Below are 62,966 nucleotides of genomic sequence, written 5' to 3' on the forward strand. Positions count from 1 at the left end.
CTCTCCCCTGGGACAGCCGCATCCCCACGCCCCAGCCCGGTGCCGCCTTCCCCCAGCTCCCGGTGCTGTTCCCTGGCAGGGCATGTGGGGGGGACCCTTCGCCAGCCGACTGGAGCCCTGGTGACCTACAGCGGGGGGGGCAGCATTGCGCCCCTGAGCCTGTGCCCCACAGGAAGGGAGCTGGGCAGCACTGGGGGAGAGGGGGAGATGTGAGGCAGGAGGGATCTAGGGGCTCTGCTCCTCCCCCCTCCACAGTCCGGCTGGACCCGCAGAAGTGGCCCCGTGCGGCTCCCACACCCCATTTCCCCCACCTCCAGACACCGGCCCCATGGCTTGGCCCAGAGACGGGCTCACAGCGCAGGATGTACTGGCCCACCTGCCCCACCGCACTGCCCACCCAGGCACCACCGGGGCAGACACGTCCAGCCGTGCCATGGCAACGGGCACAGATGAGAGACTGTGCCATAGCAACCGGCTCCATGGCAACCAGCTCCAGGCTGACAGTGAGCCATTCCATGGCAACCGATGCTGGACTGCGCCATGCCGATGCACCGAACCAAAGCAACCAGCAGGGCAAACGCCGCAGACTGTGCCCTGGGGCCACGCCAGAGCCCAGCCATGCCCTAGCGCCCGGCGTCATGACAACCAAGGGCAGAATGGCAACCGTGCGAACAAGCCATTCCATAGCAGCCAACCACACATGCGCCATGAGGATGAACTGTCCCCCGTCCGTCCCCCCCGCTCCCAGCGCAGCCCCCCGGGGGGGCAGGAAGCGAGCTGGGGAAAACCAATTCAAAGTGCTGGAATGAGGGGAGAGGGGCAGGAAGGGGGGGCACATTGGCAGACAGGGGTGGGGGGAGCTCCCCTCTCCAGACAGGACTGAGTGAGCCCTGGAGGGGGCATGGAGCACCAGTGTCAGAGGGGTCAATGCATGGGGGGGCCCCACTCCCACATGCCCCCCGCCTTGGTTAGGGGAACCTCCGACATGCAGACCAACGAGACCCACCCCTCCCACAGGCCAGGCCCAGACTCCAGCTGACAGAGACCCTCTTCTTCCTTCCTTCGCCACCGGGCAGAGAAAGACCCCCCCAGTGCCGCCCCCCCCGACTCACCATCTGCCGGAAGGCCTTGGAGTCCTTGGTGCGGGAGAAGGTGCGGTCGGGCACCCAGCGTGGCACCAGCCCCTCTGTGGAGTTGGCCCGCGCCCGCTGCAGCTTGGCCAGGATGGCCTTCTCCTCCTTCTGCTCGGGGAGAGAAAGGCGCAGGGTGAGGGGCCCCACCGAGGCACCCCCCAGCACCCATTGGAGCGTCCCTCCACCCAGCACCCGCCCCGAGCACCTGCCCTACCCAGCACCCACTAGTCAGCCCCACCCCCGAACGCTCACCCCAGAGAGGCGGCCCCCCGTGCCAGGGACGCATCGCCCCCACCCCCGAGCCCGGCTCCCGACTCACGCGCTTCTGGCTGCAGCCCACGATGAGGAAGGTCTCGATGTTGTGCTCCTTGAGGTAGGCATTGCGCTCGCCCCCGTGGCCGGGCTCCACCTCGTAGTCCCCGTTCAGGTACTGCAGCGTCGCCCAAGTGATGTGGATGCGCCTGGGAGGGGGGCGGGGGGGGGGGGACAGGACGCTGAGCCCGAGAGTCATGCCCCCCCCATTCCCTGTCTAACCCGCCGCACCCCCAGCGCGAGAGTCCCCGGGACAGGGCCCCACCCTCCGGGGCAGGACAGAGCAGCTGCTTAACCCACAGCCACAGGCGGGAACTGCAAGGAGAGCGCCCCCTACTGAGACCCCTGCAGTGCAGCCTCCTAGCGCTGCCCTGGGGCCAGCGCTGACTGCTGGGGAGAGCCCCCCACCTGCCCCCTGCACCCACTAGGGAGAGCCCCCCGCCTGCCCCCTGCAGTACAGTGCCCCCTGCACCCACTGGAGAGAGCCCCCCACTGCGCCCCCGCCTGCCCCCTGCACCCGCTGGGGAGAGCCCCCCACCTGCCCCCTGCAGTACAGTGCCCCCTGCACCCGCTGGGGAGAGCCCCCCACCTGCCCCCTGCAGTACAGTGCCCCCTGCACCCGCTGGGAGAGCCCCCCTGCCTGCCCCCTGCAGTACAGTGCCCCCTGCACCCACTGGGGAGAGCCCCCCACTGCGCCCCCGCAGCACAGTGCCCCCTGCACACACTGGGGAGAGCCCCCCGCCTGCCCCTGCAGTACAGTGCCCCCTGCACCCACTGGGGAGTGCCCCCCCGCCTGCGCCCTGCAGTACAGTGCCCCCCTCCACCCACTGGGGAGAGCCCCCCCGCCTGCCCCCTGCAGTACAGTGCCCCCTGCACCCGCTGGGGAGAGCCCCCCACTGCACCCCCGCAGCACAGCTCCCCTGGCACCACAGAGGGGCCAGCGCTGACTGCTGGGGAGAGAGCTCCCTGCTGAGCAGGCGGTTTCCCGGGGGGCTCCTATCTAGGCACTGCCCCGGCCTGATCCTTCTTAGTCACGAGCCCCCCCCCGCATCCTCCACTCACCCAGCTTTGCCTCCGGCTTCCATCTGATTGGCCAAGGTCACGTCGTTGGACCAGACGTCGAACTGCCACTTGCGCAGCCCCAGCACCCCGCAGTGCACGCGCCCGCTGTGGATGCCCACCCGCATGTTCACGTTCACCCCCGTCACCTCGCGCACCAGCCTGGGGGGGCACAGAGAGCATCAGATCTGCCCACCCCCCGCAGCAGCGGGGGGCCCCAGAGCACAAGGGAGCGGGTGTGACCTGCTCGCCATGGAGAGAGCAATGGCAAGTCACGGCTGTGCCAGGCTGGCGAGACACAGATGTGTCCGGGGCAGGTGACATGAACCATCCGGCCCCTCGTGAGCAGCACGGCGGGGGGGAGGGGGGACACCTCATCCTGCCTGAGTGTGCCAGCTCTGGGCGTGACCCTGGTCTGCCACACAAGTCGGGGAGCGCTTGCGTGAGCAGAGCGAGCACCCGGAGCACGTGGCTTGGGTGTAGCGCGTACGCATCAACGGATGGAGCAGGTGCACGGTGCGTGTTGTACGTAGGGCAAGCGTGCACTGCACCAATGGCAAGTGTGCACCGTGCACTGCAGGTGCCTGTGCATCATCGGTGCGTGCCACGCACGAGGCTGGGGGCTGCGTGCAGTGCACAAGCACGTGGGTGCGACGATGTGAGCGGCTGGCCCAGGGCTTCCCCCCACAACTCACGAGATGGCTTCGATCATGTCGACCCCCATCTCCACGCAGCAGTGAGCGTGGTCTCCCCGCGCCTCGGGCAGCCCTGACACACAGTAATAGCAGTCACCGAGGATCTTGATCCGCAGACAGTGGTTCTCCTGCGAGAGGGGCAGAGGGGGGCTCATGGGGTCTGCCCAGTGACACCAGCCCACAGGCAGACCCCACCCACCAGCCTGCCCCCCTTGCCAACCACACCCAGTCAGCCCCCCAGCCTACCCCACCCCCCATGTCCCACCAGCCCCCAGCTTGCCGCCCCCCACAACACGCTCACCGAGGCCAGCTTGTCGAAGCGCGCAAACAGCTCGTTGAGCGTCATCACCAGCTCCTGGGCCGTGCACTGGGAGGCCAGGCTGGTGAAGCCCTCGATGTCTGCAAACAGGATGCTGGAGAGGAGAGGAGAGCGAGCAGAGACTCAGACACTCCCCCCGGCCTCAGCCACTCGGTCCCAAAGTGCCTGGACCTCCAACCCCCTTCCCTGTGCCCCAGACGCCCCCCAGTGCCCCGCCAGGCACCCCAATACCCACTGCCTCAGCCAAGCATCCTCCAGGGCAGGTCCCCAAGGCGGAGCTCCGCCTGCCCCACACTCCCACCCCCAGAGCCCCACAGGCCCCCCCAACCCTGCGTGTCCCTTGGGGCCCAGCTGCTCTAGCTGCCGCCAGCGGGTCCCTGTCGCAGGGGCCCAGGCCGGGCCCCAGTTACCCAGGGTGATTCTCGCGGGTGCAGAGGAGCCCCCCAGACAGGGCCCCCCAACAGTGCCTGGGGGGCCCACGCGCCCAGCTCCCCACCCCCGCACCTGACGTTGTCGTGCTTCTGGATGTAGATCTTGTGGAACATCATGTCTTCCTTCTTGGTGTTGATGTCCTCCTTCATCTCCATGGCAACGTGCTGGGGCAGCACCGACAGCAGGAGGCGCTCCTGCACCCAAACCACACCCTCCGTCACCGACACCCGCAAACCACGCCCCCCTAAACCACACCCCTCTGTGCCCCCCCAACCAGCCCCATCACCAACACCCCCAAACCAGCCCTGTCACCCCCAAACCACACCCCCTGTGTCCCCTAAACCACACCCCTCTGTGCCCCCCCAACCAGCCCCATCACCGACACCCCCAAACCAGCCCTGTCACCCCCAAACCACACCCCCTGTGTCCCCTAAACCACACCCCTCTGTGCTCCCCCAACCAGCCCCATCACCGACACCCCCAAACCAGCCCTGTCACCCCCAAACCGGACCCCTCTGTGTCCCCAAACCACACCCCCTGTTCCCCCCAAACCAGCCCCGTCACTGACACCCCCAAACCAGCCCTCTGTGCCCCCCAAACCAGGCCCATTATCCCCAAACCACACCACCTCCATACCCCCCAAACCAGCCCCATCACCCCCAAACCAGACCCCTCCAGACCCCCAAACCACCCCCATCACTGACACCCACAAACCAGCCCTCTGTACCCCCCAAACCAGGCCCATTACCCCCAAACCACACCCCCTCCATACCCCCCAAACCAGACTCCTCCGTGCCCCCAAACCAGCCCCATCACCCCCAAACCAGACCTCCATGCCCCCCAAACCAGACCCATCACTGACACCCCCCAAAATGACACGCCTGTCACTGACACCCACAAGTGAACCGGTCACCCCACCCCCAAACCACAGACCCCTTCAGTGGCCGCGGAGCAGAGTGGGACCACGCCTGGCGTGTCTGACGTACGGCCCCCCGTGAATGAACCCCACACCTCGTGATCCATTATCAGCCTCTTCCCTCGACTCCCAACCAAACCCCAGCCGGCCCCCGTTATTGACCCCCCCAGCACAGTGTGGGGGGCGGGGCTGCTGCACTGACCCAGTCCCCGCCCCGCCCCACTCACCTGCTGCCGGTTCTCCCGCTGCAGGTGCAGCCGAGCCTGGATGTAGCCGCGGGTCTCCTGGAAGGCCTGGCGCTGAGACACCTCGGCCGGGTAGTGGGTGCAGATCCCGATGATGTTGGTGCAGAGGAAGATCAGGACGTTGGCGCTGAGCTGGGGTCGAGAGGGAGAGGGGTGGGTCAGTCCCAACACCCCAACCCAGACAGCCACCCCTCCCCACCCCAGCCCCTGCAAACACATGGCCCCCGCGAACAGGACACTGCGCCCCCAACCCACCCATCAGCCGTGGGGGGGCGGGCTGGCATGGAGAGGGGGCAGGTTCTGGGGTGATCCCCAAAGATCTGGGGCTGGAGCAGTGGGGCTCAGCACCCCTTAGCGAGGCAAGATGGGGGCGGGGGCTCCCTTACATCCCCATAGTCTGAGCATCAGGGCGAGCGCCTCCCACCTTCCCTTTGCTGTGAGCTTCCTTGCAGCAGTGCCCTGTCCCGCCCTCTCCCACCCCCTGCGACAGGTGCTCGCCCCTCCAACTCGCCACTGAGACACGTCTCTCTGCCCCCCTCCAAGGCGGGGCACAGCCCAGTCCAGCAGAGCTCCACTCCCTTTGGGCTAGGGGAAGCAGAGCTGGGGGTTGGCTGGCTGCACCCCACAATCCCCACAGGGCTGCTGGGTGCCGGCCGGCTGGAGCTGGTGCATCCCCAGGACACACGGGGCTGGGGTCAGTGGTGGGATCTACAGGACCCCCATCCCCCACCCTTCTCTGCCCTGCAGACACCCCCGTCCTGTCGCCTGGCCTGAGCCCCCGCACTATTCCCAGCAGGGACAGGGCATTGGGGGCAGGGAGCTCTGAGCGAGGGCTTGCCAGGCCACTTCGGAAGCGGGAGGAAGCTGTCGGGGGGGGGGGGGACGGGGGGGAGCGGAGATGGATTTAGCAGGAGCTGCACGTTTGCCATGGTTCTCCCAGCCCCCTCCCCCCCAGGGCCCCCAGCCAGGTCTATTTATAGCCGGGCGGTGCAGGGTCAGCGCTATCGCATCCCGTCCAGATGAGCACAGCAACTTGTGCGCCAGGCCCGGCCCGGCCACGGACCGCGGCGAGGGGGGGCACCCTCAGCTCAGGGCCTGATGGGTCTAGACCACAGAACACCCCCCACCTCACACCCCGACAGCCCCCGCTCGGAGCAGCAGGACTCTGGCTCCCCCCAGTGCCGTCCCCGCCCCCCCGCCCACCGGCCAGCAGCACTTTGCTTTCGAACCCGTTGATTGGCTACATGCAGGGAATGGGGGGGGGGGAATGTAACTTTCACCCCCTTCCCCATGAACAGTTCTGGGGTTTGGGCCCCAGTCCTGGAGGGGGTCTGACCCAGCCCAAAATGGGATTTTTACCAAGGTAAAAGGATTGAGGCATTGCCTGGTACATTGGAATTTGTATCCTGCAGGGGCCCCCCCCATACATCGACAGAACCCCCCATGGTGGCTGCACGGGGCACCCGGACACAGCCCCACCCTCCACCGGGCACTCAAATCACTGTCCTGCCAGGTTCCCAGAGCGAGATGGGGGGGGGCAGCCCCCAGGGCCACCGGGCAGCTGGTCAATAGGGCCTGGGAACGCAGCTCCCTGCAGAGCAGCCAAAAATAACTGCCTTGCACGGGGCCTCCCAAGAGCCGGCCAGTGAACCCCCCCCACCACCCCGCCCCCATGTCCCTGGGACATTGGCTTCCCCAGGGCACACTGCCCCCGACACCCCGCAACACACACAACAGGACCAGCCCAGTCAGATGGGTTTTCAGACGGGCTGTCCCTGGGGGCTGCCTGGTGCCCCCCCACCCCCTCTGGCAGGGGCAGGTGAGGAGAACCGGCCCCCCCTTCCGAGGATGCCCCGAGAGGTTGAGCTGAGCCCGGCCTGCGGAGGGGTAACAGGGCTGGAGCGGGGAGGGAACCATATATTAGGGGGGGGTGATCCAAGGCCAGCACTAGGCTCCCCCCAGACACCGGAGTGACAGAGCCAGGTTGGGGGTAAACGGTTCAGGCCAGGGGACAGGGAAAACACTATGTGAGCTGGCACGTCACCCAGAACAGAACCCTGCCATCCCAACACTGCCCCCCAATACCTCCCCAATGCTGCATCCCCTGCAGCGTGACCCCCTCCGAGAACCGTGCACACTTACCTCTCCCCAGTGCTCTGTCCCCCTCACACGCTCACCCTGCTGGCACACTGCCCCCAGGACCCCTTACCCACCCACTGCCCCACGCCCACCATTCCTTCCAAGGGGAGTTCCTATTTACCGCCGTGCCCTGCATGAAGTGGGCACGTTAAAGCCACCCCCGCCCCCTCAGCCAATTCAGGGCCCTCCTTCGTCTCTCACGCCCCCCAGCTGCAGCTGCCATGTCCCACCCCAGCCCTGGCCGCATCGCAGGAGTGGCTGGTTCAGACCTGGACGGGTAGAAAGGGGGACGGGGAAAAGCCAGGAAGGAGATGTGAGAGGGGCTCCAGAGGGCCATGGGATCCTCTCGGTGAGCTGGCTGGGGGGGCGGGCACAGCTCCAGGACACCACAACGCCTGGCCATGCCCAGGCCCCCCAAGCTCCGAGCTCTGCAGAGACATGGGCTCGCTACTCCCCTCCCGCGGGATCAGCAGCACCAGCCCCTCCTGGGGAGACCGAGGGGCTATCTCCAGGGGGGTGGCCGCAGACTGGAGCTACCATTTCCAAAGGGCTCGGCGCCTCCATTCAAAATCTTTAAAGGGTCCGCAAATGAGAAGAGGGTGAACCCCCCCGCCCTACACTGCAAAAGACAAGAAAACCCACGGCCCGAGCCTGAGCCGGGAGGGTCCGGAGCCCGGCCTCCACCCCCTAGCGGGAACATCTACCCTGCTAGGGTTAGCCCCCCAGCACGAGGTGTGGACAACCCTGAAGCACAGAGCGGGGAAGGGAGTCAGGCCAGGCCACTCAGTAGCGCGGAGAACAGAACCCAGGAGTCCGGGTCCCACAGAGGGCCAGAAGACAGCTGGAGCCCTCTTCACCATGCTTCTGCCCCCCACAAGGGGCCCCGATTTCCTGCCTCGGGGACCCAGCCTTGGCAAGGGCAGCCGCTCACACCCCCCAGCTGAGCCGTGGGGCTTGGCTGCCCCTCCCCTTAGCCCAGGGCCCTTCTTCCACCCCCACGCGACCAGGCCTGAGGGATGCATGCGCCATGGCTGGAAAACCAGGGGGGGGGGCGCGGCACGAGAGGAGAGACCTGCCAAGGGTGTTTGCCTTGCCCCCACAGCCGCCTCCACCCCCTACCCTGCACCCACAGCAGCAGCGCCAAGGCACGGCCAAGGGAGTCGCCAGATTGGGGGCAGGGCAGCACCAGGAGGGCAGGGAGAGTGCCACGCCCCCTCCCCCCGGATGCTTATGGTGCACAAGCAGCGCCATGACCCTATGCACACGAGGCGCTTGAGCGAGGGGCCCTCCCCTTTGCACACACCCATGCGGGCACGAGCCATGTCATGGGCCATCCACACGTTCAACCCCACAGCGACAGGCCGGGGCTGCCCCTGCTACCGCCCGCCCGCCATGATCTCCCCCCACCCCCGGGGCAGCTCCAGCCATCCCCAGGCCTCCAGACAGGGGAGAGGGGAGGGTCTCTGCACATGGGAGCTGCCTGAGGGATTATGGGTAGCGGGGGGAGCAGCCAGTTTTGGGGATGGAGGCAGCACCAGGGCAACGCCCCAGTTCAAATCACCCTGTCTGGGCAGACGGTGTCACAGGACCCTGGCATCTGGTGAAAGCAGCCCCCACCCCCAATGCCCAGACAACAGGGGCTTGGAGTCCCGACCCCCCAGTGAGTCCAGGACAGGGGTCCGCAGCCCCCTCCCCAGCCTCTCACATGTACCACGAGTGGATCCTGTGCCCCTCTCTCCCAGCCCCCCAGAGCCTGTGATGGGGACCCTGCCCTGAGAGCTGGCTGGCTCCCAGTCACTGTCAGACCTACACACAGGCATGGTCCACCCCACCCCTCCCCGGTGCCCCCCCTGGGGCCCCCAGTCCCCCACAGAGGACGAGGCCCTGGCAGACCTGTATCCCGACCCTCACAGCCAGCTGGGGACACCGGCTGGCATCTCCCCCATGGGCCGGGCACTCAGCGAGAGGGAGACCCTGCCGCCAGGCACCCCACATCTCGTCTACACACACCCCATCCACGGCCCCATGCAGCCACGGGACCCCTCGTCAGCCTGCCCCCGGCCAGCCAGCCACCAGGCCAGAGGGGACACCCAGCGCGGTGCTCCATGTATTGATCTGACCGCTCCTCCTTCATGTCGCCCCTCACCCCCGCGGCCGACCCTCGCCCCCCCCGCCACTTTTATCATGCATTGTCCCCCCGTTAGTTGTGTTCTGGACTCTGTGGTCCCTCCTGGCTCTGGGTGGGGCCGGGGTCACTCTCCCCCCCCCCCCCCCCCCCCGGGACTGAAACTCACCCTCACCCCAACATCCTGTCCCCTCTGCCCTCGAGGGCCTCATGCCCCACTCCCATCCTCCCACAGACAGTCTCCTCCCAGCCCCCACAATAGAAGGCTTTGTCCAGCATGCACCCCCCGCCCTCCCAAGAAAACCCCCGGCCCACAATAGAAGGCTTTGTGTACCTCCCCCCACCCCCAGAGATGAGACACAAGGGATGGTCCGATTCAGCCCCCACCCCAGGGGAAGGGGGCAGCAGGAGGTGGAGCTCAAGGGTGGCAAAGGGGGACATGCATTGGTGCTTAAGTGTGTGTGTGTGGGGGGGGGGAAATGGGGCAGGAGGCGGCATTTGACTGCAGGGAATTAAACTGAAATATAGAATTAAAATTTACACATAAAAGATTTTCAAAATGCTACGGCCTGTGAAACTCCCCACCACATGATGTGAGCAGCATCGAGAGGACAATTCGCCAACTCAGCTGGGCAGGGCAGCCTCAAGGACCACGTGCCCTGGGGCCACACCGAACCCCCCCCCCCGACAGATTCCTTGTCCCCAACACCCCCGGGAGGGGTGCTGAGGGGAGAAACTTCCCTGGGGATTACAAATGAGGGAAGGGGCACGTTCATCAGACTGTGGTTGGGGACAGGGCGGCCCCCCCAGCTCCCCCACACAGAGGACAAACAGGGCCCCCCCCCCCCACGCTCTGCTGCCCACTGAGAAGGTGACATGGAGCGTAGGGAGATGGGGTCTAAGTGGAGCATGTGGGGCAGGGGGACAACCCCATTCCAGGGGCCCCCTGGGGGGCCGTGCCAGCCACACTGAGGGTCCCATCCTTCCCAAGGGGGTGCTAATGGGGCAATGGAACAGGGCCCTGGGGGTCCAGAGGGGCTGGGGGAGGAGGGGTCCTGGCTGTGTCTCCTCAGCTCTGGCCACAGGCCTCCTCCGGGCCCCATATTTACATGACCCCCCCACGGTCCCTCCCCTCACCCCCGGCAGGGGCGCTGCATCACTCGCTAGAAACATGTGGTTCTAATCAGGAGCTGCTTCCCCCCCCACCCCAGCGCCGTGCTGCCATGGAAACCACCTGCCGAATGGGAGCGTGGGAGCCGCATCCCCCCCAGAGAGCAGGGGCCCAGCCCTCAGGGAGGGGGCACTGCAGCACTCACCCCCAGCCCCCCAGGATCAGACCCCCCCACCCCATTGGCAGCCCCTGGGTGGGTGGTGGCATGGCCAGATCCTCCCTCCCCCACACACACCCCTGGCTGCTAGCCCCAGGCCCTGACTCCCACGGCTCCCCTCCCCCTCCCTCCGGGGGGGTCCATGCATGTGGGGGCCTGGCAGCAAGGAGAACTGCCCTCGCCCCCCCCCCCCACACCTCAGCCCAGCCCCACAGGGGCCTTGTAGGGAGACACGGGGGGGCAGCCTGCCCGGGAGGGGTTGGTGGAGGCCGGGCACCAGGCCCCCAGTCAGAGGGGAGCGGGGCTGGACTCACACCAGCGCCACTGGGGAGAGAAGCCAGTGCTGGACCCCGCCGGCCCCCCCAGAGCCGGAGCACAGAGAGGCAGGCGGGAAGCAGGGCCCTTCTAGGTTCATCATTCCCCCAAGACAAAACACCCCTTCCCCACCCAGCCCCACACCTAGCTGCCCATTGTCCTGTATCCAGCTGACCCGGATGCAGGCCTGGTTCAGGGGCCAGGCCAGTCCCACGAGTGTCGGGACGTTCCCCCCACCACGTACACACAAACCCACTGCTGGGCACACCCTCAGACCACACGTGGGGGGCAGCTGCCCCCCAACCCCACACATTCCCTCCTTGAGCCCAGCAGGGCAACACCCCGCAGCCCCCCAAAGGAAGCCCTGCCTCCCACTGTCCACCCCCAGAGCCCCCATACCTGCTTCCAGAGGAAGGGGTCGCTGGCGTTGAGGTGCCAGGTGATGAGCAGGTGCAGGGCAGAGAGCAGGGCGCCCGCCCCCACGGCGGCCCGCATGCGGACGGGCAACAGGGTGTAGGTGATGTAGATGAAGAAGACGCTCCACCAGACGCCCTCGGAGGCGCTGCGCGGCGAGGCCATGAGGGTGCCCAGGGCCTGCACCCCGCCCAGCGCGGCCAGCACCAGGTAGCTCACCACCCACATGGAGTCCTGGGGGAAGGCACTACGGCTGCACAGTACCATGAGTGCCAGGAAGAGGGCGGTGGCCACGGCCAGCGCGGCGGCGTAGGGCACCCGGGGGGTGCCGGGCACGCAGTGGAAGAGCAGCATCACGCCGCACACCAGCACCAGCACCCCCATCAGCACCGTCAGGCTGCTCTGGTTCATCTGGAAGAAGTAGCGCTGGTAGAGCCGCTCCAGCTTGGCCGACTGGAAGCGCTTGGAGCGGAAAACCTGCAGGAGGCGCTGCCAGCACTCGCCCGCCGACAGCCGCTCCCCGGGCCTGGCCACCCCCTCTGCCACCACCTTCGGCCCCTTGGCCTCGCCGTCCTCAAAGCCCAAGTCCACCGACTTCAGCCCCAGGTCGCCAGCGCCCCCAGCCAGGCCCTTCTTGCTGTAGTGGTCCTCCTGCCAGGAGCAGGTCAGGCCCAGGCCGGCCCGCGGGTGGGTGCCCCGCTCCAGCTCGGGGTCCTGCAGGCAGCTCATGTACCGCGGGCTGCAGAGCGAGGAGCGCGGGCGCTGCCCCTTCTTCCCGTTGCGCTCCCCCCATGCCGTCTTCCGCTCGTCCACCTTGGGCACCAGGATGCCGCTAAACCATGACATGCTGCAGGCACCAAGGAGAGGGGGGCATTAGCACCCAGGGGCCAGAGCACATGGGGGGGACATCAATGCCAAGGGGACACCCGGGGGTACCGGTGCCCAGGGGCATGGAACGGCCAGGAGGCAGGGGTGGGGGGCATCAGTGCTGAGGGGGCACAGGAGGTGCCAGCACTGAGCATATGGCAGAGGTGGGCACCCAGGGGTTGGGGGGGACAAGCAGGAGGCAGGGGGGTATCAATATGAGGCTGCAGTACGGGGCGCCCGGCCGGTGGGGGGTGTTGCTTGGAGACTCCAGCCCGAGGGTCCACAAGGGGGACAAGCTGCATGTGGGGGGTGCCGTGAGACCCCCAGGAAGACCCTTGGCTGGCACGGGGGGTGTGTGTGTCTGTACATGCCCTGCTTCCTCCCATCCCCAATTCCAACTCACAGTGTGGGGACAGGATCCCCCCAAATTAATCTCCCAGGATAACTCACCTGGGTGGCTGCTCTGTGCCAGGAGCACTGAGCTGGCACGGGACGAGCCGGCATTTAACCCAACAAGTCGGCAGGAGGGCAGTGCCCTGGCTCCACCTCACGTCCAGCTGGGCATGGGGCGGGCACGGGGCAGGCTGGGCCAGGCACCTGAAAGCAGAGGAGGTGGGAGAGGGTATCAGGTAAGCTCAGTATCCCAGCCACTCCCCGTGTGCCAACCTTACCCCCCTGGAACAAACAGCCACCAGCAGAGACAGATAGACACGGCCCCACCATCACCCAGGCCATCTATCCCCGACTGTCCAGCCCCTGGCCAGACACCCAGCCCAGGGCTGGGACATAGCCCAGCGATCCCCACAGCTCAGCGCCGGGGGGTCCCAAGGCAGCCAAGGGGATGCAACACACACACACACACACACACACACACACTGCAGCAGCATCAGTCACACGTAGGATAGCTGTTCACTCTCCCCTCTGAACTCCTGTGCGGGTGTTAAACGGCCCCTGTGCCCCAGCCCAGAGGCAGCTGCATCTCAGCACTGGGCAAGGGGCCCTTGTGGGTAACTCCCTGGAATCCTTCCTCCCACTCCAGCACTTCACCGTGGGGGAGAGATCAGGCGGCGTGAGATCTGGCTCCAGCCCCACAGAGGATCCTGCTCAGAGTTTGACCATGTCAGGGCTGCCCCAGTGTTTTAAACTGACCATGCACCCCAGCCCTGGGCTCCCCACTCCCAGCCCCGCCGGTGCCCCCCAGTCCTGACCCACAGCCCCCTGCTAGCCCAGCCCCAGCCCTGACCCGCAGCCCCCGGCAATCCCAGCCCCGGGCTCCCCACTCCCAGTCCCGGGCTCCCCACTCCCAGCCCCGCCCGTGCCCCTCATTCCCACCCTGCCCCTGCAATCCCAGCCCTGGGCTCCCCACTCCCAGCCCCACTGATGTCCCTCACTCCTGACCCGCAGCCCCCTGCTAGCCCAGCCCTGAACTTCTGCTCACGATTCCCAGGGCTGTTAGGGACTTGCCCTCCATGTGACAGAGCCACCAGAGCCCTTTATTGTGGCCCCAGGGCCCCTCCCCCAGCCCAGCCTGAGTAATTCAATATGCAACAAAACTCGAATAATCTTCTGCTTTCAAACTCTATTTGTCTTGAATGGCGGCCAAGCCCGCGCTCCGTTTAGATCCAGCCTCTTCGGAGAGTTATTCCGTCTCCTCCTACACGGCCCTTATCTACATCCCGGGAGCCAGCACCAGCGCCATGACATCACTCCCCGTTCCCGCAGCCGGGGACACGGCACAACCCTCCCCAGGGAACGGCTCCCTGCCCCCCAAACCCTCTTCCAGCCAGGGACCTCGGAGCATCTTGCAGAGCTCCTTCACCCACCACCAAGATGCAGCCACCTCTGGGCTGAGAAGTGGCAGCTGATTAACAGCCCTACAACACCGCAGGACAGGAAGTGGGCGACAACCCACAGGGGGGTTTTAGGAAAGCAGAGTAGCTTGGCGCTGGAGTCTGGCCAGGGCACTGGGGGTTAGAACCCCGACTCCCAGGCAGGATCCGCCGGTGGCCACTCACAGTCAGGTCAGGACCTTGGTTCTCCGCCCCAGCCCACAGTCACCACCTTCCTCAGCGCAGGGCCCGGCAGCACGGGGGTCTGCGTCGCCCGCTGAGCCACCTGCAGCGCCGCAGGGGTCCCCAGGGGCAGGGGTCCCCCAGCCTGCACCCACTTAGCCCAGGACAGCTGGAGATGAAGGGCAGAACTGAAACCAGCCCTGCTGGGAGGTGTGAGGGGCGGTGCTGGGGTGTCCCGATGCTATTCGGGGTGTCTGTCTTATACAGGCACCTAGGGCACCCCCCGTCACCCCAACCCCGACACACAAACAGGCTGGCCCAGCCGGGCTCCTCTCCACAGGCCCCGGGGCCACCAGCCCCATGGCGGGGGGAGCGGCCCGTTTCCCCCCAGATTAACCCCGGGGCCCGGCTGCAGGGCTCCTGCGAGCTTCCCGGGGGCGCGGATACCCCCGTCCCGCCGGCGGTCCCGGGAGAGTCTCTCCAACCCAGCCCGCTCTGCAGGTGTCCCCCGCCGGGCTCCGCGCCAGGGCCCCACCAGCGCCCCCCTCTCCCGACAGCGCGGCCCGCGCCCCCCCCTGCGGCGCCCGGCCCCGGGGAGCCCCTCGCCCGGCCCCGGCCCAAGGCACCGGCCCCCCGCCGCTCACCTCCAGTCCTGCGCCGCCGCCTGTCCCCGGCCGATCCCGGCCCCGCGGGCTGCTCCCGGCCCCGGCTAGTCGCTGGCCGAGCCTCGCTCCATGGCGCTGCTGGGCTGGGCCGGGCCGGCCGAGCCCTCCCGTCGCTGTCCGGGGTAAACGCCCTCTAGCCCGGATCCACAAGCTCGCTCCGCTCCGCTCCCGGCGCTCGGTGCGCTCCGCGCGGGGCTCGCCAGCCAGGCGGCCTTAAAGGCGCAGGGGCCCTTTCGCCTCCCCCCCCCCTCCGGCGCGATGGGATGCGGGGGCCGCGGAATATTTCACTGGGGGAAGGCGCGCACACACACACACACACAGGCTGCAACACACACGTGTACACACAGCAACACACACACGTGTACACAAAGCCAGCAACACACACGTGTACACACACACAGTCAGCAACACACACATATACACACACACACCGAGGCAGCAACACACACGTACACACAGCCAGCAACACACACACATATATACACACACACACCCCAAGCCAGCAACACACGTGTACACACAGCCAGCAACACACACGTGTACACACACACAGTCAGCAACACACACATATACACACACACACCGAGGCAGCAACACACGCGTACACACAGCCAGCAACACACACATATATACACACATACACACCGAGCCAGCAACACACGTGTACACACACACACAGAGCCCACACCGTGTGTACCAACAAACACACGGAGGAGCAGAGATGCCAAAGGCAAGATCAGCTCTCCCAGTTTGCACTGGAGCCAGGACTGGTGTGTGCTGGTGCCCAAAGCACCTGCTGCCCTGCGGGGTCCTTGGGGCGCCGTGTTAGATGCATAACCCCCATGCCCCCAACCCAGAGCCCTCTGGTATATCTATTAATGGGAGAACCCCAATAACCCCCCATGCCCACAACCCAGCAGATCCTTGTCATATACATTGTCAGCATCCAACCCACCGATGGGCCCCTGCCCCAAACAGGGGAGCTCTAGGACACTCCCCGTTCCCCAGTGAACGCACCCCTGGAATATCCATGGAGCAAGGCCTCACCTTGTTCCCCTGGCCTGGGGGCTGCCTTTGGGGAATGCCAGGGGGAGGGTGCCCTAGTTCTGGGGCAGTGCCCACTCCCTGTCCTGGCTCCCCAGTGTAGCTCTGTTATTTATTAACTGGGTCCTAGGCATGCAGGTCAGAGGGAAACCGACCCAGTTCTGCTCCCCTGCACCGCTCCGGATCTGCCCCGGCATTAATGAGGCCTGCACGCAGCATCCTGGCTCTAGCGCCTGAATCCAGCCCAGATCCTCGGGGGAGACAGGCTTAATGATTAATTACCGACGAATTCCGGCAGCTCCTGGGTGCCAGGAGGTCTCCGCCGTGCTGTGCCGTGCCGCTCTGGAGATTGGCACCACTTTCTAGGGCACAGCCCATCTCAGTGCCTCGCCATCCCCCGCCCTGCAGATTGGCTTTGCCACAGATAATGCTCTGAAAATCTTCTTACACGCACTTCTTCCAGCTGCCAGGCTGCTCCGGGAGCGATTCCCCGGAGCCAGGGCCTTTGGGCTCACATGGGCGGCATTATTTATTTATTTATGTCTTTCTTTCCCTTCCTTCCTAAACTCCCATTGCATCAGATTCTGGTGCATGGGATCTGGGCAGGGGAATCACGTGGGTGACATTAACCCTTTCAGGACCCCGACGGGAAAATGAAAAACCAATGGGCTTCCCCACGAGACAACAGGAAACAGAACCCAGGAGTCCGGGCTCCATGGCCTATGTTCTAACCCACTAGACCCCCTACCCTGCCAGGCTTGGAATTCTGTGTGTGTGCCCTGCCACCATTAACAATCCTGTGGCACCTTTTGCAAAGGAGACATGCTTGGCCGGGTGTCCTGGGCAAACACAGCACCCTTCGTTCCAATTACCCCCGGAATGCTCTCCCACTCCCTGATGGAAGCTGTTGCTGGGTGCTGTTAAAAGCTGCTGTGACCCTGCCTAGAAGAGGCTGCATTTCAACTGCAGGTGAGGCAATTCCTGCACATAGCTCAGCTATCAGCTCCTTACCTTTGTAAAGCTCTCTGGGATTAATTATTACAATGGTATTTTCATTGCCAGGTTCCAGAGCAGTGATAAGCTAACACATCTCCAAGAACCCAACACTTATTAACTAAGCTTCCCCCGCACCAGGAGGTGGATACAACCATTCCCATTGTAGAGGGGGAAACTGAGGCAGGCAACGGTGCCGTGACTTGCCCAAGGTGCAGTAAAAAAAAAAAATCACCAACAAAACGAAACAGAAAATCAGGAGACAGGTCCAATGGCAACCCCTCCCCCCATGGATCAGATCCCTCCGACTGATTAGACAGTTACAGTCACGGCAGCATCCAGACCCTACCCCAGGGCAGGGGTCCGTGCCGGGGAGGTGACTCCGGATTTACTCCGGGGCAACTGAGCTCAGAATCCAGCCCGGAGCCCGTTGCAGTCAGTGGGTGACTCCAGATTTCCTGGCTCTGGCCCGATTTACATTACAGTCATCTGGGAACGGTTCAGATGCAAACCTGCGCTATGCCCGGTTAGCTCTGAAATCCACCCGGCTCAGTGCGGCCAAGACGCCCAGGTCCAAACCGACCTGCGCCCCGCGGGATCCCGTCCGGGATCGGAATCACACAGCGTGAGCTGAAAGCCCGCTGCAAACACCCTCACATTACAGACAGGGAAACTAAGGCACGGAGCACCCCCTGCCAGGAGAGCCCCGCCCCCCAGCCAGCCCTCCTGCCCCGCTCCCCACAGCACCCCCTGTGGGAGAGGCCGGGGATGGACTAGCCGGGCCTTTCTGCCGCCTGGTTTCAGACCTTTCAGAGCTGGGTCAGCCCCAGTCGGGGCCTCCCCAGACGCCCACCCCCATATGCCACCGCCCCCCACCCCGCCCAGCCCCCTGGGCACCAAGAATAGCACTTAGGTTATCAGCACCCAACTTCCATTGGGCTTCCCATCGCCTAGCAACAGACCTGTCACCGGCTCTGCCTTGGATTTGATTGATCCAAATTATGCTGTAAACAAAGTTGCCATGGCAACCCCTGGAAGGGGGGTGAAAGTTCACAGGCAAAAAAATACAATGTTCCAGGATGTGATGCGGGGAGGGGCTACAGCCAGCACCAGCGGGCGCTGGACGGGAGACGGGGTCTTCAGCATGTCCTCCAAGGCTCCTTCAGGGAGGGAAGTGGGGTCTAGTGGTCAAATCAGGCCGCCGGGAGCCCGGATGCCTGGGTTCTATTCCCTGCCTTGCTGTTCAACCGTAGACAAGTCACTTCATGCCCTCTATGTGCCTCAGTTTCCCCAGCTGTGAAATGGGAATCGCACGACTGACTCCCCGTGCGCGGGCTTTGGGACACAAGCAGCCTGGGACAGCAGCTGCCCCTCCCAGAGGGAACTGCCAGCGCCCCGAGCGTGTCGCACTGCCCCCTCTGCCTGCAAGCGGGGGAATAGTGTGTGTGTTTGCACACGTGCACGACTGTGTGTGACCGTGTGCGTGGGTGACTTGTGTGTTTCCAAGTAGCGGCCGGAGCCCGGAGTTCCCCAGAGCTGGGCCCCCTCCCCTGGGAGGGCTGCTGGGCCCAGCGGCTGAGGGAGCTCCCATTGGACGTCTGGCTCTAAGGAGTGGCCCCGAGCCGCAGCGCTGGGCAGACCCAACGGGGGCCTGGCTGCGCCGGGGGCCCTGGCAGCGGGGGGGCGGGGGTGGGTGCATGCCAGGCAGAGAGGGTTGCCTTGCACTGGCCCAGCTGCGGCAGGGTCTGACAGCTGATTTCAAATCTTCCTGCGCCCTCTGGTGGCGTCTCCCAGCTGCAAGGCCGGGACCGGTCGGGTTAGGGGTGCCCCTTTGAGGGACAAGCACTGGGACCCCCAGGATGACGGGGAGCCCCTGGAATGGGGCAGCCGGCAGCGTGCGCTGAGCATCCCGACGGCGTTCCTAGAACAGCGAAGGGGTGATCCTAGGCGAAGCCCAGCGCCGGGGTGACCCAGCCCAGCCTCGGCTCGCCAGCGCAGCCCCCCGAGACCGGCCCAGTGGCTCCTGTCTCAGGGCGGCTGTAACAGCAGGTGGGGAAAAGGGGGGGAGGGCACTGCCAGCCCTGAGGGGCTCCCCTGGGGTGTCACAAAGAACACATGGGCTCTGCAGGTATGTGCATGCGAATAAACCCCATGGTACACATGCAAACACACACACCCCATGAACACACACGCCTGCACAAGTCTATACAAAAGCAAAGAATCCCTGCCTTGCACACTCACGCAGGTACACTCCTGTGTGTGTGACACATGACCACACAACATGGCCATGCACACACACACACACCCTTCCTTCCCCTCCTCAGTCCCTCCTAGCAGCTCTTCTCCACCAATGCCCTGGCATCATGTGACCCTTTGCTTTACCCAATTGCTCATTCCAAGAGACCTTCCCCCTCCACTCCTCTGCCCCATGCCTGCCCCGGTGATTCTGCTCTGCCTTCAGGGGCTTCACTCCCCGATGGCTCAGTATCCCCCAGCCACGTCCACAGCCAGGGGGACCAGCCCGGGCAGAGCAGGGGGCTCTCTGCACAAGAAGGATGCGGGGGTGGGGGGTGAACGAACAAATGGACGTGTCCCCCGAAAGGCTCAGCACAGTCTGGCCAGCTCCTTGGCTGGTCCCCGGCCCCTGCCCGCCCCCTGCCCAGCTCTCGCCCCCACACCTAACTGGAAACAGGCGCCTTCGCCCGGCTGGGCCCAAGTGGTTCTGGGAGCCCAGCAGAGGCCAGAAGCTACCACCTGCCAGCCAGGGCCCAGCTCAGGGTCCCTCCATCCAGGGATCCCCCCGCCCGGCCCGCCAGGGCCCAGCTCAGGGGTCCCCCCATCCAGGGGTCCCCCCGCCCAGCCTGCCAGGGCCCAGCTCAGGGTCCCCCCATCCAGGGGTCCCCCCGCCCGGCCCGCCAGGGCCCAGCTGAGGGGTCCCTGGGCTGGCTGGGGGAGGGCACAGCTGCGACCCCACGGGGATGGGCAGGGGGCAAGCCCCTGGGTCCCGAGAAGGGGAGGGGCAGCGACAGACGGGAAAAGCCCCAGCGAGCCGCTGTGATGCCGAGCGGGAGGCAGAGCCAGTGACCCCGGCGCGCCGCCCTCCCCTTCCCCCGCCACCGCGGGCCAGGGCCCGGTCGCTGCCCGGTGCCGCGGAGATGTCGAGCCCGGGCGAGCCTGCAGCAGCCACCTCCCCCGCGGCCTTTCAGATGAGCAGAGCCCCCCGCCCCCGGGGCATTTAACTCTCTGAAGCCCGGGCTGCAGGCTGGGGGCCGGGGGGACACAGAGTGTCTCGCCCCTCCACCCTGTGCCTCCTGCACCCCCCTCTGGGGCACGTCCCACCGGCCACTCGGTCCTTGGCTGGGCCCAGGAGAGGGGGGGCCAGGCATGGAGTCTGGCCGTGTCCCCGAGGGAGTTTCTGCTGCAGGGCTCTGGCTGTCTTGGGGGCTCCAGGAATGGGACATGCCCCCACCCCCCCCTGGCCGGGCGGCTCCATCTCTGACCGGCCCCAGGATGGGGGGCCCTGGCAGTCCTGGGGTGGGGTCAGGAACGGGCCATGTCCTGGCCAGCTGCCTCGCACGGGCACTCCCCCCAGCAGGCCAGAGCTGGCGCTGGGCACGTCCCGTGGGCACAGCAGAGGGGACGGGGCTGCTGGAAGCCAGGCACGGACAGGCAGGCCCCTGGCACAGACACCAGCCCCAGCGCAGGGGTGAGCAGCAGCGGCCGCCCCCTGCCCACTCAGCGGAGGGGCCGCAGGGCCAAGGCTGGGGGGGGGGCGCAGGGTGGCCAGCGCTGCTCCTCCTTGCCCTGACGTTTTGGGGGGCCCCTGAATGCCCAAGCCCAGCCTCAGGGACACCTCCCCCACCAGGGAGTGACCCCCCAGGCCTGCCCGCCCCCAGGCCCTGAGTACCCCCCTCCCTCCGAGCCATTCCTCAGAGCCTGTTCCCCAGCACACAGCGCCCTGCTCCCGCCTGGCCCAAGCCCCAAATGCTCAGAGAATCTCCGCTCCCCTTTGACCACTGTCGCGGAGTATTGCGGGACTCAGGACAGAGTCCCCCGATACTCCGCGACAGGGCCCCACCAGCCCACTTGCTGGCGTATCTTTCCATGCGGACGGCTAGTTGCAGATATGAGATCTCAGGGGTTTTATCTTGACTCCGGAACCTTTCCCGGTACATCTCAGGAGTCAGCCCAAACTCACGTAGCAGGGCCTTTTTGAATAGTTCGTAGTCCCCTTTCTCTGCCTCTCCCAGTTGGCGGTACAATGCCACGGATTTGGGGTCCAGTAAGGGGGTAAGGACCCGGAGTCTGTCCGCGGGATCAACCCGGTGCAGCTCGCAGGCCGTCTCAAAGGCCTCCAGGAAGTCATCCATGTCCTCCCCCTCCTTGTATGGGGCCATGATGCACTTATCAAAGCTCCGTGCAGTCCTGGGTCCCCCCTCACTCACCGCAGCCGGGGGTTCGCTGCCCTTCAATCTCGCCAGTTCCAGGTCATGCTGACGCTGTCTCCCATTCTCCTCCCGTTCATGCTGTCTCTGTCTCTCTTCATGCTGACGCTGTCTCTCATTCTCCTGTCTCTGTCTCTCTTTCTCCTCCCGTTCATGCTGACGCTGTCTCTCTTCATGCTGTCTCTGTTGTTCACGATCCTCCAGCTCTCTCAGTTTTAGCTCTTTCTCCCATTCCAGCCAATTCCGCTCCACGGATGCCGAACGTCGCCGGGAGGATCTTCTGCTGGCCGGCGAGCTTCGCCGGGGGGATCCCCTGCTGGCCGGGGGGGTCACGTCGCCTTCGGTATTTGCTGGGCTCCTCCCCACCCTTCCCCTAGGCATAGGAAGGAGGGGTCTCGGGAAGCCCTCAGCAGCCGGCTGACCACTCCCAGCTGGGACAGACACTGGTGCCTGCGCTGCATTTGCCAGGCTGCTTCCCTGAGACACAGGGATCAGTTCATTCGCGCGATCTTCCGCCTCCAGCTGGGCAATGAGCTGTTCTTTGGTGAGCCTCCCAATGCGCAGCCCCCTCTGCTTGCACAGCTCCACCAGGTCGCTCTTAAGCCGCTTGGCATACATCTTCCTGCTGGCCACTCACCGGCCTGTGTGCTCACAGCTCCCCACAGTTCCCAGGGGGACCCCTAGTGTGCCAGCCCTTCTCGAGGTCACCGCCTCTCTGCCAGGGTCGAGCTGCAGACTCCTCCGCCCCTGGGACCACTCGCTGCGATCCCCCCGGGGGACCCTGTTACTGCAAAAGTCCTTCTCGCTGGTCACACACTCCCAGGGGTAATAACCGTCTCTCTCCCACTCTTCAGCCGGCCTGGTCCCCGTCAATCCCCCTTCGTTTTACTGCTCCCCAGTCACTTACTGCAGGAAGCGCCGTCCACGGGGTGCAGTAGATCCCGCCGCTGCCACCAGTTGTCGCGGAGTATTGGGGGACTCAGGGCCCTGCACCCCCGGCTTCCTGCGATTCACCATGACTCTCAGCCAGCCAGTAAAGCAGAAGGTTTATTTGGATGACAGGAATACAGTCCAAGACAGGTCTTGCAGGCCCAGACAACAGGGCCCCCCTCAGTTAGGTCCAGCTTGGGGTCCCAGGGCATGCCAGCCCACCCCCCTTGGGGGGTCAGAGCCATCCCTGCCTCCCAGCCATCTCTCCAGCCTGCCTCCAGCACTCTCCTTTCACCGACCCCTCCCACCGCCTTTGTTCAGTTTCCCGGGCCCCGGAGTCACCTGACCTCCAACCCCCTCCTGGGTTCTCATGTTACAAGCTCAGGTATGTTCCCTCTGGCCGACTCCCATCCTCCGATGCAGACCATCCTAGTCACACTCCCCTGTCAGCATTCCCACACCCCAGCAAGAACAGTCCCAGTTCGTCACAACCACTCAGCAGGTTTCCAGCCCTCCCTGCTGGAGAGAAAACCCAGGAACCGGCCAAGGCCCCAGAGCTGGAGCAGCCCGGCAGCGTCCCAGCCCACGGGGCCTGCCCCCTGCTCCGGGAGACTGGACCCAGCAATGCTGCGGCTGGGCTCCAGGCCCCTGCTGCCCAGGGCAGGGGGAGAGGAGGGAATTCTGTAATGGAGACCTGGGGGGTGCTGAGTGGGGCGGGCGTGGCCAGGGCACTGATGGGGGGAGCAGGCGGAGAGTCCCTGGGGACTGGGCGTTACTGCAGCCCAAGGCCCAAGTGGCAGTGGTTCCCTCAGGGGCGATCCCCACACTCCAGGGACATAGAGTGGGCAGGGCCAGGGGCCCCAACAGAGGGGCCCTGCCATGCTGGGTGGGGCAGCTGACACCCTACACCTCTTGCCCTAGGGCCCTCACTGCACCAGAAGGACGGACCTGCCCCACAGGAGCCTGGCACTGTTGCCAGCACCTCCTAAAGCCCGGGGGGAGGCAACCCCCAGGCAGCCGGCCTGGGCACAGAGAGCTGTGGTCGCTATAGGTATTGTCCCAGCACGGCCTCTGTTCAGGGGGTACTCATCTAGCACTGAAATGCAGCCACCTCTGGGGTGGGATGTGACAGCACCTGAACAGCAGTGTAGGGCAGGATGCAAAGGAGAATTCGGTATCCGGTTGAAACCGTGGGCACCCGTCTGGGCTAGAACAGAGTCAGCGGAGCTAGAACGTAGGCAGGACACTGGGCTTTATGCTCAGACTCTTGGGGGCAGGTGCCAGGGGGTCTAACCTCCCCAGGGGTCAGAGCCCTGCCATGCTCCACAGAGAGCAGCCCCCTGGCGCTCTGCCGGGCTCTCGGCTTGGGACAGATAGACTGGCCCCAAGCCACGGAGCTGGTGCTAGTGGCGTGTTGCGGGCAAGGAGCAGAACCGGGCGGTAGCAGCATGATGGGCGTGCGAGGGTACGGCGCTGGGTCTCCTAGGCATGGGTTTCTGTCTGCATCTGCCTCCGGTGCACGTATTGTCCACGTGCAGGGCTGTGTTGGGGGTGGGGCGGCACTCACACACTCACTGGGCAGCCCCCCCTTCCACACGGGTGCCAGCCTCTCTCGGCCGCCCACATGGAGTTGCTTTGAGGCTGCAGCATGGTATGAACAGCTGTCGCTACCAGACACATGCCCCCGCCCCCCCAGGTCCTGGCGCCTCTGACACAAACATACCCCCCCACACACACCCAGCAGCTGCACGGGGGCTGGGGCTCGAATCCCTCTGCTGCCCCAGGACTCGGGCACTAGATGGGGGCTGCTCCCCTCTGCTCTGCTGGGGTCACTCCTGTCCCTGGCTGCCCTTCCCCTGTAGCCCCACCCCCGTCCCCGTGCCTGGCTGGTGTTTTCGCTGGCCTGGGCGGGGGTGGGTTTGCAGGCGCCCAGGGGAAGGCATCTCTGCAAATCTGCCTGGCAGCTCCTCAATAATTCATACGCTGCTGGAGCGCTCGCAAGATGCCCTAATTCTGAGACCTGTTCAGCTGCGGGAGACGCCCTGGCCTGTCCCCTGCCAGGGGGAGGGGGCCCTGCTCACCCCACCAAGCCCCCCTCCCACTCGCCCCCATACTGCCCACTGCAGGGGGCTCTGAAATATTTCCAGAGCCCTGTCGTCCCCGGGACGGGATCCTGCCGCGTCGGGCGGGAGGAGGGGGATCTGCCTGCGTCATAGGGGGCATGGGTATGTGTCAGAGACAGACGGATGGACGCAGGGCCAGATCCCACTCTCAGCTGCACAGCTGTAAATCTGGAACACTGCCCCTGCCACAGCAGGGAGCCCAGGGCAGATTCTGGTGCATTGAGCAGAGACCATAGCCCGTGGGCCCTCTACAAATCCACAAATTGCTCCCAATGCCCCCCCCCCCCCCCAGTTCTCCCCACCCAGCATCTCACTCACACCCAGGGTTTGTATTTGTGCGGGGAAACCAGCTCTTTGCCTTTCCCATTGGAGCATCGAGTTATCACCCGCATTCCAGCCTGGCCCTGGGAGGAGAGCAGCAAGAGGAGAACCCAGGAGTCCTGGCTTCCAATCCCCACCTCTGACTACTGGAGGCAGGTTTCCTTCCAGCCCCCCGCTCTAAACACCAGACCCCACTTCCCCCTCCAGAGCCAGGGAGAGAGAGAACCCAGGAGTCCTGGCTCCCACCCCCTGCTCTAACCACTAGACTCCCCTCCCCTCCCAGAGCTGGGGAGAGAGAGAGAACCCAGGAGTCCTGGCTTCCAGCCCCTGCTCTAACCACTAGACTCCCCGCCCAGAGCTGGGGAGAGAGAGAGAACCCAGGAGTCCTGGCTTCCAGCCCCTGCTCTAACCACTAGACTCCCCGCCCAGAGCTGGGGAGAGAGAGAGAACCCAGGAGTCCTGGCTCCCACCCCCTGCTCTAACCACTAGACTCCCCGCCCAGAGCTGGGGAGAGAGAGAGAACCCAGGAGTCCTGGCTCCCACCCCCTGCTCTAACCACTAGACTCTCCTCCCCTCCCAGAGCTGGGGAGAGAGAGAGAACCCAGGAGTCCTGGCTTCCAGCCCCTGCTCTAACACCCCTTCCCGCATTACCAAGGACATGAGCAATGGCTTATCCCTCAAGCCCGGGGCCAGGCGCAGATGCTTGGATGTGGGGGTGGAATTGGGAGCTGCGGCAGTGCCAGGAGCCCTGTGCTGGGTGCAAATTTTGCGCTGGACCCCGGGTGCTACGAGGAGACGGTCCCCCCCCCCCAATACTCGGAGCATCAGCAAGAAGCTCTCCCCAGACCTAGCTATATATAGAGGCAGTGCTGTGTCAGGGGAAGTTGGCAGAAACGCTGAATGCTCTGAAATTCCAGCTCCCCTGGCAGCGAGGGAGGGAAGGACTTGGGTCACTGGCCATCCCCAGGCGGGTAAGAACCACTCGGGGGGCTGGGATGCTCCAGGGACCTGGAGGAATGCACCAAGGGCCGTCCTGGGGCCAGGGTGCCGGGCTGCTGACCTGCAGAGGGGGGGGGGCTGAGGCTCTGAGCTGGCCTCATCTGGAAGGAGGGGTGGGGATAACCGTGCCCCACCCTGGGGCCACCAGCTGCTCCCCACAGTAGCAAAGGGCCCCTAGGTGAGGCTGGCAGGACCGGGGGCGGAGGATGGCCAGGCCAAATGCCTGAGAGACCGGGGCCCAACTGGCTCAGAGGGGGCTAGGAGCCCCCGTTGCCTGGCCTGGCTTGGCATGGCCTGCCAGCTGGGTGGCTCCTGTGTGAGAGATGGAGACATTGGTCACTCACATTCCCATCACCTTTCTAATGGCGCTAATTAACAACCATCAACGCTCAGCCCTAGATAAATTCCTGGAGGATAGGTCTGTCAATGGCTACTAGCCAGGCTGGGGGCAGGGATGGTGTCCCTGGCCTGTTTGCCGGAAGCTGGGAATGGGCGACGGGGGATGAGTCACTTGATGATTCCCTGCTCTGTTCATTCCCTCTGGGGCCCCGGCATTGGCCACAGTCGGAGGATAGGACACTGGGCTGCATGGACCCTTGGTCTGACCCGCTATGGCCATTCCGATGTTTTTCCCTGGTGCGTTCCCAGCAAGGATCCCACAGCAAACATCAATGAATGAACGGTGCCAGTACAATGGGAATGATGCTACATGTGGGGAAACTGAGGCACAGAGAGGCTAAACTACTCGCCCAAGATCACACAGCCAGGGATAGGACCCAGGAGCCTGACTACCAGCACCTCCCACATGCCCAGAGGCCACTCTGCAGGCATCCTGCCTCAGTTTCCCCTCTCCCCGGACCCTTAAATCAATAACTCCACCAGGGGCTCTCCTGTGGCCAATAATACCCCTCCATGGGGGCTGGGTTTAGTAACTGATAATACGCAGAGTCCCCGAACAGTCCATCAATGCCACATTAATCTCCAGCAGCCTGTGGGCACCCCAATGCTGTGCCTCATCCCAGCCTGTCCATATGGCGCTATCGCTCCAATCCAGCCCCTTCCAGCCAGAACCCCCACCCTGCCTGGGGTCAATTCTCACTCAGGAGAGGGCTCCATACTCTCCCCCTGCTGGGCTCTCAGCTGAGCACTGGGCTGCAATCCCAAACCCACCCCCTGCTCTTTGCAGCCTCAGGCCCCGCCCCACCTCTGGCTCTTTACAGAGAGGAAGTGCCCTCAATCAGGCCCCTCAAGAGGCTGCTAATGAGGCTCAGATGGGCCCAAGAAGCTGCATTTGAAAGAGCCCAGTTCACTCTGTGACGCCCCATGTGCCCTAACCACTAGACCCCACTCTCCTCTGAGAGCCGGGAGAGAACCCAGGAGTCCTGGCTCCCAGCCCCCCATCTCTAACCACTGGACCCCACTCCCCTCCCAGAGCTAGGGAGAGAACCCAGGAGTCCTGGCTCCCAGCCCACCCTGCTCTAACCCACCAGACCCCACTCCGCTCCCAGAGCCAGGAGTAGAACCCAGGAGTCCTGGCTCCCAGCCCCCTGCCCTAACCACTAGACCCCACTCTCCTCTCAGAGCCGGGGGTAGAACCCAGGATTCCTGGCTCCCAGCCCCCCATCTCTAACCACTGGACCCCACTCCCCTCCCAGAGCCAGGGGTAGAACCCAGGAGTCCTGGCGCCCCGCCCCCCATCTCTAACCACTGGACCCCACTCCCCTCCCAGAGCCAGGAGTAGAACCCAGGAGTCCTGGCGCCCAGCCCCCCCATCTCTAACCACTGGACCCCACTCCCCTCCCAGAGCCAGGAGTAGAACCCAGGAGTCCTGGCGCCCAGCCCCCACTCCCTACGAAGAGCAGGGGGCGGAGAGTCTCTTTCTAGGAGCTGCGGAGCAGGGAGTGACCGAGATGCCAGGGTCTCTGTCAGGGAGGGGCTGATCCTGGTAGCTGAGACACACAGATTTGGGGGTGGGGGAGGGTCGGTCTCACCCCTAGCCATGCACCTCCCACGGGGGTGCTCTACACCCCACCTGCCCTTGCATCCGCTCTCCCCCGACCGACCGGAGTCAAGGGGACACCCCCGGAGTCTCTCTCCCTCTCTCCTCTCCTGGAAACCTAAGAGGCCTCCTGTCCCCAGGGCCGCTTGCTGGCATCTCGGCACATCCATTAGTGGCAGGGCTGGCCAGGCCCGCGGGCTCCTGCTCTCTATTGATGAGTCTGCTTCAGATTCCCCCCCCCCGCTTGACGCCCCCGCCCGGGAGGCTGCTTTGTCTCACAACTGGGTTGATGCAGCAGGAGTGCTGAGAAGGGCCCAGCCCCGGGCAAGCCGCATGGGGCTGGGGAAAGCCGGCCGGGGAGGGGGCAGGAGAGCTGGGGCGTTTGCTCTGGATGGGGGGGACAGCGAGAGGGGGGTGTAGGGAGGCAGTGGCTTGAACAGTCCTGGAGCAAGGAGGCAAATCAGGCTGGCGCTGTCTCTGGGGTGGGGCATGTCCCCGGTCTCGCTGCTGGCCCAGGGCCCCAGAGCCGGCTGATCGGGCAGCCAGACGCTGGGGAGCGAGGCCAGGACACCAGGGCTAACGGGACAGTTCCCAAAGGGGCTCGGGCAGCTTGCAGGGCACAAGGACACAGGACTTGGCTCCCCCAGTATCACGGTGCCCCCTGGCACCGCACTGGGGTCAGCGCTGACTGGAAGGGGAGGAACCCCCCTACCCCCACCCCGACAGCACCTGGGGCTCCTGGGAACGTCTCCCAGCCCTGCTTAGCAGGTGGCACTGACCCCAGGGGTCTGCGGGCTGAGCAGCGGGGTCGCTGGGCGCCTGCAGGGGGAACAGACGGAGCATGGTGGGGCATTGCTGGCTAGGAGCTGAGCCCGTGGGCTCTGCATGGAATGGGTGTGGTCTCCCCCAGCCATTGCCGGGCGGTTCCCAGCTCGGAGCGAGGCCTGGCTCTCCTGGCTGGGAGCTCACCTGAGACCGACCCAGAGCTCGGCCTGGCCCCAGAGGCTGCTGCGTGGCAGGCTCCTGGCAGCGTCTCGGAGAGGTCCCTGGGTGCGGAGCCGCCGGCTGCAGCCCTGGCTGGGCTAGGGGACCGTCTCTCTTGTCAGTGGAGCAGCCGGGGGACAGCAGTTCCACCCCCACCACCTAGGGCGCCCTTTGCCTTGGCCCCAGACTTGGAGACCATGGGGGTCGAGGTGCTGGGTGTGAGTCCCCTGACCAGGCCCTGCAGCTGCCCAGAGCCTCTGACCTCTGTGACCCCAGAGCACATCCGGGGAGGGGTTAGTGACGGGGGTTGGGAGCGATGCAGTGGGGTGCGTGTGGGGAACCTCGGCTACTCGCCAGGGAAAGGACGGAGGCTCCAGCGGCTGGGATGGGGGAGCAGGAGGTAGAACGGGGGTGCAGGGTGCTTGGCGCACGCTCTCCGGGTTCCAGCCGCATGGGAGGGGGGTGAACGTGTCAGCGCAGGCCTCACGCCGACCCTGTCTCTGGGCTCAGCTGAACAGGTGGGATGTGGGCACCGGCCCTGGAGCAGGGGGAATCACGGCCCAGCCTGGCCCCTCCTGGGGAGGGAGCTTCTGCTCTGACTCTCTTGGTCCTTGAGCCAACATTGTGCCAGGCTGGGCCCCCAAAGAGATCCGAGTGGCTGGGCCGGTGAGGAGGAGTCCAGAGCCCTTGTGACGCCCACGATGCCACCGCCCCATCCCCTGCCCCATGGCACACTCGCGCCCCATCCCACGCAACCTCCCTGCCCCATCCCAGGCCCCCGCCCCGTCCTCACGCGACGCCCCTGCCCCGTCTTACAAGAGCGCACGAGCTCATGCACCAAGATGCTTGTGCACCATCCAGTGAGAGCACACGAGCCGCTCGTGCGCTGTCCCAGGAGCCGTCCCGTGGGAGCCCGTGGGCTGGGCTTCCTGCCTGTGTCCTGCGAGAGCCTGCGAACGGGGCTGGGTTGCTGAGCCAGGCGCCGGGTGAGGAGGCAGCCGGTGCGTCTCCTCCCGGGAAGCAGCCGACCTGCATGTCTCTCTCCAATTCCAGCGTCTTCCTGCTCAACGAGGTAACGAGGGTCCCGCAGCGACCGGGTGGGCCCCGTCGCGGTGCCGCTCCCGGGGTCTGTCTAGCAGGGATGGGGGGGGGATGCACCGTAGGGTGGGGGGAAGAGGAGGGAGTTGGACTGACCCTGAAAGAGGGTTCAGGCTGCAGACTCAGCTGCCGCCCCTCCCCTCCCCCCCCCCCCCCCAGGCAAGAGGCTGCCGGGCGGTGAGGGCCGAGGTGCTGGAGGTCGGGCACAGCATGGAGGTGGGGGGAGAGCTGGCTGCGGTGCCAGCCGGGCGGACAGGAACAGCAGGGCAGGCGCTGGAGAAAGCAGCGGGCCCCGCACTGAATGGGAGCCTTCGCCCTCCAGCAGCGCACCCGGCCCCATGGCGCTCACCCCGTCACGCTGCCCACTGCACCAACTCCCCCTGGGGCGGGGGTAGCCCGGAGTCCCCTGCACTGCCGCCTGCAGCGCCCCCTGCTGGGACAGGCTGGGACTGGAGTAGTGGGGCGCACGTCCCTATAGCCAGGGTACCTGCCCCACCCCTGCAGCGCCCCCTGCTGGGACAGGCTGGGACTGGAGTAGTGGGGCACACGTCCCTATAGCCAGGGTACCTGCCCCACCCCTGCAGCGCCCCCTGCTGGGACAGGCTGGGACTGGAGTAGTGGGGCGCACGCCCCTATAGCCAGGGTACCTGCCCCACCCCTGCAGCGCCCCCTGCTGGGACAGGCTGGGACTGGAGTAGTGGGGCGCATGCCCCTATAGCCAGGGTACCTGCCCCACCCCCTGCAGGGACAGGCTGGGACTGGAGTAGTGGGGCGCACCCCCCTATAGCCAGGGTACCTGCCCCACCCCTGCAGGGACAGGCTGGGACTGGAGTAGTGGGGCGCACCCCCCTATAGCCAGGGTACCTGCCCCACCCCTGCTGGGACAGGCTGGGACTGGAGTAGTGGGGCGCACCCCCCTATAGCCAGGGTACCTGCCCCACCCCTGCTGGGACAGGCTGGGACTGGAGTAGTGGGGCGCACCCCCCTATAGCCAGGGTACCTGCCCCACCCCTGCTGGGACAGGCTGGGACTGGAGTAGTGGGGCGCACCCCCCTATAGCCAGGGTACCTGCCCCACCCCTGCAGCGCCCCCTGCTGGGACAGGCTGGGACTGGAGTAGTGGGGCGCACCCCCCTATAGCCAGGGTACCTGCCCCACCCCTGCAGCGCCCCCTGCTGGGACAGACTGGGTGTGCACCCTTCCCACCTGGTGAAGCTTTTTGGATGGTGGGGTCTGTCCTGCCCCCTGGTTTGCGGTGTGTGCGGGGAGGGGGAGCTTGTCTGCTGCTTCTCCCACAGCCAATGAATATTTCATCCCTATTAAATAATAATCAACATCGGAACTGAGGGTGGAGTGAGCAGCCCCCCCCGGTTCTGCAGGGGTGGGGGGCAGGATGAGCAGCCCCCCCTGGCTCTGCAGGGGTGGGGGGCAGGGTGAGCAGCCCCCCGGCTCTGCAGAGGTGGGGGGCAGGGTGAGCAGCCCCCCCGGCTCTGCAGAGGTGGGGGGCAGGGTGAGCAGCCCCCCCGGCTCTGCAGAGGTGGGGGGCAGGGTGAGCAGCCCCCCAGCTCTGCAGGGGGAAGGGCAAGAGATTAAATTGCCCCGGACCCCTCGGCCCCATCCCCCCCAAGCAAACGGCCCCTGCGACCCCCAGCCCTTTGGGGAGCGGGAGCACCCCAGGGCCACGCAGCAGCGGGGTGCTCTGTAGGGTGCCTGGCAGGCAGGCTGTCCCGATGGGTAATGGGGTGCAGACCAGGGGGTTCAGGGTCACCCCACTGCCGCCAGGCGAGCATGGGGGGGGGGCTGGGGCAGTGAGTTCCCTCCCATGCCCTTGTCCTGTCCTGCTGCGGGGGGGTTGGACCACGACTTACTGCCCTTCCCCCCCACAATTAGTGTGAGCGGCTGGGGAAGGGGATCAGGGTGCGAGCTGCCGGGCCCCCCACCCTTCGCGGGGCAGCAGAGCCCCCCCAGCCAGGTGCTCCGGGGGGGGCGCCCTCAGCCCCCCAGCCGCTCATGGGGCGCCGAAGCCCCTTAGTGGGGGGGAGGGGGCGCCAGCCGGCGCCGGCGGAGGGAGGGGCGGCAGAGGACGCGGCTGGGGGGGCAGGGGAGGGAGCAGCGAGCGAGGGGTGGGGGGCGCGGAGCGGGCGCAGCCGGCAGAGGGGGGCGGCCACGCACCCGGGGAGTGGCCGGGCAGAGCCGAGCTGCGGGCGCGGGGGGCGGCGGCGTGGGGCGGGGGGCTCGGCTCGGGCTCGCGGGCCCCGTCTATGTCTTTTTCTGACTCCAGCGCAACCTTCCTGCTGAAGGAGGTAACGGACCCCCCCGGGCCCCTCCCACCCTTGTCCCTGGACCCCCCCCGGCCCTGTCCCCCCAGGACCCCCCGCTTTGTCCCCACGGGTCCCTCCCACCCTTCTCCCCGGACCCCCCCGCGCCCTGTGCCCCGGGTCCCTCCCACCCTTCTCCCCGGACCCCCCCGCGCCCTGTGCCCCGGGTCCCTCCCACCCTTCTCCCCGGACCCCCCCGCGCCCTGTGCCCCGGGTCCCTCCCACCCTTCTCCCCGGACCCCCCCGCGCCCTGTGCCCCGGGTCCCTCCCACCCTTCTCCCCGGACCCCCCCGCGCCCTGTGCCCCGGGTCCCTCCCACCCTTCTCCCCGGACCCCCCCTGTGCCCCCGGGTCCCTCCCACCCTTCTCCCCGGACCCCCCCGCGCCCTGTGCCCCGGGTCCCTCCCACCCTTCTCCCCGGACCCCCCCGCGCCCTGTGCCCCGGGTCCCTCCCACCCTTCTCCCCGGACCCCCCCGCGCCCTGTGCCCCGGGTCCCTCCCACCCTTCTCCCCGGACCCCCCCCGCGCCCTGTGCCCCGGGTCCCTCCCACCCTTCTCCCCGGACCCCCCACCCTGTGCCCCCGGGCACCCCCCTCCCCCACCGCCGGTCGCTCAGCGTGTTAATGGGTTTCTGGGAGCGGGGGGACGCGAGGAAAAATATAGATGGGGCAGGGCGCGACTCGGGAGCTGGGACCAGGAGGGGGCTGGAGAGATACAGGGCTTGGAAAGGGCACAAGGGACCCGGCTGGGGGGGATCAGGGGAGTGGGGGAAGCGGGAGAGGGATGGGGGGGCAGGCCAATTGGGAGGGGGAGGTTTGGGGGGCAGGGGACCGGGAGGGGGCTGGGGGTGACAGACGGGCAGTTGCTGCTGAGTGGGGGGTGCTGTTGCAGGGGGTTGGGAGGGGAGATTTTTTGTGGTGGGGGGCGGGGCGCTGGAGCCCCTCCCTGCTCATCTGGCTGGGGTTCAAGGTTCCCACCCACCTTCCTCTCCCCAGCTGCCAGGGGGCACTTCTGGAGGGAGGGGGAATCTAGCCGGTGGGACCAGACCCAGGAGTCTGGGAAGTTCAAGGGGGGGGGGTTGCCTGGCTGGGGGGGGATTCGCTCTCCTCTTCCACACCCCCTGCTTGCCCCCAGAGCCCAAGGGAGGTGCAGCTGCTCTGGGGCAATGGGCAAATTGCAGCCACGGGAACTCTGGGGCCCGGGGGGGGGGCAGCCCCATCCACTCCCCTCATCCCCAGCACCAGGGCAGCCTGTCCCCGCTCCGCCCCCGGGCTGGTTCCAGCCTGGCTGGAAAGGCCTGAGGCCATGGGGTGCCCCATGGCGGAGGCTGAGTGCAGTACCAGGGCAGGGCCCCAGTGTTCTTTGAGCTGGGTGGGGCCTGCCCAAGTGAGACCCACTGGTGGGTGTGTCACAGCCCCCCACCCCTGCACACTTGCCCCAGGCGGGGATGGTTTGTAGGATGCGCTGCAGGGCCGGGCGGGTGGTGCCTGGGCCATGGGACACGGGGGGGTTGTGCTTCATGCTGGGGGTCAACAGGGTGTTTCTCTGGGTGCCCGGAGCAGCCCTCAGCTGGGGGTGGGGGGCGAAGGCGGCTCAGTGAGACGCGCAGGGAAAGCCCCCACCCCATCATTTCCAGCGCTCTGGTTTTCCCCTCCGCCCCCTTCCCGCGTTGCTAACGAAGGACTCAGAAATGTTAATTACCTTTTCATTCCCATGGAAAGAGCTGCTCAGAGGCTGGGAGCCTGGAGCCTGGGACTAGATCTGTGCACAGAGGGACACGGATCCTGGCACTAGTGCACGGGGGGGATTGTAGATCTGTGCACAGAGGGACACGGATCCTGGCACTAGTGCAAAGGGGAACTGTAAATCTGTGCACAAGGGGACACGGATCCTGGCACTAGTGCACAGGGGAACTGTAAATCTGTGCACAAGGGGACACGGATCCTGGCACTAGTGCACAGGGGAACTGTATATCTGTGCACAGAGGGACATGGATCCTGGCACTAGTGCACAGGGGAACTGTAAATCTGTGCACAAAGGGACACGGATCCTGGCACTAGTGCATGGGGGGACTGTAAATCTGTGCACAGGGGGACACGGATCCTGGCACTAGTGCAAAGGGGAACTGTAAATCTGTGCACAGAGGGACCTGGGTCCTGGCACTAGTGCACGGGGGGACTGTAGATCTGTGCACAGAGGGACACGGATCCTGGCACTAGTGCAAAGGGGAACTGTAAATCTGTGCACAAGGGGACACGGATCCTGGCACTAGTGCACAGGGGAACTGTAAGTCTATGCACGGGGGACACGGATCCTGGCACTAGTGCACAGGAAAACTGTAAATCTGTGCACAAGGGGACACGGATCCTGGCACTAGTGCACAGGGGAACCGTATATCTGTGCACAGAGGGACATGGATCCTGGCACTAGTGCACAGGGGAACTGTAAATCTGTGCACAGGGGACACGGATCCTGGCACTAGTGCACAGGGGAACTGTAAATCTATGCACGGGGGACATGGATCCTGGCACTAGTGCACAGGGGAACTGTATATCTGTGCACAGAGGGACATGGATCCTGGCACTAGTGCACAGGGGAACTGTAAATCTGTGCACAAAGGGACATGGATCCTGGCACTAGTGCACAGGGGGACACGGATCCTGGCACTAGTGCATGGGGGGACTGTAAATCTGTGCACAGGGGGACATGGATCCTGGCACTAGTGCAAAGGGGAACTGTAAATCTGTGCACAAGAGGACACGGATCCTGGCACTAGTGCACAGGGAGGACTGTACGTCTGTGCACAGAGGAACACGGATCCTGGCATTAGTGCATGGGGGGGACTGTAAATCTGTGCACGGGGGACACAGATCCTGGCACTAGTGCACAGGGGAACTGTATATCTGTGCACAGAGGGACACAGATCCTGGCAGTAGTGCACAGGGGAACTGTAAATCTGTGAACGTGGGACACGGATCCTGGCACTAGTGCACAGGGGAACTGTAAATCTATGCACGGGGGACAGGGATCCTGGCACTAGTGCACAGGGGAACTGTATATCTGTGCACAGAGGGACACAGATCCTGGCACTAGTGCACAGAGGAACTGTAAATCTGTGCACAAGGGGACACGGATCCTGGCACTAGTGCATGGGGAGGACTGTACGTCTGTGCACAGAGGGGTGCATGTCCTGACTCTCCCCACACATTCTATGGGTCACCCCTGCCTCTGGAGCCCCTTCTCTTTGCCCTCCTCTCCTGTAGCTACAGCGATGAACCTGCAGCCTCTCCCTCCCGCTGCCTCGGTCTCTCCTCCTTCCCTGGCACCAGCTCTTTGTTCCCTTCAACTGTTCTCTGCCTCTCGCTCCTCCCTGCCACGCCCCCTCCCCTCGCTGCTCCTGCTGGCCTCCCTTCCATGCTCGCCCCCCCCCCCCGCCACTGCCAGCCCCATCAGGCAGGTGCAGCCAGGTCCCAGGACCTGCCGGCCCCCAGCCCCCCCAGCTGAGGCCTCTCGTTGCCAGCCCTGTTCTGCCCGCCCTGCGGGAGCGAGAGCCCCTGGCTCCCCCCACCCCGCCGAACAGGGTGGGACCGATACAGTTTGCGCTCGCCTGGGGGGTCCTTCCCACTCCTCCGCTCACTCCTGCCTCTCTCCGACCCCCCCCCGCACGCCCTGGGCTCCTCCATGTATGACGACTCCTATATCCATGGCTTCGAGGACTCCGAGGTGGTGAGTGGGGGTGCCGGCTTTGGGGGGGGTTGGCAGGGAGCCCCCTCCCCGCAGGGCTGGGAGCGCCGGGAGTGCGGCCCTTGGTTGGGGGCTCTGGGTTTCTGGCAGGCCTCCTCCCCCCGGTTATTTATACAGCGCCATAACCACGGTGGCATTTCCAGCAGTGCTCCCGTAAGGTGGGGAGAGCGGGTGCGGGGGGGGGGGGGGGGGCTGGATGCTGAGCAACAGCTGGCACCCTGGGGGGCTCAGAGTCCTGGATGGGCACCTATGTGCTGGCATGGGGCGGGGGTGTTATAGCCCCTCCCCCCCGACATGGGGCAGTGGGTTTTGTCTCTGCGTCTGGCAGGGGAGCGCCAGGTTGGGGTGGGGGGGTGTGAGGAGTCAGAGATGCTCTTGGCTTTGTCGGAATGTGGGGGGCAGGGATGCTGGGGGCACCCCCCGGCTGGGGGTGAGGCGCCCGGCAAAGGGGGTGGGCCGTGCCCTGAGCTGGGGGAAAGTCACTCTGCAGGTGCCAGGCATGGGGGCACTGTGCATAGAGGGGCTGCTCCATGACCCCACTTAGGTCAGAGCTCGCGGAGCCCATGGCCGGTCTCAGCTGCAGGGTATGGGAGAGCCCCTCGCTGCGCCCGCCTGCAGAGGATACCCTGGGCCCGTCCCAGCCAGGCCATGGGGCTGCGCCCCGCGTCGGGACAGAGCCATGTGCCCTGCCCCCCACGGCTGCACCACAGGGCCAAGGAAGGATCACAGCTGGGGCAGGAGAAGGCCAGGGCATGGGGGGGATGTGGGAGGCAGAGGGACACAGGGCAAAAGGGGGACAGGCGGGAGGGGAGCATGGGGGTGCTGGGACCATGACAGTCTGGCTGAGCCTGGCAGGGGCAGTGGGAGTCGCTCGGGGGGGGGGGGGGGCTGCTTTTCAGAAACAGAGCTGAGGACCTATAAATATTTCACTGCAGCTTCTGCTTTTGTTCTGGGGACACAGCAGGAGCTGTTTATTGAAGCAGGCGGCTCCCGCTGAGGGGGTGGGGGGCAGAGTACCGCCCCTTCCAGCTCACCCCAACAGCCACTGCACGTTCCCTGCCTCATGCACCCAGCACCAGGGTCAACAGGGCACACGGGGGGGTTTCACCAGCAACGCTGCCTAGGCCAGGGGGTTCACTGGGGAGCTCAGCACGGGGGTAACACAGGGCCAGGGGCTCACGAGGAGTAGAGTGCGGGGGGGAGCTCCAGGGGACAGGGTGTGGGGAAAGCTGGGGGGGCTGGATGCTGTTGGGAGGTGCTGGGGGGCAGGGCAGGCCGTCCCACGTTAGCCATGGCTGGTGAATGGGGCAGAGGCTCTGTCCCGCGCCGTCTGGGGGCTGGAGTGACTCACCAGCGTGTAGCTGGGTCGTGCGAGGCGCTGCCCGGTGGGGTTGGGTGCCCACCGCGGGCACATCTGCTTGGCTCTGAGGTGCGTGGGCTGGCGCCAGGGGGCCAGATAATCTGATGAAACAACAAAACCGCCCCCTCTGAGGCTGCTGGCACCTGGCATTTCCCAGGGTCTGCAGAGCCACAGGGAGCCCTGGGACGGGCCGTGAGGAGCGTGGGCAACAGGGGACTTGGCAGCTCCTCTGGGTCTGTCCCCGCAGCCGGCAAAGGGTTAAAGGTCACTGCAGGGTCAGCATTTCCGGGGGGGGGGCACTCAGCTGGGAAAGGAAGGGAAGGTGTTTCTGGCTGGCATGGGGGGGGGCCACCTCTGGTCTCCCTCGTCTGATGCCCCGTCCTGCTTAGACCCTGCTGTCTGGCCCAGCAGGCGGTGAAAGATGGTGAGGTCTCTCCCCCACCCCGCAGTCATTTCCCTCCCCCTGCCATGCGGAGCCAGAGGGTGCATAGTGCCCAGGCTGGGGGGCGGTGGGGCAGGACTCCTGCACTGAATAATGGGGCTGACCAGTGGGGTAGAAAGACACCAGGGGCTGGAGTGAGTCTCACCCACACACCCTCTCCCTGTGACCAGGGCATTCACAGGGCTGCCTGGAGGAACTCAAACCCGAAATTGCAGAACTGCTAACTACGGGAACCTATCGCCGAAATCCACCTCCGCCCCAGTCGAGGGCTGGAGGGGAGCAAATGTGACGCCGATTTTTAAAAATCCCAAGGGGATCATGGCAATTACAGGCCAGTGAGTCTAACTTCAGTCCCAAGCAAAGTGGTAGAAACAATAGTGAAGAACAGAATTTTCAGCCACAGAGATGGGGAAGAGTCAACCTGGCTTGTGTCACGGGAAATCGCGCCTCGCCAATCTATTACAATTCTTTGAGGGAGTCGACAAGCATGTGGACAAGGGGGATCCGGTCAACTAGCGGATCTGGATTTTCCAACTGACCTTGACGAGGTCCCTCATCCAAAGGCTCTGAAGGAAACTACGTAGCCTGGGATGCGAGGGAAGCTCTTCTCGTGGGTCAGTAACTGGAGGAAGGACAGGAAACAAAGTGTGGGAATAGACAGGTGGGAACCGCAGGGACCTGTACAGGGCCTAGGGCTGTTCACCATATACGTTAGTGAGCTGGGGAAAGGGGTAAACAGGGAAGTGACAAAATTACTGGAGATGGTTCAGCCCAAAGCAGGCTGTGAAGAGCTACAAAGGGACCCCCCCAAACTAGGGGCAGGGCAAGCAAATGGCAGCTGACATTGGGCGCTGAGCCATGCAAAGGACCGAGCACTGGAAGTGCGAATCCCATCTCCACACAGACAGCGATGGGGTCTCACGTCGCTGGGACCACTGGGAACAGCCTGGAGTCACCGCTCAATGGTCAGGGAGGCCAGCCGGTGCCTCTGGGATCTGGTCGTGTTTGTTCATTCGCTCCCTGTAGGCCTGGCGGGCGGGGAGCCAGGGGAGCTGGCAGCCACGGCGGCTCAGTGTTTACCCCAGGCGGGTGCTGGCACGCCCTCCGCTCGCTGGCATGGCCGTGCCGCTGACTTCACCCTCGTGGAGCCTGGCATTTGCTCCCTCTGCCATCTGGGGTGGAACCCGGGCCAGGCGCGGAGGAGACGCCCAGCAGGGCGGGGAGGGGGGATAAGGGACCATTCCTGCCCCCGGGGGCTGCACCTGGACCAGGTTGCTGTCCCTGAGCAGGGCTGGGGGAGGGCAGGACTGTCTGACGCCACCAGCTGCTCTGTGCCTGCTGCCTCTTAAAGAGACATGCACGGCCCTGGGGTGGCTGGCCCGGGGCTCCCCCTACGCTGCGCTCCCCATCCCCCAGTGCAGACACACCAGCCCCATGTGACCCCCTCTCCCCACATCCTTCAGTGCGGCCGTGCAGCGCTGGTGCAGAAAGTGACTTGTGCTAGCTTACCACAGCCTGGGGGCTCGCACGGCTACAAGCCGCATTTCACACTAGCAGCTACACTTGGGAGTCGCAGGGGGGGGCAGCTGCAAGGTGTTATTTTTAATCACCTCAGGGGCTGTCAGCAGCACCCACCGCCCTGTACCCCCCCCCCCGCCAAATATCCCAGGGCGGGTCTGGGGGAGTCAGTGCTGTGCACAGGAGCACAGATCTGGATGGACTTGGAGAGGTGGGGGTGGGGTCGGGCGTCTGGGCGCAGGGCTTCCGGGCTACAGCTCCCCGTCCTGTGGCGATGGCACTCAGGGTCCCCTGCCCCGCAGGGCTCAGCCGATTCCTACACCAGCCGGCCGTCCCTGGACTCAGACGTGTCCCTGGAGGAGGAGCGCGAGACGGCCCAGCACGAGGTGGAGAACCAGGCACAACAGCAGCTGGAGAGGGCCAAGGTAGCCGGGGGGGGGGGGGGGGGGGGGGCAAGCCGGCGGCAGCCCTGGCTCTACATGGGAGGGATGTTGCTGGCTGTACCAGACCACAGCCCTGGGGCCCTCTAGACCCTTCCTCGCAGCCTGCTCCAGCAGCAGTAGAGGGCCTTGGACACACGCAGCTGGGCAGCTTTGCTGCCAGCCACTAGGGGGCAGCGGTGAACACGCACAAACACGTGTGCACACGCTTAGCCAGATGATGGAGTATCATAGAGGTGAGGGTCCCGGAGTCCGGCCCCTCTCCCCTTGGCCCATCCAGCGTGGCATCCCCTCCTTCCTGCTGCCCGGGGCCCATCCTGCCGGGCCCCCTGCCATTGCCCTTGCCGGGGGGTCAGAGGGAAGCGGGATCCCTCGTACCACTGGGCCCAGGGTGTGACGCTGGCCGCAGATGGCACGGGGGGGGCATGGACGCCCAGCTGCCCCGTACTGACCCCGACCCCCTGCTCTCCCCCAGCACAAGCCGGTAGCATTTGCCGTACGCACCAATGTCAGCTACTGCGGGGCCCTGGATGAGGAGTGCCCGGTGCAGGGCTCCGCCATCAACTTTGAAGCCAAAGACTTCCTGCACATCAAGGAGGTGAGTCTGGACTTGGGCTAGAGGGGGAGGGGCTGGGAGCCAGGACACCTGGGTTCTGATGCTGGCTTTGTCACCATCTCCCTCAGGGATGGGGGGCTTCCCTCCCCCCTGAATCCCATCCTTCTGGGCCCAGGGTCAGCTACTATGTCCCAGGGCAGGGGGCTTGGTCTTGTGCCCCCCCCCCCGTAACAGCCCCTGCTGGTGTCTCCCCAGAAATACAGCAATGACTGGTGGATCGGGCGGCTAGTGAAGGAGGGGGGGGACGTCGCTTTCATCCCCAGTCCCCAGCGGCTGGAGGCCATGCGGCTGAAGCAGGAGCAGAAAGCCAGGTAAAGGGGCCGGCGGGGAGAATTCTATGGGCCTTTCCCCCTCCCCTGCCACCTGGCCCCCGCGGATCATAGCCACCACCAGAACAGCCGCCCTGCACCTTCAGCACCACAGCCCAGAGCTCTGCCGTGAGCTAAAGGGCAGCTCCCTTAGCCGGCAGCAGTAGCAGGCTGTTATCCTGTCGGGACCAGCCACGGGGGCGGGCATAGCGCACGGTGCACGCTGTGTGGGCATGTTACACACAGAGTTCCCGGTGGGTTTCCCCCCTCCCCCCCAGGGCTTCCCCTCTACTCACTGTGGCTTCTCCCCAGGAGATCTGGCAACGCCTCCAGCCTCGGGGACCCCAGCAAGCGGCGATCACCTCCCCCGTCCTTAGGTAACGGCTGCAGCATAGGCCGGTGGGGAGGTCCCACACGCAACTCCAGCGCCCCCCAACTCACCTCCCTTCACCCTCAGCTCCAGCTCCCCCACCTCTGCACACTGCCCCTCCCCTCAGAATCTGGCCCCCCAGCCTGCCCTCCCCCTTCACTGCCCAGCTCCAGCTCCCCCACCTCTGCACACTGCCCCTCCCCTCAGAGTCCGCTCCCCCCCCACTCACTGCCCAGCTCCACATGGGGGGGACACAGGCCAGGCTGGAGGGGCCCTATGGGCTGATCCCTCCTCCCCTGTGAACTCACCTCCCGGGGCTGCCGAGGGGCCAGTGTCAGGAGTCCCACCCTGCCACATCCCCCTGGGGCGAGGCGCCGGCTTCACCCGTGCTGTGGCCCTGCCCTGGCTGCCCCCTGGGCCGCCCCCGCCAGTGGGGATCATGGGCTGGGTCGGGTGCAGCTCTGAGCTCAAAGCTGGGCCAGGCAACCTAGCGCTTCCCCCCCCGCAGTCAGGGGGGCTCCGGGGTGACCCTGGGGGAACCGTGCTCAGGATTGGGGCCTGACCCCCCCCGCAGTCAGGGGGGCTCTGGGGTGACCCCACTGTCCCCACACTCAGTCTCCCCCAGCGCCTCGCTCTCTGCAGCTCCCAATTTGCTTTCACCAACCCTGTTTCTTCTTTCCTTTCCAAAAAGCTAAACAGAAGCAAAAGCCGGTGAGTGGTCAGGACAGGTTTTGCCTGGTTGCCAGCAGGGGGCAGCGTGAGCGCTGTGCACCCCCTGCAGGCTCAGAGCGGGTGCTGCTGTGGAATGCAGCCACTTCTGGGGAAGAGCACGCCAGCATGTAACTGCGGAGCCATTTGGGACCAGAGGGGAAGGAGAGATCCCTGTGTTCAACTCAGGCTGCAGGGTGGGGGTTAGGGAGGCCCGGCCTCAGTGGCCTATGGGGGCGCGGATTTGGCCAGGACACCTGTGTTCTCTGGGGATCTTTGATGAACACCAGCCTGTTGGTTCTAAGGTCCCTCCCAAACTGGCTATCTAGCGTCCCTCTGTCTTCGCCTCCGGGCCGGTTTCCCCCCTGCGCTGAGGGGCCCTCACCTGCCCCCAACCCCTCTCTCGCAGGCAGAGCACATCCCGCCCTATGACGTGGTTCCTTCCATGAGACCAGTGGTGCTGGTGGGCCCCTCCCTGAAAGGATATGAGGTAGGAGGGGCATGGGCAGAGCCTTGGGGGGGGGGATTCCCCGGCAATGGCCCCACCCCCGGCACAGCAGGTGCTGGGGCAGGGTCTGTCTGGCAAAGAGGAATGTGGGCTGAGAACTGGGTGAGATTGGGGGGGGGGCCCGGGGGAGGCAGGAACCCCATTGTTTTGGGGAGCCCTGTTGCTCAGGGAAGGGGAGAGATACCCCATCGCTGGGGGGAGGCAGGAGAGAGAGGAGCCCCATTGCCTGGGGGTGGGGCAGGACCCAGGGAATAAACTGTGGGGACACCTCTCACCCCGCCGAGGGCTCCATGTGGCAGGGGGATCTCCCAGGCACCCCCCCTCTTACACCTTGGTCAGCTCCCAGCACAGCGCCCCATGCAGTAAGCACTGCCTCCCCCCCCCCCCCACCGGACCTCCCCATAAGTTTGTGCTCCTATGACGCTGGCTTTGCAGCTACCATGGGGCCAGAACCCAGAGCCCCGGCTCCCAAAGCCCAGGCCCTGCCAGCCAGCTAAGGGAGAGTCCCTGCCTGCTGTCGGCAGGAGAGGGGCTTTGACACACAGCGGAACAGTTCAGACCCTGTCCAGCAGTGGGCAGCGGTGCACGCAGTCACCCCTGGAGACGCCTGGATGCACAGACACAGGCCCAGGGGCTCTGTCCTTGTCTGCACCCGGCTGGGCTCGCCCCCTGCACCTTCCCGCCCACCCCGGAGCCCTGCTGCCCACCACTGCGGGCCCACATGACCGCGGCGAGCAGATGGCAAGGCGGCGGCATCCTGGCACAGCCGCCATCTCACTCCCGTCCCAGCTGGCACGTCCTTCCCTGGTGCCATCTGCTGCCTGGCCGTGCCCGTGCGGGAGGAAGGGCTGGCACAGGACTTGTCCCTCGCTGACCCCCAGCCCCTGGGGAGGGGCACGATCCCTCTATCGGATGGAGCACCAGGCTGGCATAGGGCATCCGCCGTACCCCTGGGGCTGGCTGATCACGCTGGCTCTTTCTGCCCCCCAGGTGACGGACATGATGCAGAAAGCGCTCTTCGACTTCCTCAAGCACAGGTTTGATGGCAGGTGAGCTCCCCCCAGCCCCCCGGCTGTGTCCGTCCCCCCTGCCCCAGAACCCTGGGGCTCCACTCCCCCTTGGGGCAGCCCTGAGCCCGGCCGGTGTCAGACCTGCCCTGGCCCCCGGGGGACGGCCCTGGCCCCATGTCACCATCTCTCTCCCTCGTCAGGATCTCCATCACCCGCGTCACCGCCGACCTGTCCCTTGCCAAGCGCTCCGTCCTCAACAACCCAGGCAAGCGCGCTATCATCGAGCGCTCCGCCACCCGCTCCAGCATTGGTGAGTCATGCCGCGGGCGGGGGGCTGTGGGCAGAGCTGGGGTAGCCCCCCCCTACACACACACTGTGGGGTCTGGCAGAGCGGCAGCAGCCTGCCCCGGGGTCCCCCGCCCAGGTCAGACTGGAGGCTTCCAGATGCACACCCCCCCCCCCGAGCAAAGGACACAGCCCACCCCCACCCCTGCCGGACGCCCCAGGACCTGGCGTGGGTGTGTGTGTGGGGGGGCAGCGATTGGCTAGGGGCTGCTGGGACCCAGAGCTCAAAGCCCCTCCCCAGCCGCCCAGGCAGTGCCACGCGGCTCCCCTGTGCTGTGCAGCACAGGCACCCCAGGGAGGGGGCGGGGAGCCGCAGGGGAGGGAGGGGTGCTCCCCTCCCCCGCCTGGCAGGGCTGGGGGGGCTCACGCGCTCCCTCCCCCAGCCGAGGTGCAGAGCGAGATCGAGCGCATCTTCGAGCTGGCCAAGGCTCTGCAGCTGGTGGTGCTGGACGCCGACACCATCAACCACCCGGTCCAGCTGGCCAAGACCTCGCTGGCCCCCATCGTGGTCTACGTCAAGGTGTCCTCGCCCAAGGTGAGCGAGGCTGGGGGGGGGCTGCACCATCAGAGCTGTGCTGGGGGGGGGCCCTACTGAGCCCCTGCAGCACAGCGCCCCCTAGCAAAGCATTGGGGCAGCAAGGAGTGCCCCCCCCCAACCTTTCTTTAGTAATCTCCCATACATGGCTGAAGTGGGGGCTCCCCGTGGGGCTGGGGGGCTCTGCCTGGCCCAGGAGTGGAGGTCCCCATGGGGGTGGGGAGGGCTCTGCCTGGCCCAGGAGTGGGGGTCCCCCTCAGGGGCTCCACCTGGCCCAGGAGCAGGGGGGGCTCCCCATGGGGGGGCTCTACCTGGCCCAGGAGGGGGGGGCTCCCCATGGGGGGGCTCTACCTGGCCCAGGAGGGGGGGTCCCCACAGGGCTGGGGGGGGCTCCACCTGGCCCAGGAGACCGTGACTGTCCCCCTCTCCCCGGCAGGTGCTGCAGCGGCTAATCAAATCCCGGGGCAAGTCGCAGGTGAAGCACCTCAACGTGCAGATGATGGCGGCCGACAAGCTGGTGCAGTGCCCGCCGGTGAGTGCAGGGCTGGAGGTGGGACCCCGCAAACTCACAGCTCGGGCTGTGTCCCCCCCACCCCCAGCCTGGTGTGCCCAGGCAGGGCCTGCTCCAGGCCCCCTCCCAGCCCAGCCACCCCCCTGAGCAGGCCCTTTCCTGCCCCCCAGGAGCTCTTTGACGTGATCCTGGACGAGAACCAGCTGGAGGACGCCTGTGAGCACCTGGCCGAGTACCTGGAGGTGTACTGGAGAGCCACACACCATCCGCTGCACCCGCTGGGCAGCCAGCCCCTCCTGACGCCGCCCGCCGCCATCCCGGGCCTGCAGGTACCAGGGTTCTCCCCAGAGCCTGGCACGCAGCACCCTGCCTCAGAGCCCCCTCTCGCAGGGGGGTAGTGTCCTTTCCTGCCAGCTGCTGCCCCACATCCCAGAGGCGGCCGTATCGTGTTGACCGAGGGGTCACGGCCTAGCTCTCTGCCTGTGGCTAAGGGGGCCGGGGCAGGGCCAGGCGCAGTCTATGTGCCCCCCTACAACGCCTTGCCCTGCTGCACCCCCCCTGCACTGCTCCCTGGAACCCAGAGCCAGGCACGGGACCCCCAGAAGGCGACTCAGCTCCCTCTGCCTCCCCCCACGGTGAGACAAGCCCTCCCCCACCCCAAGCTGTTTGGCAGGGGAAGCTCCCTCGCACTCTGTTCGCCCAGCCACCGCTCCCTGTCCAGCTGAAAGGGGGCCCTGACCTGTCTCTCTGCCCCCCAGAACCAGCAGCTGCTGGGGGAGCGGGGTGGGGAGCACTCCCCCCTCGAGCACGACAGCCTGATGGAGTCGGACGAGACAAGCGAGACCTCCCGCAAGCCCTGGGCGGCCGCCTCGCAGCGCAGCTCCCAGCCCCTGGAGGACGAGTACCCAGCCCCCTACCCGGAGCTGTACCAGCCCCACCGGCACCACAACAGCGGCCTGCACAGCGCCAACGGGCATGACTCGCAGGACCGGCTCCTGCAGCGCGAGGCCGAGCAGACCCACAACGACAGGAACTGGCAACGCAACCGGCCCTGGGCCAAGGACAGCTACTGATGGGCCCCGGCCTCAGCCACCCCCCTCCCCGCTGTCAGACCAGCCCCACGGGCCCAGGGAGCCTGGCCGCCCGGCCACAGCCCTGGCTGACCCGCCCCGGCCTTCCCCCAAACACAGCCCGCCAGGTAGCTCATGGGGTCACACACTCCCTGCTGTACCTAACTGGGGGGGAGGAAAAGCCCTCTGTCCTCAGGCCCCCTGCCCCTGCTAGGCATTGCTCAGACAATCTCCCAGGCGGGAACCCCCCCGGTCCCCACCCTGTTCCCACTCTGTCCAGCTGCACGAGGAGAGGTCGGGAGCCAGGACACCTGGGTTCTAAGCACTGGCTGGCCCCTGCTCCAGGCCTGTTTCCCTGGCAGTGCTTGCTCCAAGCCCCTCCAGCCCCCTTGCCCTCTTCCATGGGGCTGGGCTCGGCTCCCTGGGGCAGGGCCTGGGAGTCCAGCTAACAGGGCACAATTTGCTAAGTGAAAACCCCCCAGGGTAGGGTGAGGAGCCTGGATGCTGCCCCCCTCCCCTCTTTCAGTGGGGCTCAGCCCTGAACATCCAGCGGCCCAGCCCCACCGCCCACACCCGTAACCACTAGCATCCAGCCACGACGCAGAGAAGCCTGTACGTAGTGCACCCCACCGCCCCGCACTGGCTGGACTGGGCACGGGGCGCCCTAGGGGGGCAGAGGGAGATTTCCCCCCTGGCTGGGGGAGCTGGGGCGAGCCCTCGGGGGGCCGGGAACCACGGAGTGGCCACGGATTTGTTACAGCTCTTGTGTAGGAAGCACTTACTGCCGACAACCTGTAGCCTGTTTAACAAAGAAGTGTTTGCAGTTTAGAGATGGTGTTTGTGTGTGTGCCAGCCAGGGCCGGGCGCCAGAACCCCCCCAACCTGTGCTCACGGGGGGGGGGGGGGGGGGAGACGACGACCAAGGGGCAGGGCACCAGAACCCCCCCAACCTGTGCTCACCGAGGGGGAACAAGGACTGTTTCCAACCCCCACCCCCCAAACCCATGTGGGGTAGAGCTCTTTGCAGGTGGCCCTGGCAGCACAGGGGGTCCCACTCAAGCATCCAGCAGCTCCCCCACCTTCTGTGGGCATGGTGGGGGTCCAAGCAGGCAGAGGTGGAGAACCAGCGTGGGAGCTGGTTGGGACACCCCTCCAGCTGCAGGGGGGGGAGGGGGGAAGGCATGGCCAGGGTCCTGCGCACAGACACTCTCGGGAGCTTTATTCCTGCTTTTCGCTTCAAATTCAACAAGAATTTATACGTAAAAAAGGGCCCAAGCGCCATGTCCCACCGGCTGATGGGAACACAGGAAACCCCCCCCCAAATGAGACCACCCCCTCCCCCCAAAAGGACAGCAGGTACCAGCAGAAGCTCCTGGGAGCTAGTAGGGGCCAGATCACACCCCTCCCCCCACCACTGTCCACATCTCCGGTGGAAAGGGTTTGGCTTAACCCCTTAAAACCAGTGGGTGGAGGGCTCTGCCCTCGCGAATGGCGCGAGTTGAGGCTACAGGCTGGAGGAGGAGGGAGGAGCTGGCTGGTCAGGCCCAGCCCCTGCCCCTGCCACTCTTCCTGGGAGTCAGGAGTGTCCCGTGCGTGGATTTGATGGGGACCAGGAGCCAGGTACAGCCCCACCCCGCAGGGTACAGCCAGTCTCGTTTGGTCCCAGGTGTTCTCCTGGCAAGCACTGCCCTCGCTGGGGCACCAGGACCCAGCCTGAGAGGCCTGGCTCCGGATCAAGCTCAGGCCTGGGAACACAAGAACAGAGTTGCTGCCCCAAACGGGGGCTCTTCCTCCATCAGTCCCGCCTCAACCGAGGGGCTGGGGGCAGCAGACGACCTGCAGAGCTCCCCGCTGAAGGGGGAGGCTGGTTACAAAGGCCAGGCAGCCCCTGGCTGGTGGTAGACGGCAACTAGGCAGCCAGGCCCCAGCTGTCGAAGCCCTGCGGCTCCCTGGGACTCACGCAAAGATGGTCTCCTCCCGTCTCTTCTTGGTGAGGATGGTGCCTGGCTTGTGCTGGGCATCGGGGTGGTTAGCCAGCTCTGGGGGACACGACGACACCGGGCTCTCCAGGATGGCTTGCTTCAGGTCGTAGAAGACTGTGGAGTCCTCCTTGGTCAGGAAGGTGATGGCCACTCCGCTCTTGCCGGCTCGGCCCGTGCGGCCAATCCGGTGGATGTAATCTGCAGAGAAGCACCGCGGTCACTGAAATGCGGCCACCTCTGGGGTGGGCCATGGCAGCTGCACAGCAGCAGCTTAGCCAACTGGTGGAATTCAGGCAGGATGTCAGGACTGAGCAATTGCCCTGGGATCTTTAACGACCCCCTGGTTTGTCGCCTCTGAAAGCTGGGGCATGCAGCAGCAGGGCGCCCCTACCATGGGGCAGGGGCAGCCCTGAGCCCCCCACCCTGCAGCTTCCCGTCTTTTCCCTGGTCGTTGCCCATCGAAGTGCTGAGCCAGGCCGACCGCGCTTAGCTGTGGGGCGAGGGGTCTGCGCAGTGGGACCGGGGAAGCCTCTCTCGAGGCCAGCCCTGCTCCCACGGCCGGGACTCACCTTCGATGTTCTTGGCCATGTCGTAGTTCACCACCATGGAGACGTCCTGGATGTCGATACCACGCCCAGCCACATCCGTGGCTACCAGAATGTCCTTGGCACCGGCCTTCAGGTTGGAGAGGGCGAATTCTCGCTGCTCCTGGCCTTTGCCGCCGTGCAGGGTGCAGGCATTGTACTGCGGGGGGGAGAGGGGAGACCGTAGTGCAGGGCTAGGGCGGCACGGGGCCAGCGGGAGGGAGGTGAGGGCCTGGGAGATGGGGTGGATCACACGGTTCCTGTCAGGGTGCACCCAACAGCCCCTGGGCTTGGAGCCTGCCAGCTGATGGCTTGTCTGCAGGGCAGTGGGGGAAGGGGCTGGATGCAGAATCGGGCAGTACTAAGGAATGGGCGCCCTTCCCCCCGCAGCTCCCCCAGAGGCCCCAGGCTGGCGAGGCAGACCCTGGCACATGGGGCTCTGCAGAGGGAGGCGGGAGGCGCCCCACAGGCTGGGTGTGACTCTGGCAGTATCCTCCCACAGGGTGGCAGTAACTCTCAGCGAGTTCAAGCGACCAGGCCAAGCCGCCAGCAGCAGGAACCCCTGAGCCCTAGAGGACTGGTCAGGCCCAGTTCTGACCCAGACCCAACGTCACCTGGGTCGACCCGACCCCTCCCCTCTGAACCCGAGTCACTGCCGCCGCCTCCTGCCCACGGGTTGGCACAGCGGCAGCAGCTGCGTACCCAGCCCCTGCCATCCGCTGCCCCGTGGTGCTGTGTACGCGCACGCCAGGGCGCACGCAAGCCAGCCCGCGGGCAGCAGGAGACCCCGCTGACCTGAGGGGTCTGGCTGTTTTCCCACCGGACTCGAACGCTGCTCAGCGCACCCGACCCACGGAGCAGCACTGGGCTCCGCCAGACGGGCAGGGGCTGGGACTACCGGCTCCAGGGGAACGGGGGCCCCTAGAGCTGCTCAGCTCTGCCCTGGCCCCGCAGGGTGGACATGGACACTCCTCAGGGGCTGGCACGTACCCCCATCTTCTCCAGGGACTTAGCCAGCACATCGCAGCCCTTCTTTTGGTTGACGAAGATGATGATGGGCGGGTCGAAGCCCTGCTCCAGTATGGCCAGCAGCTTCTTCCTGTTGGGGGGGGGGCGGAGAGGGGTGTGTCAGCAAGCAGGACAACTCAGGCCCCCACAAGCCTCACCAGGCTGCCCTCCAAAGTGCCGCCCATTCCCTCACCGTGCTCCAGGACAGCCCCTGCCAGAGCCACCCCGCGTTGCCCCCACCTGCAGCCCAGCTCCAGCGAGAGCCCCCCCAGCAGCGGCCCCTGCCGGCCCACCCTCATACCTCTTCTCCCCCTCGGACATGAGGAAGACCTTCTGTTCCACACGCTCGTGGGGCTTGCCGGCCGAGCCGATGTAGACCACAGCAGGGCGGCGCAGGTAGCTACGGGCCAGGCGCTCCACCGCCGGGGGCATGGTGGCCGTGAACATCACAGTCTGCAAGAGAGGTCCCGTGAGTGCAGCAGCTCCCAGGGGCTCCCCTGCTGCCCCTCCCTCCAGCCCGGTCCTGGGCAGCGAGGGGGTACGGGACCCAGCGAGGCAGGCCCAGGACACACTGGGACCCAGGGGAGAAAGGGCTGAATTGCTCCTCGACCGGCCTGTCTGTGCTCACCCAGCATCCACTTGGGGGTCCAGGACCTCGCCCCCCAACCAAGCTCCCAGCCCCATGTCTGCCCCCTCCCCTTGGCCCCAGCCTCCCTGGGGGTTGTGCTTGGCCGCAGTGTCTCCACGGGCCCTGGCCCTCTCTCTGCTGACCTGTCTGTACTTGTGCTTGCCCGACTCGAAGTTGGCCAGCATCTTCTCCGGGTCCTCGGCCTCGTCGGTGTCGGGCTTCTGGTTGGTGACGGGCATGTGCTCCAAGATCTTCTGCACGTCGGGCTCGAAGCCCATGTCGATCATCCTGTCCGCCTCGTCCAGCACCACGTAGGTGCAGCGGCTCAGCACCAGGTAGCGGTTCTCCAGCACATCAATGAGCCGCCCGGGCGTGGCGATGACAATCTGCAGGGGGTGGCAGGAGGGTCAGAGACTGCAAAGCCCAGCCCCTCACCCCCGCAGCTTCGGCACTCACCTCGCAGCCCATGCGCAGCCGGAAGCCCTGGTCCTCCCGGGAGATGCCCCCGATTACAGCCACTGTGCGGATACCCAGGGGCTTCCCAAACTTGATGGTCTCCTCCTCGATCTGCTGGGCCAGCTCACGGGTTGGGGCCAGGATGATGGCGTAGGGGCCCTGGTCTGACTCCTCGATCCTGCAGGCGACGGAGCATATGTGGGACCATTTCCCCCATGAGCCAACCTTTCCCACACCCTGGGAAGCCCCTCGTCCCCCAGGCCTCCGGCGTACCAGGGCCAGCCACCCGCCCTCTGCTCGAGGAAGGCAGAGCAGCCAGTCGGCCTCACCTGTCGATCTTGGGCAGCGTCGTGATCCACACCAGCAGTGGGATCAGGAAGGCGGCCGTCTTGCCGCTGCCGGTCTCAGCCACGCCGATGATGTCGCGGTTCTGCAGGCCAATGGGGATGGCCTGGCGCTGGATGGGGGTGGGCTCCTGGATGGATGGAGAACAGAGACGCTTAGGAAGGAGAAGAACCCCTGTGACCAAGTCTGGCCTCACCAAGGAGAGATCAGGGGGCTGGGAACTGAATCCAGGAGTCCTGGCTCCCTGTTCGCACTCCCCACCCCCGCCAGAGACAAGAGTCCTAGGTCCGGACCCAGCTCCCACCATGAGAGCCTAGTTCGGATCTGGATTCCCACCCGCAAAGGGCAAGTCACCCCTTGTCCCAGGAGACTGCGGGGCAGGTCCCAGTTCTCACCTTGTAGCCACACTTGTCTATCACCTCCAGGATGTGGGGGGGCAGGGAGGAGTCCTTCCAGGAGCGGATGGGGTTGGGGATCTTGCCCCCCTTGGTGGTGATGCTGTAATCCTCGCGGAAGATACGCCAGTCCCTGTCCGTCATCTCGTCCAGCTTCTTCTGGGACCAGTGCCGATCGTCCCAGCGCTGCTTGGCCTCCTTCTTCCGCAGCTTGCGCAGCCGGGCCCTGGCACCAGGGAGGGGAACAGCTCAGGTCTCACTCACTCTGCCAACCAGCCCAGAGACTACACGTCCCAGGATGCACTGGGCCACCCTAAGACCCACAGAGGCTCCACATCCCAGCATCCCGAGCCTTCCCTGCACAACCCTAACCCAGCCCAGGATCCCCAGAGAAGGGGTAACCCAGCCCCGGCCGTGCCTGCTGACCATTCCATCCTGGCCCCCGAGCCCGACCCCACAGCGGGTCACTCACTCCTCCTGCTCCTTCTCCTCCAGCGTCCGCCTCTTCTCCATCAGGTCCCCGTAGAAGCGCGACTGCTCCCGCTTCTGCTGCTTCAGGTCGATGCCGGCGATGAAGCCCCTGCCGAGCAGCTGTACCTGGTGTCGCTCCTTGTACCTGTGGGAGAAGACAGAGCCTGCTGGCACGCAACCCCCTGGCAGATCTCAGCACAGCGTGCCCCCCGGCAGACGGGGGCGCCACTCAGAGCAGGCTTAGGGGCCAGGTTTGATCTCCGTTACCCCAGTGCAGCTGGCCAACCTACTATTTCACACCCCTCAGGGGCAGGGAGTTCCCCCTCTCTGGGACTGCTGCGTCCTGACCCCCACTCCCCCATGCCCTGCGCTAACCACTAGCCTGACTCCTCTCCTGGACCCAAGAGTTCTGACCCCCCCCAGCTCCAACCACTAGATCCCACTCCCCTCCCAGAATGGACGAAAGAACCCAGGAGTCCTGGCTCTCCGTCTTCCCTGCTCTACTAAACTAGCCCCAGGTCCCAGCACTGCTAGATGATTTCCCCTCACCCCTGTATGGACAGCCTCTGTGTGCTTCCATCGCCCCAACACTGCCCCGTGCCTGCCCCCTACAGACCCCAGTCTGTGGGGGGGCTGCACTCCAGCAGGGACTGTCCGGTCTGCCCCGCCCTACTCACAGTGGGTTGTAGTCGATAGACGTGTCCTCCGATGCGTCCCACTCAAAGACGAACTTTCGGTCGTTCAAGTGCCGGGTGCGTCTGCGCTTCTTGATCCCGCCCAGGTACCGCTCCTGTGTGGGGAGCCCAGCCGTCAGCCGTCAGCCTCCAGCCCCACCAGCCCTACCCCAGAAGAGACGCTCTGTCTCACTGAACCCATGGAAAATGAGACCTGGAAAAGGGGAGGGACTCATCTGAGGTCACAGAGCGAATCCAGCGGGAAGGGAACCCAGGAGTCCTGAATCCCAGCCTCAGGGCCAGGATAGAACCCAGGAGTGCTGTTCCCCCAGCTGCAGACCCCTCTTCCTGGGCACTTCCTTTGCCATGGAGGGGGGGCGGGGGCAGCCCTGGGTACGGCGGGTACCTTGATAGCATGCAGCTCCTTGCTCTTGTCCTTCTCCTCGCGGATTTTCTGTCTCCCCTCCTCATCCTCATTGCCGTTGGTCTCCCGTTCCATGCGTTCCCGACGCTCCCTGCGCTCGCGCTCCTGGGGGTCCTCTGCGGGGGGAGCAGACACAGGACATCACACACCCGGGGGGGGGGGGGGAGGGCGTTCCTTCCCAGCCTCACTCCCTTCACCCCAGCACCGGCCAGGGCTGGCTGGCCCCGGGTGTCCTCCCCTGCAGCACAGCCGCTCAGAGCGCGTTGGAGGAGAGGGGTACATACCCATCATCTTCCTCCCTAGATCCTGAAACTGCTTCCTCTTCTTCCTCTCATCCTCCAGCAGCCTCTGCCGCTCCTCCACCTCCTGCTGACGCCGCTTCAGTGCCTCGGCCTCCCGCTCCGCCTTGGACAGGAACTTGGGCTGGAGGGCAGAAGGGGCAGTGAGCATGGCCCCGGGGCTGTCCCCAGAGCCAGGGCAGCGCAGGGCAGCACCCATGCAGCCTGCCCTGGAAGGGGGGCTTGGACCCTTTGGCCCACTCTGGTGAGGCTGCCAGCCCGGGAGCATCACAGCCAGCTTTGGGGGGGGGCAATAGACCCACCAGGAATCAGGCGGAGAACCATCCGCTTGGTGCCCCAACCGCCTCCAGACCCAAAGGGGAAAGGGGCCATGTCTGCCCTGCCACAGCAGTGGGGGAGGAGGAGATGCCCCTACAATGGGGGTGGGGAGGACATATTCTCACCTTGGCCTCGGCCTCCTCTTCAGCTTTCTTCTTGGCCAGCAGCTCCTCCAGAGACAGAGGCTGGGCCTGGAAACACAGGGAATTAACATCCCCAGAGCCAACCCTCGTCCTCAGCCAGGATCGCTGGCACACCCTTCAGCCCAGCTGCCGCAAGCTGTGTGGGGAGGGGGGGCAGCAAGCGACCCCCCCCCGGAGGGTCGAAGTGCTTGGGGGTTCCCTGCACCAGCCTGGAATGCACCATGGACACCAGGAGACTGAGCCAGACACGAGGCTGCAATGGGATGGGGACGGGGACTCAAGTCTGTGGCTGCATGTGCAGGGAATGCACCTCCTGACTCACAGAGGGGCGGCCCCTCCCTAGGGGGCTCGGGGAGACCTGCCTGGGATCCACACTCAGCCCTGAGCTCCCAAGGAAGGCCCAGAGACGAGCAGCAGAAACGCTTGGGGGACAGGGACGGAATAGTCAGGCTCGAGGGAGGGCCCCAACTGCTACCGTGGGAGTGGGCGGGGGGGCCTGGACCTGAGGAAGAAACCTGGAGGGCGCACAGAGGGAGAGCGCAGAGGCTGAACATCAGGACCAACGAGACGCAGGAGCGAGGGCCGCCTGCCCACTGCACACTACAAGGAGCCAGCCCAGGCAGATACCCCCCACTACCACCCAGCACAGCTCCCATGGCCTCTCAGCCCTTTGGTGCCTTCCCACCCCCACTCCCACCTTCTCCTTCTTCAGCGCCGCATCCTCCTCCTCCTCCCCCCTCCGCGAGTCTCGCTCCCTCCGCGATTTGGAGTCTTTGCCTCGGCTCGGGGACAAGCTTCTGAGTGAGAGAAAAAACGGACATGAGACACACTCCCAGCTCCACCCCCGGCTTGACACCTCCAATGCCCCCCATCCGCCCCACGGCTCCCACTTACTCCAAAACCAACCAGCTTCCTCCTGGGAGGAGGGATAGCTCAGGGGTTTGAGCATTGGCCTGCTAAACTGCCCCTCCTTGAGGGGGCCACTTCGGGATCTTGGGCAAAAATCAGTACTTGGTTCTGCTAGTGAAGGCAGGGGGCTGGACTCGATGACCTTTCGGGGTCCCTTCCAGTTCTAGGAGATAGGTATACCTCCAATTATTATATTATTATTATTAGGGCCGCTCGGGCTGGGCTCCGTCCAGCTCCAGCCTTTGAGAGCAGCCCCTGCCAGGCAAAGCAGGAAGTGGGGCTGCTGGCTCAGTAGGGGACCTCGATCAGCACCCCGCCTTGGGGGCAGGAGGCGTCATGCTGCTGGAGCCGCCATCTCCTGGAGAAGTGACACCAGAGCCCTTTGTTACGGGCTCCACAGCGTGACGGCAAGAACCCCAACATCTCCCCATAACCCAGCGCATGGAAGGACATTCTGCTGCCCCACAGGGTCAGTCGGCCTCTGCTCATGTCCAGTTTTAACTTGACAACCAGGGATGCCTGAGCAGTGCTGCGCCCCAGAGGTGGCTGCACTCCCAGGACAGGTGGGGGGCGTGAGGGTTTACCTGGAGCGTTTCCTGTCCTTGTCCCGCCGGTGTCCATCTTTCTCCCGCTCGCGATCCTTCTTATTCCGCTCGCGCTCACGCTCTTTGTGTCTCCGCTCCCTGAGAGGGCAGAGCCCCAGGGAACCAGTTACAACCCAGCCTCACTCCACGAGTAGCCTCCCAAGCCCCCTCCAAGCCCCAGGCCCAGCCCCAAACCTGGCACGTTCCCCCCGCCCGGCCCAGGGGTTGTCACCTCTCTGCTGACTTGGACCTGGAGCGGGATCTGGACCGGCTGCCCCGCCTCCTCTCCCGGGACCGGTGCCGCTTCCTCTCCTTGGACGGGGAGCTCTTCCTGTCGCGATCCCTGTCCGGGGAGCGCGAGCGTTTCCTCTCCTCCTTGGGGGGCGACAGGTCCCGCTCCTTCTTGTCGGGCACTTCCCCAGCCATCTGAGGGGCAGAAAGAACCGTTAGCAGTGGGGGGACCAGCCCTTCCCTGGGCTCCTCAGGCCTGGCACTGCCCCCCCCTGCAAGACTTACACAGGGCACAACATGGGGGGCTGGCCCAGGGTGGGGGGCTGGCCGGCTCAGGGGGCCTGGGAGTGGGGCCCGGAGTCTTTCCCTGCTATGGCCTGGGGAGAGCCATGGGGGTCTGGGTGGTTCACAGTTAATTTGGGGTTAACGGTAAACCCATTCCCCCCCCCCCCCCCCCCCCCGGGGAGAGAACCCAGGAGTCCGGGCTCCCCTCCACCCCCCCGGCCCCGAGGAGAGAACCCAGGAGTCCGGGCTCCCCTCCATCCCCCTGCCCCGAGGAGAGAACCCAGGAGTCCGGGCTCCCCTCCACCCCCCCCCCCCCGCCCCGGGGAGAGAACCCAGGAGTCCGGGCTCCCCTCCACCCCCCGGGAGAGAACCCAGGAGTCCGGGCTCCCCTCCACCCCCCGGCCCCGGGGAGAGAACCCAGGAGTCCGGGCTCCCCTCCACCCCCCGGCCCCGGGGAGAGAACCCAGGAGTCCGGGCTCCCCTCCAACCCCCGCCCCGGGGAGAGAACCCAGGAGTCCGGGCTCCCCTCCACCCCCCCGGCCCCGGGGAGAGAACCCAGGAGTCCGGGCTCCCCCGGGGAGAGAACCCAGGAGTCCGGGCTCCCCTCCACCCCCCCGGCCCCGGGGAGAGAACCCAGGAGTACGGGCTCCCCTCCACCCCCCCGGCCCCGGGAAGAGAACACAGGAGTCCGGGCTCCCCTCCACCCCCCCGCCCCGGGGAGAGAACCCAGGAGTCCGGGCTCTCCAACCCCCGTGCCCTGGGGAGAGAGCCCAGGAGTCCGGGCTCTCCAACCCCCCCGGCCCCGGGGAGAGAACCCAGGAGTCCGGGCTCTCCAACCCCCCCGGCCCCGGGGAGAGAACCCAGGAGTCCGGGCTCCCCTCCACCCCCCCGCCCCGGGGAGAGAACCCAGGAGTCCGGGCTCCCCTCCACCCCCCCGGCCCCGGGGAGAGAACCCAGGAGTCCGGGCTCCCCTCCACCCCCGCGCCCCGGGGAGAGAACCCAGGAGTCCGGGCTCCCCTCCACCCCCGCGCCCCGGGGAGAGAACCCAGGAGTCCGGGCTCTCCAACCCCCGCGCCCCGGGGAGAGAACCCAGGAGTCCGGGCTCCCCCGGGGAGAGAACCCAGGAGTCCGGGCTCCCCTCCACCCCCCCGGCCCCGGGGAGAGAACCCAGGAGTCCGGGCTCCCCTCCACCCCCGCGCCCCGGGGAGAGAACCCAGGAGTCCGGGCTCCCCTCCACCCCCCCGGCCCCGGGGAGAGAACCCAGGAGTCCGGGCTCCCCTCCACCCCCCCGGCCCCGGGGAGAGAACCCAGGAGTCCGGGCTCCCCTCCACCCCCCCGGCCCCGGGGAGAGAACCCAGGAGTCCGGGCTCCCCTCCACCCCCCCGGCCCCGGGGAGAGAACCCAGGAGTCCGGGCTCCCCTCCACCCCCCCGGCCCCGGGGAGAGAACCCAGGAGTCCGGGCTCCCCTCCACCCCCCCGCCCCGGGGAGAGAACCCAGGAGTCCGGGCTCCCCTCCACCCCCCCGGCCCCGGGGAGAGAACCCAGGAGTCCGGGCTCCCCTCCACCCCCGCGCCCCGGGGAGAGAACCCAGGAGTCCGGGCTCCCCTCCACCCCCCCGGCCCCGGGGAGAGAACCCAGGAGTCCGGGCTCCCCTCCACCCCCCCGGCCCCGGGGAGAGAACCCAGGAGTCCGGGCTCCCCTCCACCCCCCCGGCCCCGGGGAGAGAACCCAGGAGTCCGGGCTCCCCTCCACCCCCGCGCCCCGGGGAGAGAACCCAGGAGTCCGGGCTCCCCTCCACCCCCCCGGCCCCGGGGAGAGAACCCAGGAGTCCGGGCTCCCCTCCACCCCCCCGGCCCCGGGGAGAGAACCCAGGAGTCCGGGCTCCCCTCCACCCCCCCGGCCCCGGGGAGAGAACCCAGGAGTCCGGGCTCCCCCGGGGAGAGAACCCAGGAGTCCGGGCTCCCCTCCACCCCCCCGGCCCCGGGGAGAGAACCCAGGAGTCCGGGCTCCCCTCCACCCCCCCGGCCCCGGGGAGAGAACCCAGGAGTCCGGGCTCCCCTCCACCCCCGCGCCCCGGGGAGAGAACCCAGGAGTCCGGGCTCCCCTCCACCCCCGCCCCGGGGAGAGAACCCAGGAGTCCGGGCTCCCCTCCACCCCCCCGGCCCCGGGGAGAGAACCCAGGAGTCCGGGCTCCCCTCCACCCCCCCGGCCCCGGGGAGAGAACCCAGGAGTCCGGGCTCCCCTCCACCCCCCCGGCCCCGGGGAGAGAACCCAGGAGTCCGGGCTCCCCTCCACCCCCGCCCCGGGGAGAGAACCCAGGAGTCCGGGCTCCCCTCCACCCCCGCCCCGGGGAGAGAACCCAGGAGTCCGGGCTCCCCAACCCCCCTTCACCTCCCCGGCTCCTACTAGGCCTCACAGCCCCTGCGCAGCAGCCGCCATCTTAGCGCCTCACGCCGGGCCCCGCGCCGAGCAGCGAACGATGCCGCGCGGCATGCCGGGAAAGCGAGTCCGGCCCGGCCCGGCTGGCCGGAAGGCCGCGGTTCCATGCCGCAACTACAGCTCCCAGCAGGCACCGCGCGGCCCGCCATTGGAATGCTGGGAAATGTAGTTCCCGCCCCTCAGCCAGGGCCTGAGTCCGAGACAGCGCCTCCTGCTGCCCCCCCATCCCACTACTGCCCCCAGCCTGCCCTCGTGCTCCCGCCCCCATTGCTGCCCCCCATGACTGCCCCCAGCCTGCCCTGGTGCCCCACCCCACTGCTACCCCCCATCCCACTACTGCCCCCAGCCTGCCCTGGAGCCCCACCCCACTGCTACCCCCCATCCCACTACTGCCCCCAGCCTGCCCTCGTGCTCCCGCCCCCATTGCTGCCCCCCATGACTGCCCCCAGCCTGCCCTGGTGCCCCACCCCACTGCTACCCCCCATCCCACTACTGCCCCCAGCCTGCCCTGGAGCCCCACCCCACTGCTACCCCCCATCCCACTACTGCCCCCAGCCTGCCCTCGTGCTCCCGCCCCCATTGCTGCCCCCCATGACTGCCCCCAGCCTGCCCTGGAGCCCCACCCCACTGCTACCCCCCATCCCACTACTGACCCCAGCCTGCCCTCGTGCCCCACCCCACTGCTACCCCCCATCCCACTTCTGACCCCAGCCTGCCCTCGTGCTCCCGCCCCCATTGCTGCCCCCCATGACTGCCCCCAGCCTGCCCTGGTGCCCCACCCCACTGCTACCCCCATCCCACTACTGCCCCCAGCCTGCCCTGGAGCCCCACCCCACTGCTACCCCCCATCCCACTACTGACCCCAGCCTGCCCTGGTGCTGCCGCCCCCATTGCTGCCCCCCATCCCACTACTGCCCCCAGCCTGCCCTCGTGCTCCCGCCCCCATTGCTGCCCCCCATGACTGCCCCCAGCCTGCGCTGGTGCCCCACCCCACTGCTACCCCCCATCCCACTACTGCCCCCAGCCTGCCCTCGTGCTCCCGCCCCCATTGCTGCCCCCCATGACTGCCCCCAGCCTGCCCTGGTGCCCCACCCCACTGCTACCCCCCATCCCACTACTGACCCCAGCCTGCCCTGGTGCTGCCGCCCCCATTGCTGCCCCCCATCCCACTACTGCCCCCGGCCTGCCCTCGTGCTCCCGCCCCCATTGCTGCCCCCCATGACTGCCCCCAGCCTGCGCTGGTGCCCCACCCCACTGCTACCCCCCATCCCACTACTGCCCCCAGCCTGCCCTCGTGCTCCCGCCCCCATTGCTGCCCCCCATGACTGCCCCCAGCCTGCCCTGGTGCCCCACCCCACTGCTACCCCCCATCCCACTACTGCCCCCAGCCTGCCCTGGAGCCCCACCCCACTGCTACCCCCCATCCCACTACTGACCCCAGCCTGCCCTCGTGCTCCCGCCCCCATTGCTGCCCCCCATGACTGCCCCCAGCCTGCCCTGGTGCCCCACCCCACTGCTACCCCCATCCCACTACTGCCCCCAGCCTGCCCTGGAGCCCCACCCCACTGCTACCCCCCATCCCACTACTGACCCCAGCCTGCCCTGGTGCTGCCGCCCCCATTGCTGCCCCCCATCCCACTACTGCCCCCAGCCTGCCCTCGTGCTCCCGCCCCCATTGCTGCCCCCCATGACTGCCCCCAGCCTGCGCTGGTGCCCCACCCCACTGCTACCCCCCATCCCACTACTGCCCCCAGCCTGCCCTGGAGCCCCACCCCACTGCTACCCCCCATCCCACTACTGCCCCCAGCCTGCCCTGGTGCCCCACCCCACTGCTACCCCCATCCCACTACTGCCCCCAGCCTGCCCTGGAGCCCCACCCCACTGCTACGCCCCATCCCACTACTGCCCCCAGCCTGCCCTCGTGCTCCCGCCCCCATTGCTGCCCCCCATGACTGCCCCCAGCCTGCCCTGGTGCCCCACCCCACTGCTACCCCCATCCCACTACTGCCCCCAGCCTGCCCTGGAGCCCCACCCCACTGCTACCCCCCATCCCACTACTGACCCCAGCCTGCCCTGGTGCTGCCGCCCCCATTGCTGCCCCCCATGACTGCCCCCAGCCTGCCCTGGTGCCCCACCCCACTGCTACCCCCATCCCACTACTGCCCCCAGCCTGCCCTGGAGCCCCACCCCACTGCTACCCCCCATCCCACTACTGACCCCAGCCTGCCCTGGTGCTGCCGCCCCCATTGCTGCCCCCCATCCCACTACTGCCCCCAGCCTGCCCTCGTGCTCCCGCCCCCATTGCTGCCCCCCATGACTGCCCCCAGCCTGCCCTGGTGCCCCACCCCACTGCTACCCCCTATCCCACTACTGCCCCCAGCCTGCCCTGGAGCCCCACCCCACTGCTACCCCCCATCCCACTACTGACCCCAGCCTGCCCTGGTGCTGCTGCCCCCATTGCTGCCCCCCATGACTGCCCCCAGCCTGCCCTGGTGCCCCACCCCACTGCTACCCCCAATCCCACTACTACCCCCAGCCTGCCCTCGTGCTCCCGCCCCCATTGCTGCCCCCCATCCCACTACTGCCCCCAGCCTGCCCTCGTGCTCCCGCCCCCACTGCTGCCCCCCATCCCACTACTGCCCCCAGCCTGCCCTGGTGCTCCCGCCCCCATTGCTGCCCCCCATCCCACTACTGCCCCCAGCCTGCCCTCGTGCTCCCGCCCCCATTGCTGCCCCCCATGACTGCCCCCAGCCTGCCCTGGTGCCCCACCCCACTGCTACCCCCCATCCCACTACTGCCCCCAGCCTGCCCTGGAGCCCCACCCCACTGCTACCCCCCATCCCACTACTGCCCCCAGCCTGCCCTCGTGCTCCCGCTCCCATTGCTGCCCCCCATGACTGCCCCCAGCCTGCCCTGGTGCCCCACCCCACTGCTACCCCCCATCCCACTACTGCCCCCAGCCTGCCCTGGTGCTCCCACCCCCATTGCTGCCCCCCATCCCACTACTGCCCCCAGCCTGCCCTCGTGCTCCCGCCCCCATTGCTGCCCCCCATGACTGCCCCCAGCCTGCCCTGGTGCCCCACCCCACTGCTACCCCCCATCCCACTACTGCCCCCAGCCTGCCCTGGTGCTCCCGCCCCCATTGCTGCCCCCCATCCCACGACTGCCCCCAGCCTGCCCTGCTGACCCCACCCCCACTGCTACCCCCCCATCCCACTACTACCCCCAACTACCCCTTCTGTGTGGCACCCCCAAGCCACCTTCTGTGCCCACATCTTGCCTAGCAGCCCCTGCTGCTCTTCCCACACGCGCAGTCCAGCTCTGACGACGCCAATCAGCCTCCGTGCATTTGGCTCCCCGCTGCTCGGCCCTGCGGGAGGCACCGAGCCCTTTCCTCCCAGCTGGCAGCAGGGCGCTCGGTGGCGGCCGGAGCTGGGGCAGCCCCCTTGAGCCCATCCCCCAGCCAGGCCAGGTTTGGTCCCACCAGCCTATGGCCCAGGGCTCCCAGCCCTCTCTTGAGCCAGCTGGTTCTGCAGCCCCAGAGCTTGCCCACGGAGGGGCATCCCCTGGCTACTGGCCCAACATGGCCTGTGGTTCAGAGCTTCAGCAGCCCCTGCCCTCCAGCTGGGCTAAGGAGAGGCTCCTCCTCCCCTCCAACCATTAACCACCCGCAGTCTCAGCTCCAGGGGCAATGGGACCCTTCGTAGGGCTGGCCCCGCCAAGCCCCCAGCGCACCCTCCACTCCTCAGAATCGCTGTGAAGGAGGGGCTGGGCTGAGGGGGCAGGCAGCCGGGCTCCTCCAGCAGTCTATGCCCCAGGAAGAGGAGTTGCTATAAGCCCCAGGGCCTGGCTAGCTCTACCTAGCATCCCCATTGCACTGACTGGAACCCGCTAGCAGCTCTTAGCGCAGGGGTGCAGCACCCCCCTCCGCAGCCTGGCAGACAGGTACTTCCATGGAGCTGTTCCTTTGGGTGAGGCCTTCCATGCCGCCTGGCTGGGGCCCGCTCATCACATGAGCAGGGAGCCTTAGATCATCTCATCTGACCCCCGCCCACCCAAGGCCAGAGACCACCTGTCACCACTGCCCGGAGCGGGCCCAGGGCAGCCAGGGGGCACATGAAGATGCCCAGAGACAGAGATTCCAGCCAGCCCTCGGTCCACTGGCAAATCCCCCTCAACACGCCTCCGTTCTCAGGGGAAGGGGCTGGCTTTAACTTGGAGCCATCGCGTCCAGCTCTGCCCCGGGCCAGGCGAACGAACCCTGCAGCGCGATCACCTCCCCTCCCGCTCCGCTGCTCAACAGAGCTGAGCTCATCCCGGCTCCGGAGAGGGCCGATGTCCCCGCAGGCGGGGGCTCTGGGGCCAGCACACCCACCCAGCAGGTAAGAGGGCAAAGGGCAGCAGCTGTTTCACCAAGGCATGAAACGTGCTCCACCCCTTGAAATTCATCCCCAGCCCCAGGGCCGTGGGGAAGAGCGTGAACCAGGGGGGTCTGTGCGCAGCCACACCAGGCTCCTGTACTTTCCTTGAAGCCAAGTCTCATCTGTCTCTGCCACCAGGGGGTACTGCACCCGCCCCTCAGGGATCTGGCCTGTCCTCCTGTGATGAAGTGGGGGATTTTCTTGTTTTCAGTGGGGTTTCAATGGTTTGCATGCGGAGGGGGTGGGACTCAGTTTCCCTGGGTGTTACTGGTTTAACGAGGGGAGGGGAGATTGTTGTTGCAGAGGACTGGAGAGGGAACTTGGGACCCCAGCCAATGGCCTGGAGGATGGATACCCCAACAACTTGTGACCTGAGACCCCGGAGACCCAGCTGGTTCTGGCCAGTGGGAGAACAATGGGCTGCAGAGTGAGGACCCAGTGACCTGACCAGCCTGTTCCAGCCAGTGGACAGAAAGCCCCAGTTTATGACCCTGTTTACCTGGAGAGAAGACAATGGACAGAGGTGGGGCTTGGGGCCGGGGATCTCAGAAGCCCAGCTGGGAGCAGGAGGGCTCTGGGCTGGAGAGGGGGAGCAGGCAGAGCCCACCTGGATGCAGAGAGACTGGGATGTGCTGGGCTGAGGGAGGTTAGGCCTGA

General features: G+C 66.2%; 3 protein-coding genes across 5 annotated transcripts in view; 1 reads left to right on the forward strand and 2 right to left on the reverse strand.

Moving 5' to 3' along the window:
- The window catches only part of ADCY6 (adenylate cyclase 6), an 18,590-nt gene extending 3,330 nt beyond the window's left edge, over window positions 1-15,260 (reverse strand). The window contains exons 1-10 of the mRNA XM_054013215.1: window positions 14,956-15,260; window positions 12,750-12,896; window positions 11,418-12,279; window positions 5,094-5,243; window positions 4,023-4,144; window positions 3,501-3,612; window positions 3,200-3,327; window positions 2,508-2,666; window positions 1,453-1,594; window positions 1,113-1,241 (exon numbers count right to left, since the gene is read on the reverse strand). Coding sequence (XP_053869190.1) covers window positions 1,113-1,241; window positions 1,453-1,594; window positions 2,508-2,666; window positions 3,200-3,327; window positions 3,501-3,612; window positions 4,023-4,144; window positions 5,094-5,243; window positions 11,418-12,278 — 1,803 coding nt within the window. The 5' untranslated portion in view covers window position 12,279; window positions 12,750-12,896; window positions 14,956-15,260. The remainder of the gene's footprint in view (window positions 1-1,112; window positions 1,242-1,452; window positions 1,595-2,507; window positions 2,667-3,199; window positions 3,328-3,500; window positions 3,613-4,022; window positions 4,145-5,093; window positions 5,244-11,417; window positions 12,280-12,749; window positions 12,897-14,955) is intronic.
- A 14,543-nt stretch (window positions 15,261-29,803) lies between these two features.
- On the forward strand, window positions 29,804-46,541 carry CACNB3 (calcium voltage-gated channel auxiliary subunit beta 3). 3 transcript variants are annotated; one of them, XM_054013165.1, is made up of 13 exons: window positions 29,804-29,886; window positions 39,595-39,717; window positions 40,208-40,330; window positions 40,544-40,659; window positions 40,969-41,033; window positions 41,718-41,737; window positions 42,144-42,224; window positions 43,233-43,291; window positions 43,453-43,562; window positions 43,981-44,132; window positions 44,569-44,664; window positions 44,814-44,972; window positions 45,402-46,541. In XM_054013165.1, exons 1-13 carry the CDS (start codon window positions 29,848-29,850, stop codon window positions 45,714-45,716), a joined length of 1,458 nt encoding a protein of 485 aa, XP_053869140.1. In that variant the 5' UTR covers window positions 29,804-29,847; the 3' UTR covers window positions 45,717-46,541. The 3 variants fall into 3 exon arrangements, with proteins under 3 accessions (XP_053869140.1, XP_053869138.1, XP_053869137.1); XM_054013163.1 differs by lacking the exon at window positions 29,804-29,886 and adding an exon at window positions 32,122-32,214; XM_054013162.1 differs by lacking the exon at window positions 29,804-29,886 and adding an exon at window positions 35,667-35,954.
- A 365-nt stretch (window positions 46,542-46,906) lies between these two features.
- Window positions 46,907-57,927, reverse strand: DDX23 (DEAD-box helicase 23). The gene is made up of 17 exons (XM_054012355.1): window positions 57,841-57,927; window positions 55,166-55,359; window positions 54,934-55,032; window positions 54,138-54,237; window positions 53,423-53,488; window positions 52,965-53,103; window positions 52,663-52,796; window positions 52,260-52,372; window positions 51,584-51,727; window positions 51,112-51,337; window positions 50,701-50,846; window positions 50,372-50,549; window positions 50,059-50,301; window positions 49,589-49,740; window positions 49,270-49,378; window positions 48,265-48,439; window positions 46,907-47,893 (listed from the first exon to the last, which is right to left on the reverse strand). The coding sequence occupies exons 2-17, from the start codon at window positions 55,357-55,359 to the stop codon at window positions 47,670-47,672; spliced, it is 2,442 nt and encodes an 813-aa protein (XP_053868330.1). The 5' UTR covers window positions 57,841-57,927; the 3' UTR covers window positions 46,907-47,669.
- Window positions 57,928-62,966: the final 5,039 nt, after the last annotated feature.

This window comes from Malaclemys terrapin, chromosome 23 (genome assembly GCF_027887155.1).
Source record: "Malaclemys terrapin pileata isolate rMalTer1 chromosome 23, rMalTer1.hap1, whole genome shotgun sequence".
NCBI classification, from domain to species: domain Eukaryota; kingdom Metazoa; phylum Chordata; order Testudines; family Emydidae; genus Malaclemys; species Malaclemys terrapin.

Coding starts and splice junctions, on each gene's coding strand:
- CACNB3 (XM_054013162.1), top strand. CDS start 35,910: ATGTATGACGACTCCTATATCCATGGCTTCGAGGACTCCGAGGTG. Junction 43,292..43,452: donor AAGCACAGGTTTGATGGCAG/GTGAGCTCCCCC, acceptor CTCCCTCGTCAG/GATCTCCATCACCCGCGTCA. Junction 43,563..43,980: donor CGCCACCCGCTCCAGCATTG/GTGAGTCATGCC, acceptor TCCCTCCCCCAG/CCGAGGTGCAGAGCGAGATC.
- DDX23 (XM_054012355.1), bottom strand. CDS start 55,359: ATGGCTGGGGAAGTGCCCGACAAGAAGGAGCGGGACCTGTCGCCCCCC. Junction 52,373..52,662: donor AGGAGCTGCATGCTATCAAG/GTACCCGCCGTA, acceptor CTCCCCACACAG/GAGCGGTACCTGGGCGGGAT. Junction 50,847..51,111: donor TAGACAAGTGTGGCTACAAG/GTGAGAACTGGG, acceptor CCATCCATCCAG/GAGCCCACCCCCATCCAGCG.